The sequence below is a fragment of the Ostrea edulis genome, chromosome 4 (genome assembly GCF_947568905.1).
Source record: "Ostrea edulis chromosome 4, xbOstEdul1.1, whole genome shotgun sequence".
Classification (NCBI taxonomy): Eukaryota; Metazoa; Mollusca; class Bivalvia; order Ostreida; family Ostreidae; genus Ostrea; species Ostrea edulis.
The window spans coordinates 11,063,271-11,135,359 of NC_079167.1; the positions used below are offsets into that span (position 1 = coordinate 11,063,271).

Sequence of the window (72,089 nt, forward strand, 5' to 3'; positions counted from 1 at the left end):
CTGAAGACTCGCACCGGTGCCTTGACATGGACATAATTTTTCGAGCCTCAAAACCAGCTTTTCTCATGCCGAGTCATGGAAACAACAGGTTATCATTATCATACAGTCCTATAGATCTATCTCTGCCTCTTTTCTTCGTTTCCAGTATCAAATCGTATGAATTCTTCATGTTGCAAAAATTGCAGTTTTAGGCTTCTGTTTCTGTTGTATTAATTGATGAACTTCTTGTCTGTTTCCTGTTTAATCTTTAATTATTTGAAGATAACATTCATTCATTTCATTCGCGCAACAATTCGATCAAAGATCTCTTCAAATAATTAGGTCTAATGATATCTTCAATTCTGAATTATTGCGCGCATTAATTGAATTGATGATAGCATTAATTATTCTGCTGAATTGATGATTGCTGTAATTGTTGCTCTTTTCAAATGAATTGATGGTATCAACAATGATGGGAACAAAAATTTAATTCATGCTCACATCAAATGAATTATTGCTCTCAACAATTCAATTGATGCGCGCATCAAATATCTAATTAATTGATGCGCGCTTTAAATCAATTATTGCTCTTATCAATTGAATTAATGCGCGCATTAATTGAATTGATGAGAGCAATAATTGAATTGATGCGTGCATCAATTCAATTGATGAAAGCAATCATTGATTTGAAGCGAGTATCAATTCAATTATTGTGTACAATAATTAAATTGATGATATCTTCAAATACTTTTAAAAAGATATCTTCAATTATTTGAGTTTCTGTTAATTTGGTGCTCCATACTTTTATTTTTTGGGAGCATATTTGAGAAATTCATATTTTACAACTAGTTTACTTTCATTTCTGTCGAAATTCCCAGCCGTTAAAATAGACGTACTATAGTCATCAAATAGTTATGTATTCATACGCATATTGTTTATAACTGCATGAGGAGATGTCTATCGTTACAATTTGTAAAGATATCAAAGGCACCCCCCCCCCCCCAAAAAAAAAACCCCATGAAATGATATACCAATCCTCTTCACAACGGATAACACGCATCATTCAATATGCCGTTCTATCCAACATACCAGTGTGTGAATGGGGCTCCAAGTATATACACCATTTGATATACATGTACTTTCATAAATGAAACATATTTCTTAAAGTTTTACATTTGCAGTTGTAAACATTGCGCGTATGAATACCGATAAATATAGTGCGTCTTTATTAACGACTGGGGATTCTGGCACACGTGAATGTAAGAAATTAACTTCATTTCATATGAAACTAAAGCGCTTCATAAGAAATATGTCGGATTGTGTTTTCGATTCTTTTATTTTAAAAACACCATACTTTGATGTCAAATTCATTTCGTATTACATGTATAAAAATCACAAGACTTTCACGTATATGTAAAGATTACCTCATTCATACGATTTGAAGATACTTCATTCAATCATAAAGTTGCAGATATTTTGTCAGAAACATTGTCATAATATTTCAAACCTAATGCATTTCAGGCAGATCAATTAGTTGTGCTCTTAGTCATGCTTTACCAGACACTAAGTAAAGTTAGGCGTTTCTTATTCAGAAATCAGCAATCTACACTTCCCGCATCACCAAACCAATAGCCGAGTTCAAATTTCGTTGCAACTCGGCTAAAAAGTTTGAGTTTTTGCGGGCCTCGGAAAGGCTCCTTTGGTATGTACATGTATAACCCTTTAAAAGTCTAGATAACTCAATTGTGAATATGATAGGACAAGTTCACGATATTCAGAAAGTAATCAGTACATTTCATAAGACTCTCGAAAGTTTTGAATATACATGCAAATCTCGATATTTTACATTATTATACATTACTTAATCCGTTTTAGTTTGTGAGCATCATTTCCATTTGCTGTACATTACCTTGTCCCAAATTAAAAAACTGAAATGTAACAACCATAAACAGAATCCAGTCCACCATCGTCATGTCACATCAAAATTATCCCCCCAAAAACACACCTCTCATTTCATTCTTCGTACTAGACAAACGAGAGTGATTAAAGATCCGAAAAGATCAAATTCAATAATCGTGATTCGTTTGATTTCACTCCAAAAGGATTATAGACCAGTGCGACTTCTTTCTCATTGTTAACGACATTATTTCAACTTTTATTGTTTTTTAAATTCTTTAAGTTATTCGCTAATCAGTCACAGACCATTAAACAATGCTTTTATCTGAAAGATAGTTCCAGCACTTTGTACCGGGATAGGAAAGTCCGTAAAGTAAAAGAAGTCGGCTTTGACTGCATTGTTCCTCTGTATTGGTAAAATATCAAACACTAACAAGTGCAAACTGTCACATTTGATATCTGAATATCTATACAATCAGCGGCGCATTTAACAGATGTTGAATGGCTGTTATTACATTTCACTCTGTAAAAGTGATATTTTTGAAATTGCTAACAGTATACATTGCCTCCTGAACTGGTTTATGGACAGTAGAATACACGTACATTAAGGGGGCATTAGCTGTCAATTTGTCACCAAATATTGAATTCAATGAAAATTGTTCTATATTATATATTTCAGTAATAACACCACCAGTATCTAATTATTTTTCAAACACAGGGAATCAGGAAAGTTTCCAGAAATTGGCGCCATATTTTAGATAGATCGAAAGAGTTTTGAGTTTATTGGTAGAGCGTAATTCGCTTCGTATCTGTGAGGTCGTGAGTTCGATCCCCGCTCGTGCCATGGAAGCCAACATCAAACCTACGACGTTAACAGAGGGAGTGATCGCTCTTTCGCCAAACGCTCGGCATTTAGAAGTGAGATTCACGGGTCTTTCTGATATAACCTTAAAAACGGAGGTCTCGTGTCGCGACAGGCGTTGGCACGATGAAGAACTCTCGCTGCTACGGCCCTGAGCGATGAGGATAGGTCTAAATTTGTGCTACTTCACCTACAGCTGGTGACGTTATGAGTGATTGATAGATTGATTTTATATTGTTTACCGAGAATATTTCACTCATATGGAGACATCACCATTGCCGTTGAAGGGCTGCAAAATTGAGGCCTATGCTCGGCGCTTACGGCCTTTAAGCAGGGAGGGGTCTTTATTGTGCCACACCTGCTGTGACACGGGGCCTCGGTTTTTACGGTCTCATCCGAAGGACCGCCCCATTTAGTCGCCTCTTAAGACAATCAAGGAATACTGAGGAGCTATTCTAACCCGGATCCCCACGGAATCAATATGAGTGAAAAATTCTCGACGGGACGTAAAACAATGAATCAGTAGAACCTTTTTTTTGTTTGTTAATTTTTTATGCCTTTATCCGTGTTTATCATGAATTTTATTTTGGTATTATACCTGAAATCATAACTACCGTGTAACACAGAAACTTCAGTAATGCTACTCCGTCTCAGTACTAAAATGTTCTTTGTTTTCCTGGTCGGATGTTCATAAATACCAGTGGACTGCCTGTCGGTGACATGTCGCTAAACCTGTTAGATGATGTTGTACGAATCATCTGGTACCTGAACCTGTTAGATCATGTACGAATCATCTGGTACCTGAACCTGTTAGATCATGTACGAATCATCTGGTACCTGAACCTGTTAGATCATGTACGAATCATCTGGTACCTGAACCTGTTAGATCATGTACGAATCTTCTGGTACCTGAACCTGTCAGATCATGTTGTACGAATCACCTGGTACCTGAACCTGTCAGATCATGTACGAATCACCTGGTACCTGAACCTGTCAGATCATGTACGAATCACCTGGTACCTGAACCTGTTAGATCATGTACGAATCATCTGGTACCTGAACCTGTCAGATCATGTTGTATGAATCATTTGGTACCTGAACCTGTTAGATCATGTACGAATCTTCTGGTACCTGAACCTGTTAGATCATGTATGAATCATCTGGTACCTAGTTATGTTTGTCCTGTAACATGTACAATACATTACTGAAGGACTCAACATAATACGTGTCCAAACGTGTTCAAACAAAATCATCGGGAACCATGTATTGATGTAAAGCACGAAATTTTGAATGGCGTCAGTGAGAAATGTCTAAAACTTTAAAGAAGGGGGAAATGGGGTAATAATAATTTAAATGAAATAGAATAAACAAACACAAAAAATTAAAAAAGCCAAGAAATAATGTTCAATTTCCTTCTCTAAGTGCAATATCACAAGAATAATGTTTTGATCAGTTTTAAGGTATTTGAGATTTTAAGTCTATCGGGTATTTAGTGCGTTCATTAAAACGGCAGCTTTTGTCATCAGTTGATATCGATGCTGCTGAGGAAAAATAAGTCGTGTAACGTCTACAAGAAGAACATTATTAAAATATGAGGAAGTAAGTAGCGTATAATTGATGACAGGTCCGAAATCTTCCATACTAGTCTGAATTTCGCTGCTGTCATACGCGAGAAACGACTCCGTGACCTGGACCGGTAAATGTCCTAGTAAAAATCAACAAGTGAAATCGAGAGAACGATGAAGTATATCTTTGTTATTTTAAGAATTTGGCATGCAAGTAGTTAAAACATTAATCTATGCAAGGAAAACGACAAATTACGCATAGTTTACCTAGTTTAAGATTTTTTAGGCATTTGAAGCGAGTGGTTAGTTTCTTATCTGTGTCAGAGTTAGACCCCTTTCTATATTTATGGTATCACGGAGTTCGGGCCCGAAACGGGCTTAGCCCCTGTGTGATAATCACTGTGGGGTCGTGAGTTCAAGCCCCGCTCATGCCAAGGCCGTGTCAAACCGAAGACGTGAACAAGGGTAATGATTGCTCCTTCTCCAAACGCTCGGCATTTAGAAGTGAGAATCACGAGTCTATAGGATATTACCTTAATACGGAGGTCCAGTGTCACAGCAGGCGTTGGCACGTTAAAGAACCCTCCCTGCTACGGCTTTATGCGCTTAATCATAGGTCGTGGTACTTCCCCTACAGCTGGTGACGTCTCAATATGAGGGGAATATTCTGGACAGGACGTAAAACAAACAAACAACTAACCAACCAACCTTCACTACGGACTTAGCCGCGTGACAGGGATCATTTTGATTGATAATATTCTGGTCTTTCCTCACGTATAAACTTTTTAATGCTTGTATTCCTGTCATGGTCATACGGATGGTAAATGGATCACCAACATACATGAGCTATCAATGTCGAAGCTTTTTAACTGACTATCACATATATCAACGACAAAGATAAATAAGACACATAGCATGCATGTACACATATACGCAGACATATTACATATTAACAAAAGTTTAAAACAAATATTTCATGCAAGAATATACAGATACGAAGGCATACTATTTAGAGGAAGAAATAAAACACTACAAGCAAGAGTGGGTGTACTTAAAAAGCAGCAGTAAAATTCAAACTCGCAATTTTGTTGTTAAGTAGTAATAAGAATTTAATGAATATAATTTAAATATGATTAAATTCAATAATAGTAGTAAATCAATATAAACATTTACAAGAGGCCCAGGGGCCTTATAGGTCACCTGAGTATCATGTAACAACCTTCCAATGTTTGAATTAGGTTTGTGTTTAGATATAAGAATTTTACTTTTGGATGGAAGAAACATTGAATAGCTATGTGGTCATGAAGTACATGTGTCATTTTTATGTTCAATCAATAATCCTTTTTAAAAAACCTAGGTCTGAGACATCATAAAGAAAAGGGTTATTTACTCCTTAGATAAAACCAATATAAGAAGATTTTCAAAGAATTTCTACATTTCCACTATATGACCAATAGAGCCCCACCCTAACACAAGAACCCCTGCCCCAGGGGCCATGAATTTCACAATTTTGGTAGAGGGCTCAACGCTCATTATAATTATGTCCACAGTTTGGCTTCTTGATGTCCAGGAGTAAAGAAGAAGATTTTTTAAAATTACACTCATTTTGATAGTTTTTGCCCCATCCCTCAGGCCCCAGAGGGGCAGGGACCACGAATTTCACAATTTTTGTTCCCCTCCACCCACAGATGCTATATGCCAAAATTGGTTGAAATTTGTTCAGGGGTTTCAGAGAAGAAGCTGAAAATGTTCAAATGTTAACGCACGACGAACGACGACGGACAAAAACAGAAGATTTTCAAAGAAATATTGCATTTTCACTATATAATCAATCAGCCCCGCCTTTGCACCAGAACCCCTGACCCAGGGGCCATAAATTTCAGTTTTGAAAGAAGCATCCTTGATCATCATTATCATACTATAAGTTTGTCTACTTAATACCCAACAGCAGAGGAGAAGATTTTCAAAGAAATAAAATGCATTTTCACTATACGATCAATAGGTCCCCACCCTAATACCAGAACCCCTGACCCAGGGGCCATGAATTTCACAATTTTGAAAGAGGCATCCTTGCTCATCATAACCATGCTATTGGTTTGTCTACTTAATACCCAAGGACAGAGAAGATTTTCAAAGAAATAATGCATTTTCACTATATGACTTATAGAGCCCCACCCTAGCACCAGAACCCCTGATCCAGGGGCCATGAATTTCACAATTTTTAAAGAGGCATCCTTGCTCATCATTACCATGCTATTAGTTTGTCTACTTAATACCCAGAGACAGAGAAGAAGATTTTCAAAGAATTTCTACATTTTCACTATATGACCAATAGAGCCCCACCCTAACAAACCAGAACCCCTGATCCAGGGGCCATGAATTTCACAATTTTTAAAGAGGCATCCTTGCTCATCATTACCATGCTATTAGTTTGTCTACTTAATACCCAGAGACAGAGAAGAAGATTTTCAAAGAATTTCTACATTTTCACTATATGACCAATAGAGCCCCACCCTAACACAAGAACCCCTGCCCCAGGGGCCATGAATTTCACAATTTTGGTAGAGGGCTCAACGCTCATTATAATTATGTCCACAGTTTGGCTTCTTGATGTACAGGAGTAAAGAAGAAGATTTTTTAAAATTACACTCATTTTGATGGTTTTTGCCCCATCCCTCAGGCCCCAGAGGGGCAGGGACCACGAATTTCACAATTTTTGTTCCCCTCCACCCACAGATGCTATATGCCAAAATTGGTTGAAATTGGTTCAGAGGTTTCAGAGAAGAAGCTGAAAATGTTCAAATGTTAACGCACGACGAACGACGACGGACAAAAACAGATAGCAATAGGTCACCTGAATGATTCAGGTGACCTAAAAATTCACTCTGCAGGCAGAATTCACCAAGAATATAAATTAAAAACAAGAAAGATTGACTAAGCATGCAAAAACAGCTGCATAGATAAAAAGAGCGGAGGCAACATATAAAGTTACGTACACTGGACCTATTAAGGTCTGCATGATTTACAAGTACATGTGGGACCAGACCAGGTGGCAATTCAAGGTGGTAAGGTTCCTAGTTTTAATTTAGTGAACTGGAAAGCCTTGGTATATTTTGCTATTAGATCACGTACACAACTTCCTATAATTGTAACAAATCCCAGTCCACCCTGAAGTCTTGTATCTGTCCTTTGAACAGTCCCATACTATTACAATAGTGAGTCCACCCTGAAGTCTTTTATCTGTCCTTTGAACAGTCCCATACTATTACAATAGTGAGTCCACCCTGAAGTCTTTTATCTGTCCTTTGAACAGTCCCATACTATTACAATAGTGAGTCCACCCTGAAGTCTTGTATCTGTCCTTTGAACAGTCCCATACTATTACAATAGTGAGTCCACCCTGAAGTCTTGTATCTGTCCTTTGAACAGTCCCATACTATTACAATAGTGAGTCCACCCTGAAGTCTTGTATCTGTCCTTTGAACAGTCCCATACTATTACAATAGTGAGTCCACCCTGAAGTCTTGTATCTGTCCTTTGAACAGTCCCATACTATTACAATAGTGAGTCCACCCTGAAGTCTTTTATCTGTCCTTTGAACAGTCCCATACTATTACAATAGTGAGTCCACCCTGAAGTCTTGTATCTGTCCTTTGAACAGTCCCATACTATTACAATAGTGAGTCCACCCTGAAGTCTTTTATCTGTCTTTTGAACAGTCCCATACTATTACAATAATGAGTCCACCCTGAAGTCTTTTATCTGTCTTTTGAACAGTCCCATACTATTACAATAGTGAGTCCACCCTGAAGTCTTTTATCTGTCCTTTGAACAGTCCCATACTATTACAATAGTGAGTCCACCCTGAAGTCTTTTATCTGTCCTTTGAACAGTCCCATACTATTACAATAGTGAGTCCACCCTGAAGTCTTTTATCTGTGCTTTGAACAGTCCCATACTATTACAATAGTAAGTCCACCCGGCGTTTGCCACAAAAGTTCCATTCTGCCGGTAAACAGATCCACTCCAAGAAAGTGAATGCCCAGAATTGTACGAAAACTGAAAGGATACCACAATTCCGCAAATTAAAATCTGATCCTGTCGGAATTCAAGTCAGTAATGACACATATTGTGATGTTAGTTGGGAAACTGTACTATCGACACACATGAAATATATACATGGTTTTACATTTTAGTAATCACTCTACGAATATGCTAAAGATCAAGCTGTTAAAATTATTCCCGGAAATCGTATTAGCTCTGTACGCTCGAATTTGTACTGTTATTCAACCTCATGATTTTGTGCTTTCGTTTTTCTTTGAAAGACTGTCACTCAAGTAAGAAGTATGTAACTGTTAGTATATGTATATTGTACTTTCAATGACATATATTTTCGGATTGAATATTATTTGTCTTGCATGTCAACCAGTTTGTTTGTATTTCGAATTTCCTCAATTTTTCAATAATATATACATTGAATCTCTCTCACAAAAGTATAATCCCTTATTAAAGTTGTCATTATGATAAAAACTTACTATATCGTATGATAGAAAAAAAACTCTTTATATAGAATTTTTTGTACCTTATAAATTTCCTGCGCCTAGGGCATGAGAGACGTGGCAGTACGTTTTCATTTATAAATAGATCAATTTCATTCAGGGAATATCAAGGCATGTTATCTGTTTGCTTGAAACATTTGGTTTTGTGTGTCTCTTGTGCTCATTGTAAATGATTAATATATGCACTAAAATCTCGATTGACCATAGCCGACTTTGTTTTAAGGTAATATGAATTGGCACTGTTCAAAATGAATTCATTATAAAAACATCAAGTATTCAAGAAATTGTTATGGTGCATTTTCTTACATGAAGCTATCATTGTTACTAAAGTACAGATTCATCAACAGCTTCTCTGTTTCTTCTGTTTGAGTTCCTCTTTTCCTGCTAATGCTTGTAGTAAATTATACTGTTGATATATGATTAGCGCATTGAAATTAGATAACGCGTCACTAATCAATGAGCTTGACAGCGAAGCATTTAGTTTGCCACAAGATGTTATGTTGAATCTATGGTCTAAACCAGTGGTGGATCCAGGATTTTATGAAAGGGAAGTCTATGGTGTCTGAAAGGAGAAGGAACACTTAGTATAGCGCTTTGGCCTAGTAAAATCAAGGAAAATAAAGAAGACGTTAACATAATTTTACCTATCGAAATTATCTTCTCTTAAAACATAAATACGAAATGGCCTGACCCTTAGTGTACCTTCTCCTTTCTTGACAAGCAGGCAAATAAAAAGGAGAAATTAATGGATTACGCCTTGGAATTAAGAGACTGGGGTCTGGGAGCCAAAGAATTTCACATCTGTTGTGTACTGATGATTTTACTGATAAATACTAAGTGCACCATTGTATTTGGGAACATAAACAAGAGGGCTGTTCACTGGAACATCTTTTAGTGAGGGCCTACTAGTAGTACATTTTCATTACTGGTAATTTACATTTGGTGTATAAGGATATGTGTTGTTTCACCTTTGCAATTGACAAAACGCGGATTTCCAATCAGAGAGTACTATGTACAGTGTAATAGGATAATATATGCTGTACCTTATTGCTCAGTAAAATATTCTGCATGTCAGACTGAACGCTCCTTATTTATTATTGCAGGTAGACCAATATGCAGTGGAATTCTAATACAACTTTAAGGAGTCACAAAATAAGAATGGGTGGCATGCAACGAAAGCAGATAGTGGCTTATTGTGCTCTCACGGCTGGCTTTGGTCTGTTGAGTAATGCGTACAATTTCTATTATGTGAAAGTCTTCCTGAACTTTTACCACATACAGGAATCATGGTTCCAATTCTCACAGGTTCTGTTTTTAGTATGGAATGCTATTAATGATCCTTTGTTTGCTTACTGTGCTGACAACAAAAACTTCAAACTTCTTAAAACTCGCCGCAGCATGATTCTGTACTCGGCTCCATTTTTCTCTCTGTCCTTTTTGATACCATGGTTTCAGTGGAGTACTCATCCAGTTATTGTAGGTCTTCACTTAGTCATTGCCCTGTGTTTATGGGACACGCTCTTTACATTTATTGGTTTGGCAGCATGTTGTCTTTTCACTGAAATCTCTCAAGATATTGACACGAGAATTACCTTGACCCGAGCTTCACAATTAGCCTCACTGTTCAGCTCGTGTAGCATAATGGTATTGGAACATGCTTCTCATGGTCTGCAAGATTTCAGGGCATTCCAAGTAACTACTATATTTATAGCAATATTCAGCTGGTATCTGATGTATTACTGTGGGAAACACTGCCATACACAGTATGACCTTAATCAGATGGAAGACGGAAACAAGTCTGCTGATGAAGTTTGTCATCAGAAAACTGGACAAGAGTCATACTGGCAACAGACATGGCAGATAGTCAGGGACATCAACTTCATTTCCTTTGTGATCACCAACTTTTTTCAGGAATTTCACCGAACCTTTCTGTTCAACTTTCTGGCCATTATTTGTGATCAACTGATTTCTTCGGATGAAATCAGTCAGAGTGCTCGAAGTACTTTCTATGGTAGCATTCCATTTGCTTCAAAGGTAAGAATGAAATTAGAAACTTTTTATGGTATGCAGTGTTCTGTTTTCTGTAAAGGTAAGAATAAAATAAAATAAAAACTTGTTACGATATATGAAGTGTTCCATTTGTTTCAGTTCCATTTGTTTCAGTTCCATGTGTTTCAGTTCCATTTGTTTCAGTTCCATGTGTTTCAGTTCCATTTGTTTCAGTTCCATGTGTTTCAGTTCCATGTGTTTCAAAGGCAAAAATACAATAAAATAAGAAACGTTGAAAGATAACGTTCCATTTGCTTTAAACCGCAGCGGTGGTCTAGAGGAAGAGCGTTCGCCCCGCATGCAGAAGGTCGGGGTTCGAATCCCAACCGTGACAGACCAAAGTCGTTAAAACAGTTAGTGACAGTTCCATCGCCAAACACTCGGCATCAGGTGTGAATGCCACGGGTCCTCGGGAATGACCTTAAAAACGGATGTCCTGTGTCACAATAGGTATGACACGCCAAAGAACCCTCACTGCTCAATGGCCGTAAGCGCCGAGCATAGGCCTAGATTTAAAGCCCTTCATCGGTATTGGTGACGTCTCCATATGAGTGAGAAATTCTCGAATTCTAAAGGGAAAGACAACCGTAACCACATTGTTGCTTTTAAGAATGCAGTATTACTTATTGATATCGTAAATAACAGTCTTTAACAACAAACCCCCTGTTTAACCATTAAATCAATATTAATCCATGATAGATTTTAAATTACCTGTCGCTAAAAGAGCGGCCATTGAAGTTTAATTTATGACGTCACGCCGTCGGTTCATCAGCAGCACTGTAAACATGACAAGTCACGAACAGTTAAGTTTGGAATCGTACAGATTTGAGCCCGTTCTTTCGCAAGAAGAAATTGAGAAAAGAAGACGCTCAGTCATGTCGCAGACTAGGCAGACGACACACGTTTCTTCATACGAATGTCTCGAACCTCAACTTGTCATTACGCAAATGATGGATCCACAGTTTACATAGTCTTTTCTTTTTAGATGACTTGGTTGGGTCAGGAATTTCGGAAGAAACCCCAACCTTTTTTCACATCTCCCTTTCGCATTAGTACAATTAACAGCTTGTCAAGGAGGCATCAACCTATTTCGTAAAATCTACCACATGCACATATTTGATGATCTTAGAATCTCATCAAAACCGGAACAGACGGTGTGACGTCAAAATTATTTATTTTTGTGCTCTTGAATACAAAAGAGTTCCACATCATGACAGCTTCTATAGATGGCGGGAATTTCAATTTTTAACGTTTTCAAATTAGTACTGAAGCTTATCTAAGCTGTATATCAACAGAATAGTATGACAAATTTTTATCATATATATGTAGTTATCATATCATTTATCATGTAAACTTTTTTTGGACTGTTTTACCCTTTAAGCAAGATACAATCAATCAATCAATCAATCAATCAAAGATAAGAATAAGATGAAATCAAATGAAGAAATATATATAATGTTTTGAATACTTCCCTGTAACATTAAAAACTATTAAGATTTTTTCTCTCTCTCGTTTTTTTTCTCTATTTGTGCAAATCATTCTTTTTAGATGACTCACTACCTTTCCACCTCTAAATTTAATTTTCAAATAATCACGTGTGAAGCAATAAAAATATAGATTATGTGTTTCTTTCCTTGCAACAGAACTGTAATTTTTTGAAATAAATGGTTTATATTCGTGTTTAAATGTAAGACAATATTTTGAAGAAATATACACAGTTTTCGCTTTCAGGTGCTAATGTTAAATTCAGATCCAGCTGTGATAAATCAAATTTTTCCGTCTTAAAATTTTGGGTTAGAGATGGCGACATAGAATTTGTCTAAACATTGAAACGTCATTGTGATCATCATGTAATATTTTACAAGTTATAATTTAGAATGTCATACGTGTATATTTATATGTACTAGCCATGGGGACAATGACAGGCTAAATTCTCTACGACAGCAGATAACTCTCATCAGTTTCGCTGTAATAAATAGTTACTTTGAGGAAAACAATGATTAAAACGGATCTAATGCTACCATAGATATTAAAGAGGTTTCACTGAATGAATTGACAACCAGTATTAAACACCCAATTGAAATATGCGGTCGGTGATTTCACATAGAATGCATCTTTCTGTACTTTCTGTAGCTTTTGCAAGGGATTATGTTTAGATGATTTATTGGTTGATTGAATATTGTTTAACGTCCCTCTCAAGAAAATATTTCACATGGAGACGTCACCACTGCCGGTGAAGGGCTGCAAAATTTAGGCCGATGCTCGGCGCTTATGGCTATTAAGCAGGGAGGGATCTTTATCGTGCCACACCTGCTGTGACATGGGACCTCGGTTTTTTCTGTCTCATCCGAAGGACCGCCACATTTAGTCGCCTCTTACGACAAGCAAGGGGGGTACTACTGAGGACCTATTCTAACCCGGATCTCCACGGGATATGCTTAGAATCGCAACTACTACCAGTGAAATGTGTTAAAAATACCATTTCCCGTATAAAAATTATTTATCCAATTATGTTTAGATGAATAATTTTTATACGGGAAAGAGTATTTTTAAGACATTTCACAGGTAGTGGTTGCGAAAACACATAGGAAACATTCCAAATATTGCATACACTAAAAGTACTTCCTGTTTACAGTTGTATATAAAAATCGCCTACATATATATTTTAGACGAGGAATGGGACGGGATTCTCTTATTAGAATTATTTATTTTTAGAACCTCTGTATCATCACACAAGTTTGTATTTGCAGATTCTTGTGATATCAATAGCACCTGTGTTATGGCATTTCTCTTACAAGACGGTCATTCGAGCCAACTTTATTTGGAAGATCTTAGGCGGTCTTGTGATGTACTACGTCATAGGAAACGGTCATCCCTGGATTCTGATAGGCTTCATCTTGCTGGATGAGTAAGTGTTATCGATGTTTGCATAAATAACTTAGTATTATTTAGAAGGCTGTTTTGTCTATCAAATTTGACCAAAAAAATATGCCACAGAAATTGGGACGATAAAGGTGAAATGTGACAGAAATGTACATGTAACTTACAAATCACATTCTATTTAGCAACACATAATGTCAACGAAGTAATTTGCATTTTACAAACTATTTCATAAAGGCATAAGAATTTTATTTGATTAAATACGGTATTTTAGTTCACCTGAACTGAAAGTTCATGTGAGCTTTTCTGATCACCTCTGATGTCCGTCAGTCCGTCTGTCTGTAGATTTTTCACATTTTCATTTTCTTCTCCATAATCACTTTGCTTTCAAGTTTGTTCATTTCAGGATCCATATGCCCTTGCAATTACCATGCCCCGATTTTGGTGCAAAAATTATTTGATATTTAATTGATAATATGATAGTACATATATAATCGATGTAAAACATAGCAACAACCCTAAATTTAAAAAAAAACAACTGACGCAATGATGTATTTGAGACATCTAAACTTTTCATTTTCAAAACAAGGCAGTGCCCTGTTTATGATTTTTTTTGGGGTTATGGATACAGGTATTGCCCTGAAATGTAATCACTACCTTCCTCTCAGAAAAATTTATTCAGTTTGCATTTCAACTTAATTGGTGCACTGTGACCTACTTTAGGGGTAAAATGAGTCAAATATTTTCCCGGACTTTTTCTCATCATGGATACAAATATTGCACTGGAATTTTGTCTTTATGATTTACCGTATGCGGTACTCTTGTTTTTCTTTTTTTATAAGCACACCTTGTTCATTACATTCTACCACTCAACTCAAAGGGGACAAGAGTTTTAGTTCTCGAAGCAGTTCCTCATAGTTTTTGGTTTGTAATAACATTTGAAGGCTATGTCTGACCTCTTTGAGTTGTTAATAATGACAGAAGTAAAACGTAGACCCTCATTTTTAGCTCAACTGAGCTAAAAGCTCGAGTGGGTTTTTCTTATCACATTTTGTCTGTCGTCCATCCCTCTGTGTCTAAACTTTTCACATTTTCATCAATTTTTGCATGAATCATCCTTATTTGAAGGGGATTCAAGTGCTCCAAAATGAAAGGTCCTACCCCCTTCAAAGGGGAGATAATAAAAATAGGGTGGGGTCATTTAACAAGAGGCCCACGGGCCTTATCGGTCACCTGAGTACTAGTTAAAAGTATCATTAGTCCCAGGGGCAAAAAATCTAGAAAAAAAATTCCTGTTCTAAATATCTAAGCTAAATTCTAATATTCAGCAACAGTATAAAACAAGATGTGTTCTTAAAACTTCAGTGCTTTCAAAAACTGATGAAAATATAATATATGTATTATTAGTAAACGATATCACCAATTTGGACTCACCCTAATAAAGTCAAAACGCTGGGGTTGCGAAATTCACCATTTTTTGGTACATCCTTTTCTGCTTTTCCTAAATATGCATACTGTATCAGTGAACTTAAAGAAGTCCTTCAAATGAGGAAGACAATAATCACTATAATATTTTTGGCTCCACTCTGAAACCAAACCCTTACCCCCTTGGATCATGAAATTTACAATTTTGGTAAATGACTACATACTCCTTCTAAATATCCATTTAGTTTCAATTTAGTATCAATGATATTAAAACAGATATCATTTACATGTTTTGCACATATACACTATTTATACCAAGTTTGGCCCCGCCCTGGATTCAGAACCTCTACCCCGGGGATTATGAAGTTTACAATTTTGGTAGAGGCCTTCCTGCTCTATATCACTATGCATTTAGTTTTTCTTAAAGATATGCAGTTGTAGAGAAAAGTTTCAAAAACTGGCCGATTTTTGGCAGTTTTTGCCCTGCCCCTAAGGCCCCAGTGGTGCAGGAGTCCTGGAATTTACAATTTATGTCCTCCTTGTCCCAAAGATGCTTCATACCAAATTTGAAAGGAATTTGAAAGTTGTTATCAAGAAGTTAAAATTATTAGTTCTATTTTTCACACATTTGATAACTGACCATTTTAGCCCCACCCTGATACCAAAACCCGTACCCCCGGGACCATCAAATTTATAATTTTGTTAAAGGACTACCCGTTCTTTCTAAATATCTATTTAGTTTCAATTTAGTACCAATAGCACTAAAGATGTTATTTTAAGTGTTTTACGTATAAACACTACATGTATATACCAAGTTTGGCCCCACCCTGGGGTGAAAACTTTTACTCCGGGGATCATGATTTACAATTTTGGTAGAGGCCATCCTGTTCTACATCAAATTGCATTTAGCTTTTCTTACACATGTGTGGTTCTAGAAAAGAAGATTTTTGAAAATTGGTTAATTTGGGATAGTTTTTGCCCCGACCCTAAGACCCCAGGGGTGCAGGAATCCTGAAAATTACAATTTATGTCCCCCTTATTCCAAAGATAAGTTCCATACCATTTGAAAAGAGTTGGAATGGTAGTTATCAAGCAGAAGTTTAAAATGTTCAATTGTTAACGGACGATGACAGACACATACCAATGCTAAAAATCCTTTCAAGAACCACAATAGGAGAACAAATAAAAGTTTTATATAGGGATACAAAGGAAGTTAATTTAAACAAAGTCCTTTCAAGATTAGCAGAGCCACACTAAATCCTATCCAAGTGTAAATGTTCCCAAGTTGTGAGGATTCAAGTTTTTTTTTATGCCAGCGCAATTGTAGTTGGGGGCATATTGTTTTGTCCTAGTCTGTCTGAAACTTCGTTCTTGCTCATATCTTTTGAATGGTAATCACATTCCTTTTGACAAGAACTTTTCTTTGGTGCCAAAGTTCTAAACCCTTGACCTTGGAGTTTGATCTATTTTATAAAACAAAAATTTAACCTATTCAATATCTCATGAACTATATAAGGTAGGGTTATAGATTCCCTACAGTAAGGCCTTACATTTTATACATGATCTTTGACTTTGTGATCTTGAAGTTTGACCCATATTTCAAAACTTTCATCTTACTCATAATTTTTGAAATGTTAGTGATAGAGCACTTAAATGTCATGAATGCATTCCTTGTGGCAAAACCTTTTATCGTATTAAAGTTCTAAGTCCATGACCTTGATGTTGACGTTTTTATAAGAAAGTGTAACATATATATATAAAGTTCTCATCTTGTGACCTTCACCATGGGTTTTACTTACTTATAAGAAAACTTAACATTTTAGATATCTCTTGAACTTCAGGAAGGGCTTTCATATTTTGTATATGGATTCTTTATGGCAAGACCTTTCATGAGGTACCATAATTGTTTGATCTTGTGACCTTGGAGTTTCATCAAATTAAAAAAAAAACCACCCTGACCTATTCAATGTCTCCTGAACTATTTCATGTAGATCTTTCATATTTTGTGTATAGTTTCTTATGGCAATCCCTTTCATTTTATACGATGATCTTTGACTTTGTGACCTTGGGAGTTCGACCTAATTTTAAGAAAACGTAACCTAGGCAATATCTCCTGAACTATTTTAGGTAGGGTTTTAATTTTATTTTTGATATAGATTCTTAATGACAATATCTTGTGATAACCATGGTGTTTGACCTGGTGACCTTGGAGTTTAACCTACTTTTATTTTTTCTACCTACATTGTATATAGATTTCTTATGGCAAGACTTTTTATTTTATACCATGATTAATTACTTAGACCTTCACCAGAGCAGCAAGGTCATGTTAGTGATATGGGTGTTGAGGCATCCACACGATGTCTGAATTCATGTTCAGTTATGTCATGTCCCTTTGAGGCTAGGTTGGGGCACACAATATGGGGTCAACAATTTTAATGGGATAAAAAAATCTTTAAAAATCACAACAGCTGGACAACGAGAGATCGAGGATGGCTCGGGTGAGCGATATAACTTACGGGCCTCTTGTTTAAAACACCGGGTTCATTATAATTGTTATTAATGAACAGCGAAGACTCTTTAACATCGAGTAGTACCTGGATTATTGTTCCCAACTGTTACATGGCACCAGATCTACATACCATAAGTCATATAACCAGTGCCTTCACATAAACTACAGAATCAGTGATTTTACATCATACCATATAATTTAGAGCCATCACATATTTCATAAACCACAAGATCGGGGATTCACGTAATGGCATATAATCGGCGACATTATATTCGACATCAACCACGTAATTAGTGATATATGTTACGAAAACCACATAATTGATGATATCATAAATTATATTACACAACATCCTAACTAACATGAGTGTAAGGTCAAGGTCGTTAATGAAGGCATGCTTTCTCTTTCAGATGTTTTGCTAACGGTACATTTTCATTGTTTAACCTTCCCTTATCGGACATTGCTGATATCAACATGCAAAAGTACAAGAGAAAGTAAGCTCGCAGACCTGTTGTTTCATGTTTATAGACCTCTCTCTCTCTCTCTCTCTCTCTCTCTCTCTCTCTCTCAATTTGTGTTACGGGCGTTTACTCACAAATCATCAATCTTGGAGTTACAAAAGAGCCCAAAGTTGATGGGTTTCGTTTCTCTGTAAAATCAATGCAACACCAGTGAGCGATTTGGTCAAAGGGCTTTTTTGTGGTATTGCAATCTTATGTATAAACTTGCTACAAGCTTTTTAAAAAATGATGAAAATGAAAGATATATATATATATATATATATATATATATATATATATATATATATTAAGAACTGTTATTCAATTTCATCAAAGTAAATTTCTCTCTTCTCTTATATTTTCAAAATAAAGAATACATGTATATTCACAGATCATGACAATGACAGTATTTGCCTTTGTTGCAGACATCCGATATCCTCAATGGTGTTTGGAACTAATGCTTTATTTGTGAAGCCTGCCATTTCCCTGTCTCCCATGCTAGCAGTGGCCGTTCTAAACAGATATGGATACAGCCAAATTAAAAAATCTACAGGAAGCACAACAAGCTTGACAGAAAACCCTCTGTCTCCCACACAACTAGAAGATCTGAAAGGGGTCATGTTCTCTTTGGTGTGCTGGTACCCTATCGTACTTGGAACTATTCAGTTGATAAGCTGGTCATTTTACAGAATTGATAATAAGATAGAGAAGAACATTGAGGTAAAGACATAAATCTTAGCACAGTGTAAAAAGCTTCGAACATGAAGCTACCGGTTAGTGTCACTGTTTACTAATACTAATGAAGGGATGTAAAAGTATTCCTTTGTAATACATATCTATCCATTTGCAACCTTTTCATCACTAAACTATTTTGACTCTAGTCTATCAAGTTTTTCAAAGCTTTGTTGATATCAGCACAAAGTGTTTAACTGGGATCTCGAGGTGTATCATCTTCCAAAATCAAGTGTTTCTGATCCGCTCCACATGTTTATGTGGAGCGGAGCGGATCAGAAACCCTTGACTTGGAAAGATGGAGTTGTATAGTAAAACATATTATTGCCGTGTAAATAGTCATACAGGAAAACAACAAACCAGAGCTTTGAAATGGTGAATAGATGAAAATGCACATTATGTAGATATAGAACAATTTGTACGGTTTTAAGGTAGTAGAATACATATTTATGAAAAGAAGTAATGGTTGCTGTCCTTTACTTGACCACACGAACAGAGAGGAGATTATATTATATAGATATATCTATTATATTTTTTTTCGTTGTTATGAATTCAGTGATGCCTTAATTTGGTATGAATAATATCAAGACTACGTTTTCCAAATGTATATACAAAAAAAAAAAAAAAAAAGAAGAAATAAAGTGTGCTGAGGAGATTTTTTTTCTCTCTCTAGCCGACCAAACCTACTAAGTGAGGACGTCCTCACAATGTGTAGAAGTGAATACACACATATATTATTCTAAAGGCAAAAAAGTACAATGTTAGGTATAGCTATAGGGATACTTAGTTTATCTAAAACTCTCTTTCGAATTATGAAAAAAGAAAGGTTTTTAGAGAGAATATTAGTTAGGATATGTCCGCACACCACTCGTCCTCACTAAGCTAATATTTTGTATCTACATCTTTCACATGCTGCAGGTCACATTTATGAGGACGTAATTGTGAGGACATTATTTTTGTCCACATAGTGCAATTCTGTCCTCACAACTTCTGTCCATTGGTTGAAATTTGTCCTCACTTTACACATTTTACTGCCTCCTCTCTCTATTAACAAAAGGGTCCCCCTGTCACCAAATCTATTTGAGGTTAATTATACATTCATCCGAGAAAACATCCATTTGATAAATTACTTCAAAATCCTGATTATAATCTTCATCAAATATTCATTAATGTTTTGAATCAACAATTTATTATATTATATTTATTATATAATTGTTACTTATCTTATTATAAGCCTGCAAACGAAGTTGTGGGGGTATTCTGGAATGACCTTGTCCGTCTGCAGATATCATTTGTCTAGAGGATACCTTTAACACCAATGAACAGATTTCATCAAAACTTTATATATATCTTATATGTTGTGCACCTGCTATTTTGATTGAGATATTTTGATATTCAAGGAAGTTGTGGATATTTTTTTCCATTTTGAGGGAGTGTTGTCAGTTTCCAGAGTATATTTTAAAAACCATTGAACATGGAATCAGGTTGTCCGTCCGTCCGTCTGTAGACGTAATGGTTTCCGGGCTCTAAAGCGTTATCCTTTCCACCTACAGTCACCATATCATACGTATGGACTACCCATGGGACGAAGATGTTCCCTATCGATTTTGAGGTCAAAAGGCCAAGCGCACTGGACATCGAAGTAGCAATATGGTTTCCGGGCTCTAAAGTGTTATCCTTTCACCTACAGTCGCCATATCATATATATGGCGAAGATGTTCCCTATCGATTTTGAGGTCAAAATGTCAAGCGCTCTAGTCATCGATGTAGCAATATGGTTTCTGGGCTCTAAAGCGTTACCTTCCACCTACAGTCTTCATATCATACATATGGACTACCGATGGGACGAAGATGTTCCCTATCAACTTTGGGGTCAAAAGGTCAAGCGCACTCCTAGAGAAGAGACTACCCAAGGTTTTGTCATGCCCTTTCTTTTCTACACTCGGGAAAGAGGTAATTTATACCTATTAACATCACCCTTTTGGAGATTGGGGTAAGCGAGGGTATTCTTAGTGAGCATTACTCACAGTACCTCTTGTTTTTATTGAGATTCATTAATATGCAAGGAAATTATGGATATTTTCATTTTACGGGTGTTTTTTCAACATCATTGACTTAGTCATTCTCTTTTACATTTGTAATGATCTGTTCTTTCACAGAGACTACTGCATTAGTTTAGGAGAGGGTATAATGGAATCATCAGTCCATTGTTTGTCTGCCCATCTGTCTGTGGATGATTTTGTTAATAAAAGATGTGTCGTTTTCTGGCTCATGTACGCTGAATAGTAGTTATCCATGTAATATCATTCAGAAATTATATCAAGTATATCTTCAATATTCAATAATCTACTGCTGAATATATAGTTTTGCATTTACATTAATTGTTCTCAAGAATCTTCATGTCAAAAGGATGTATTTATTCTTCAATGAGCACAAATTCACTATTTCTCACCATCCAATATGTCCTGCAGGGGTATTAGTCCCGCTAGGACAGTTCTAGTTATAAATGTAACTTATTACTGAATTTGAACAACGTGTGTTTACATGAACATGTTTCGATACTATATAGTATATTAAGTTGTAAGATCTTGTATCCAAGCCATTTGGATTATATACATAATGTACAATGGAATATGTTCATCTGAACCATTCAATACATATATAATCACAAGAAACATTACACGTAGGCTTACGACACAGAGACAAAAATAAATGTTAGCTGTATACTAGTATCAGGATTTCATAGCATTTCTCATTTATGTAAGTATCGTATCAAATGCAACACTTCCAACCTTAAAAATTTACTGGTAAGCAAGTGCCTGACAAGTTAAATTCATACAGTAAACTTGATCTTTTTTTGCAAATGAAAACATTGTTAGAAACTGAGATATTCAGAAGTTTGAAACTGCCAATATTCTAGAATGAGATTCGTAAGTTAGAAAATATCTGGTCGTAATTTAGAAATTGAATGTGAACGTTACAATGTACAACATGAATAAACAGATATGATTGTATAAGTATTGTGGAACAAAAATATGTCAGGAATAGAAATAAAATATATTTTGTATCTCTTTGTCAATTACATGTATCATATAATCTTGTTAAATACACAAACGTTCATATTATAAATTTTATATGGCCGTCATAACATAGACGGATCATATTATGGTACAGTATGGGGTAGTGTGTTTGTCGGTCTGTATGTCCATCTGTAAGCATCTTGTGCGTCAATTGAAAACTACTAATAAGACTAGGATCATCAAACGTGGTACACATGTCCACAAGGATTAGAATATTCGTCATATTTTCATAGCAGTATAATACAAAATGAAGATCACGAACAGCCTATAAAACGATCAAAGGTCGTTTATTTTACTAAGTTCTAAAATTAGCAAGAAAAAAACAACTAGCGAAAACGAGCTCGAAAACTACACATGACGGATGTAACCTAACGAGGGTTTATCGATATGGTTCTGTCTTAATTGGCAAGCTGAAATTTCTTGTCGTACCGGCGACGTTTGTTCCATTTCAATTTTTTTTCTTAAGACGGCATTCTTATCATGAAGCTTCGAAACCAACTGTCAAGCGAACTTGTTAATCAGATTATATTTAACAAAAGCAAATAAATTACTGTCTTGATTGCAATCGTTGCACAGTGCTTATTTTCTTGAATTCAACTCAATAGATGCATTGATTATTAAGAAATAAAGTCCATGTTGTCTTGGAGGTTGCAGGATAACCCCCGAAGCCGAGAAATGTCTTGGAAAATAAAAGCCGAGGCGTCGGCTGAAGCTTTTATATTACAAACTATTGGAGTCCGAGGTGGTTATCCTGCATCGTCTACGGAAACAAGAACTTTATTTCTGTTCTACTCGTTTATACAACTACGAATTAGGTCACCGTGACGTCATAGCAGTTTCCGAAACGGACTAGGCCTACTTGTGTTTTGCTGACGAAAAAGGTGAGATGGTAGGGTATACTAGATCTATTTTGAAAAATATTTCAAGTATTTAGTTTGATGTGAAGAGATTATACATATGAACTGCTTTGAATACAAAGTCCAAGAAAATTACAAAACCGTGGAAGAATTTAACTTCTCTGTGTAACGCCATCTTTGTGTACATGTTAATCGACCTCGGAATGCAGACGATTGATTTATATTCTTCAGTCATTTTGCAACATATAATGATTATTTTTTTATGATTATAGAATTGAATGATCAATTATCGACTTTATTGTTGTGTTAACAAACCAGGAAGTGCAAACGAGATGTGCAGCGTTCTTCTCCCAATCAGTTATTACGTATGAAAGTATATCGCAGAATAATGGCCACGACATTAATCTAATCTCTGTAATAACCGTGATACGAGAGGAATTGTATATCGTGTGTTGTACTCTGTAAATGGTAAATTCATAAAAACATACATGTATTAATAAAAATAAAAGGAGGCCATATTGTTTGTTTCTAGTATAACATTCTAGAAATATAATCGCTCTCGCTGGGTCATAATTGCCTTCAGTACAGGTTATGAAGAGTTGTCGTTCTTGCTCATACGAGATCGTCCCATCCGTAGGAGCTTCAAAAACATATAAAAGTTGATTTTCATTTGTCAAAATTCAATTAATTTTTTTTTCAAACATTAAACATAAATTGTCTTAGAAAACTTAGAAAGGTTTGCATATACAGTGTACACCAAATTTGTAAATAAAAAAAAATCGACATAATGCGTATTAATAAGTGAATGTTTTAATAGAATATTTCGTGATTTATTTTAGCTCACCTGAGCTGAGAGTTCAAGTGAGCTTTTTTGATTACCTTTTGTATGTCGTCCGTCCGTCTGTTTGTCTGTAAACTTTTTACAACTGAACCAATTTCAATCAAACTTAGCACAAATCATCCTTGGGCTAAAGAGATTCGCACCTGAGATTTAGTGAATGTCATTTTTTTTGAAAGTGTATTTTTGATTTTAACATTGAAGGAAAATTAGGAAATTAAAAAGAAAAACTGGGGTAGCAACGCTTGTTATTGAGCTACAGTGTTCTAAACATGGCCTTTTTGCACTTAAAATGTATTCAGTTAAACTTGATTTGTCTGTTTGTGTCAAAACAACATAAGCAACACAAATCAATCATTACATAAAATAGATATATAATCATGTCTTTAAAAAAAAGTTCAATACTGCTAATAGATAATGACCTTTTTGCACTTGATATACAAAAAAATTCATGATATCAAATTTGAGAGTTTTAAAGGACATATTACCAGTAATATCAATTTCTAAAATTCCACATGATTTTCAAGGTCTTGTATTAAAATGAAATTTTAAAACGTGGGAGTTAGAGACAAAATTTATAAATCATTGGCATTAACTTTATTTTTATACAAAATTTCGAGTAAATTGATTTAAACTTTTTAAAGAATCGGTGCTTTGTTTGGAAAAATATATCAATCAAATTAATGAATTGCAACATTTGAACTAGTTCCAAGTCTCAACTATATGTACTTGTATCATAAATTGTAAAACTGAAATACACGTATAGGAGTATACAAATAGATATATTGGATGAAACAGAAACTGTGATATCACACAGATTTATAATTTTTGATTAATCAATCCTCCCGCCACAAAATATAGACCCTGCCAAACCCTTTTAAATTTGAATTGACGCAATTTTTTCAGCTGGATAGGATTCAGTAATAGATGTGTAATATGTTTGCACCAATGGGATCAATATTGAACCAGTAAATACTTCGTTGTAGCATCCTGCGCAGTTGTGTTGGAAAACTCAGGAGTTAACTTCTTTAAGGGGTTAAGTTTGTTTAGACTTAAAAGGGGAGATAACAAAGATGAGACAAACATTGGATGGGATCATTTAAAAATCTTTTAAAGAACTATTGGGCCCGAAAATTTGAAATTTACATGAAAACTTCCCGACATGGTGTAGGTTCAAGTTTGTTCAAATCAGGCCCCCTCCCCCGGCATAAGATGGGGGCTCCAATAGGATATCAAAATTTTACATGCCGATATACTGGAAAAATCTTAATAACCACTGGACTAGAAAGCTTCTTGACATACAGTATATTCAAGATTGTTGAAATTATGGACTCCGGGGGTAGGATGGGGCCACAATAGGGGATCAAAGTTTTACATGCCGAGATATATGGGGAAATCTTATAGAATCTTCTTTTCAAAAACAATAGGAACAAATTAATCATGCTAATATGCAAGCATTCCTAGGTAGTGCAAATTCAAGTTTATTCAAGGGATCAAAGTTTTACATAGGAATTTACACAGAAATATCTTTTAAAAATTTCATCTCAACAGAAGCAGGTCCATCATTAGCTATAGTGGTATGCAAGTATCTTCATGTAGTTTAAATTGAAGTTTGTTCCATTCAGGGGCCCTGGGGATAAGGTGGGTCCGTAATAGGGGATCAAACTTAAGTTTTACGGGGGGAAGATACATAAAATGAATTTTGCAGGGTCACACTAAATAATATCCAAATACAAATGATCCCAAATTGTGTGGATTCAACTATAGTCGGAGGCAAATTGTTTTGTTTTGTCTATTTGTCCGAAGCTTTAACCTTGACCTTAACTTTTGAATGGTGAGTGGCATGACTCTCATAATTTATATGCACATTGCCTTTTCTTTATTGCCAAGAATTTTAACCTTATGACCTTGACCTACTTTAAAGAAAACATAACCTATTGAATATCTCTTAAACTATTTAAGGTAGGTCTTTCATAATTTGGATATAGATTCCTTGTAGTAAAGTCTTACACTTAATGATGTTACAGATGTCCATGGTTTTGTAGGGGGAGTCAATTTAGTCATAGGTATGTACATGTACAGCATGAATTAAAATCAAATTTGCATATATACTTGCACTTTAATTAAGGGAAACCAAAATCAAATGAATACCACTTAAACCCGCTAGTTTGCATGCATAGTATCCGAATGATTAGCTTATAAATACATGTATATATTTTCATTAATTGCATGCACTATATGTATATTGATCACTGTTCGTTATCTTCACCTTTCATTGACAAGAATCTCCCATTTTTAACTATCTATACCTACAGTAAATGCTATGTATATGTATACATTTTGTGAGATTTCCAGAAAAAGTAACAAAGAATAACTTGTTTTGACGTACATGCATGTTAGTCTTCAACGATCGGTACATTATAATTGATGATTATGAAGACTTACTTTTTCAAAACAGAGAATTATTAAGTTATACAAGAAACTAAGATGCTTATAATACCATTGCATGGTGCTCTATATACATATATTCATAATTTACTTTTCTAACAAGAGGCTCGTCGGTTGCATTGCTGATCCACTTAACATGGGTTTATCATTAATTTGCGTTAAACTCCTTCAGACACTATTTGAACAAAACCTTTGAACTTATATTGTTCGTTCTAGATATTGCTATGCTATGTTCTAGATATTGATATGCTATTGATCGATATCACTATTTTGCAGGTGGTGCATTGCAAACAAGATTAAAGAAGGGGTTAAATGTCGTTGGAGTAGACGAGAGAAACGATATGGTCAGATCCTGCAAGAGACTCCTGTATTAATTTAATTAAAATCTTAATTTCTCGATTAACAGAAATGTTTGAAATCTATATTAACCTTTTTTGGTTTTCTTTTTCATGAGCCTTCTAATCGGTGTTAAATAGTAAACTAAACTGACTGCATTGGCTCTAGATAGAATATCATGCAATATTTGAATTGACATAGAAAGACATTCAGTGCCTGCATTGACTCGTGCAAGAGGTCGTCTCATGTCTGCATTGACCTGACATATACATGTAAGGTCATTCGATCCCTGCATAGGCTGTACAAATGCTTGTATTGACTCTGAAAAAGGTCATCTACTACCTACATTGTCCATACATATAAGCTCATTCAGGGCATGCAATGGCTTTAATAGGTAATTGCATATGACTCTTGAGAGAATCGTCTCATGTCTGCATCACTCTACATATATCGGGATCAGGCAGTGTCGTCACCGGCTATTAAAAGAGTGTTTTGTTGCATACATTGGCTCTTGGAAAAAGTGGTCCAATGCCTGTATTGGCCTTGGGGGAGAAGTACAATACTTGTATTGGCCGTTGAGATTCATTCAATGTCTGTATTGGCCCCAGAAAGAGTCGACCAATGCCTGCATTGGCTCTTAAAAGAGTGATACAATGCCTGCATTGGCTCTTAAAGTCACCCAATGCCTGCATCGGCTCTTGACAGAGTCGTCCAATGCCTGCATTGGCTCTTGAGGGAGTGGTCAAATGCCTGTATTGGCTCGTGTGAGAGTGGTCCAATGCGTGCATTGGCTTTTGAAAGAGTTTTCATACGTGCCTGCATTTACTCATGAAGAGTATTTCGTTGCCTGCATCCCAAGAGAGTAGTTCAATGCCAACATTGACCCTGGAAAGGTAGGATAAATGCCTGCATTTGCCGTTGAGTGGTCCAATACCTGCATTAACCATCGAGAGTCGCCCAATACCTGTAATGGCTTTTGAGAGAGTTGTACAATGCTAGAGTCACACAGTGCTGGTATTTGCTTTACGGATAGTGTGAAATTCCTGCATTGACTTTGAAATGAAAACATTCTCCTCCATTGTGATTCTTGTGACTTCGACATTAGAGTTTGAACTACTTTGAAGAAAACATAACCTGTTAAATATTTATCTCTTGGTTGCTTAAGGAAGGGTTATTTTTTTAACGTCCCGCTCGAGAATTTCTCACTGATATGAAGACGTCAGGGCTGCAAAATGTAGGCCTATGCTCGACGCTTACGGCCTTTGACTGCAGGGAGCGATCTTTATCGTGCCACACCTGCTGTGACTCGGGGCCTCGGTTGGTTGGTTGTCTTATGTCCCACTCGAGAATTTTTCACTCACATGAAGATGTCGGAGGCTTCGGTTTTTGCGGTCTCGTCCCAAGGACCGCCCCATTTAGTCGCCTCGTACGACAAGCAAGGGTATTAGGGACTTATTCTAACCCGGATCCCCACGGGCCTATAAGGTAGGGCTTTCATATTTTGTACATACAAAATGTACATTCTTTATGGCAAGGCCTTGTGATACCATGGTGTTTGATCTTGTGAAATTGACCTTGGAGTTTGACATACTTTTAAAAATCGTGATCTGTTCAATATCTCCTGAACTATTTAAGGTAGAGCTTTCATATTTTGTATATATATTTCTCATGGCAAGACTTTTCATTTTATACCATGATATATGACATTGTGGCCATGAACTTCTCCAGAACAGCAAGTTGAAGAAATTCCTGTTACTGATTAAGATTCGGATGATTCGGACTTTGAGGAATCCCTTTGCGGTGTTTTCCAATATTATCATAATAACTATTTTTATTTTATAAAACTTCATTTATGAGATATAAAGTTTATGAGATAATTTATAAAACATATAAGATAGTTTATATGTTTTATAATCTTATAAAAATAAATTTATGAGATATCTTCTATTTTCATAAGGTATCTCATAAACTTCATAAGATATCTTGTTTAATATTCAGATATCTTGCATGTATATAGTTTATAAGATGTCTTATATATTTTATGAGATATCTTAAACAATTTACTAGATATCTTTTCAAAATTTGAAGATATCTCATAAATCGTATAAGATATTTCTATAGAGAAATAAATATAGATATGGCGTGTCATAGAAGAGGAAATAAGGCTGACTACCCGATTGGAACATGGTGGAGGAGGAGGAGATGATAGAGGCGGGCATGACCTAGAACGAACTCTGTTGGGTTACTGAATACTGGAGGGCTGGAGGGAATTTTGTTGGTGCGCCTTATGTCTCGTGATGTGGGATGAGGGGGAGGGGGGGGGGGGGTAAGTAGCTAAATACATATATTATCATATAACTCTTATCTTTGAAATTTTAGGGGGTGAGGGATACGCCCCATTTCCCTGAATCCACCAGTGTGACAGTTATTGGTCATGCCTTTTTATGACATACAATACAAATGAAAAGTTATACAATAGAAATGAAAAATTATACAATGCAAATAAAATTTATACAATACCAATTAAAGGAAAAGTTTTATATAAAACAAATTGTGACAAAGATCAAATATTGCAACGTTTGAAATGCTATGTTTCATGTCATGTAGTGCAATATGGGTATTTTAATGATTTTGTGATAAGATATTCCTAATTAATTTATTATTTCGAATCAATGATTTAAAAACGCATTTTTTAATCAGAAATTAATCAATTTGTAGTCGTAATCGATTGTGTTGTAAATGCAAATTTTAAAAATGAAGTACAGTGTTATGCTCTTCAGGAAAATATACTTTTAATTATTGTGAAGTTTCACATTAAATTTTACCATAATCATGCATATGGTACTATAAATAACACATTTTGCAAGTTATAAAAAGAGGTTCATTAATTATTCAGCATTATATGTGGCTATAAAAAAAATGGGGAGATAGGGTCTTCTTAGCAAAGCTGGAACTACACTTAGCTGTACATGTTATGTGGGAATGCTTTCAGATTACTCAGTGATATGCAATAAACCACTGTAATGTAGTTCAAATGATTTATATTGTTGTTTGGCATGTATTTTCTTGAATATATTTAGCACCCATTGTTAATGCATGGTTCCATCATCCATTTAAACATAAATCAAAACGTGAATATCAGCAATATTTGACTATTCCTTTTAGATTTTATTATCTAGCCGAGTAGCTAAGTAGGTTAGTGTGTCGATTGCTGAAATGTAGATCAAGGGTTCGAAAAAGAGAAGAAAAAAAGGTGTGTCGATATCGAAGGCTCGAAAAAGAGGGGGAAAAAAAGGTGTCGATTGCTGAAATGTAGATCGAGGGCTCGAAAAAGAGAGAAAAAAAGGTGTGAGAAAAAGGTGTGTCGATTGTTGAAATGTAAATCGAGGGTTCAAAAAAGAGAAGGAAAAAAAAGGTGTGCCGATTGCTGAAATCTAGATCGAGGGTTCGAGTCCAGCAGAGGTTTAAATTGTTTTCGGATGACTTTCTACTAAAACTGCATTTTTGACTGGTAGTTTTTTAAAGTTTTTATTTCATAACATTGTTTTACACATTCTCCACTTTTCATCCATATCAAATTTCTCTGGTGTAGTATTCATCCTTAAAAACAAAGTTATGTTTTTAAGGAGTTTTTATTCATATTCCATTCGTTGTGAGCCTTCCTTGAGAATACAGGAGCCATGGGTTGTGCAGTCTTAATTCCCGTGGATGAAGGCATACATAGTCTTGTATTTTGAAAATCATGTAATCCCTCAAAGAACTAGGAATGATAATAATAATATCCTTTATTTATACAGGATTGCACAATTAGTTATATAAACTAGTTTACATTGTGGTCCTGTCTATAACATATATACAACTGTACATATCGAGAACATATATCACAAAGCATGGAAAGATCACAATTTATATACAAACAGATAAGAACTAAATGAAAAGAAACAATAAACATATGAGTATCATTGAGGATCAAAATAATGTTTAGATAGGCTGATTTAAAAAATGTGGTAGTTGTGCATTTTCTTATAAAATCTGGTAATGAGTTCCATAAAATTGCTGCTGAAATGATAAAAGATCTTCTAAAATATTCTGTTTTGGCTCTTGTAACGTAAATAAAATTAGTAGAGCTCTGTCTTGTATTTCTTGTGTTTACCTCATTCACAAATCTAAAAATATGCAAATACTCTGGATTCATATTCTGTAAAACTTTAAACATAAGAATAATTTTTCGATAAATAAGATGATATTATTGTTTAGCCGCCTACCTTCTGGTAAATTTTCACAAAGTTATAAGTTTTAAATAACCAATTTTTATGTCATTATAGTTATTTATATGAATTTTCATAAAAGTTAATTTATTTGACAAAACAAAGAGAGATAACTCTATAATTTGGAATAAAACCATGTATTTCACTATAGAAATCAATGGAAAATGAGAAATATTTTCAAACATCCCCCGCCCCCTGAGAAACACCTTTTATATGTATTATAGATTGTGTCATTTAGTAAATTAATACCAAAACTTTTGGTGTTTCAAAGGGGAGGGGGTATGTTTACAGACCAAAACATGGTGAAAATTTTCACTCTTTGATCAACTGCGAATGAGGTTAAAGTAATGAAGATTGACCATTTTTACTCAATAATATAAAGTAAATTGACTAAATGGTTATCTATTTATGATAATAAGCATTTTAAAATATGCATGTGTATGACGTGTTGTTTTTTTTTTTTTTAAAAATCTGGTTTCAAGGAACACATTTTTGTACCCCTAACCAAAAGGAGTTGAAATTAAGAGCAATTAATTAACACTAGTACTAAGGTTAATAACCAATTACTGATGCATTCTACTTTGCATTTTAAAAAAAATCTCGTTAGCAAATTTGCAAAGCGTTTTTAGATATACGAGTTGAAAATGTAGGCGGGAATCCAGAGTTAATGTGCATAGTTCTTTATTCCCTTGATGTTTAGATCCTCTAACTTACATGTTTCAGATCACGAAAACGTGGTATAGTCAGACCACCGTTTGATTGGTTGTGACGGGATACTAGTACAGTTGCTTAATAACAACCACAAGCCTATGCCACCTATTAAATTATCAGGCTAAATATTATTTCATCCTATAGATAAGACCAATGCACTTTATTCATTTTTGCCAATATTTCTACCATGCACCAAGAACCTGATATACCACTACATGGTCCAGGACCTTCTATGTATCATTCTCTTGATGATATCAGTATATCTGAACAAGAAGTACTTGATCAACTATTGGTATTGAATATTAACAAACCTCCGAGTCCTAATGGTTTACCACCTAGAATCCTAAAAAATATAGCCTCATCAATTTACAAGCCTCTTACAAAATTATTCAATCTATCATTATCCCTGGGTAAACTTCCAAGATTATGGAAGATAGCTCAAATTACACCAATTTACAAAAATAAAGGTAGTGCACAAGATGTAAACAACTATAGGCCAATATCAGTCACATCAGCTCTTTGTAAAATATTGGAAAAATCATTTTTAAGCATCTTTACAACTACGTCTTAGACAACAACATTATCTACAAATATCAGTCTGGATTCCAACCTGGGGACTCAACCACAAACCAACTTGTTGAAATATATAACTCAATTATTTCAAGTCTCGACAAAAGTAACGATGTAAGGTTTATTTTCTGTGATATATCTAAAGCCTTCGACAGAGTCTGGCACAAAAGTATTCTATTTAAATTAAAACTCTACGGTATATCTGAACAAACTATTAAATGGGTTGATAACTATCTAACTCATAGATCTCAAAAAGTTGTCGTAGATGGATTTACTTCTTCTAGAACTACAAATTCTGGAGTTCCTCAAGGGTCTGTTTTAGGACCATTTTTGTTTTTGTTATATATAAATGGCATATCTGATGATCTGTCAAATTACTTTTTGCGGATGATACTTCTTTGTATGTTATTGTTGATGATGACATAATAACAACAGCTAATTCACTAACAAATGATCTTGAGAAAATAAAGCAATGGTCTATAAAATGGGCTGTGGATTTTAATCCAAAAAAAACCCAAAAAACAACAACAACAATCAGTCTAGATATCACAAGAAAACATATCTCACATCCTAAAGTAAAATTTGGTTACAATGGTCCGGAAATTATGAACACAGAAAATCATACTCATTTAGGATTAAAATTTCAATCTGATGGCACTTGGAGATCACACATATTAGATATTCATGAAAAGGCATCTAATAGACTAAACATCTTACGTATGCTGAAATATACTTTAAATAGGCAATCTTTGATAAAAAAAAAATTAATTTTCTTTTATTCGCCCTGTTATGAATTTGGTAATTTAGTTTAGGATAATTGTACAGAAAGAGAATACAATTTACTAGAGAATGTTCGGGTTTCTGCAGCAAGAATAATCACTGGAATGAGAGTAAATTCTTCCAGGTCAGCACTATATGATGAATTGGGCTGGGATAGCTTATCAACCAGAAAAAAAGTTCATAAACTTATTTTATTTTACAAAATAGTATATGGAATTGCTCCTCACTATCTTCAATAACTTTTGATGCCTTTCATTCCTCCACAAAATTTATATCAATTGAGAAACTATGATAATCTTAAATTTATTCTTCCTCAAGTTAGGACCTCATCATATATGAATAGCTTTGTACCTTCAACAATTAAACTATGGAATGACCTACCTGCCCATATTAGAAACCTTCCTACACTAACATCATTTAAAACTGCTATAAAAAAATATGTACTACACTAAACCAAATAAACTGTTTAATCATGGTAAACGCAATGCAAACATCTGGCATTGCCAATTGAGAAATAATGCTAGTAATCTAAATTTTGACTTGCATAGTCAATTTCTACGAGATGTTGCTACTTGTGTGGTCATCCTGCTGAAAATGCTTATCATTTTTTCTTTGAATGTGTTCAGTACTCAGTACAAAGAATTGCTCTTTTAGAGTCAATAAATGCAATGCAACTACAGGTTCCCATATCATTAAAGTTATTGCTGAGTGGTGATGAGATTATTGGGTTCAAAGATATCATAAAGATTTTTAAATATATTATAGAAAGCAAAAGATTTTAAAAATACATTTAATACATGTGTGTTTGTTATGTATGTCTATTCTTATCATGTTGAGTCGGTACTCTCAATCTTTCTTTTTTTTTTCTCTCCTGTTGTACTTATTCGTTTTTTCTTTCATTATTTTTATTTGATTTCATTTTTTCTCTTTTGTATGTCATTTAGATCCCATTAATCATCCCACATTTCTATTTTGTTAGCCTATTATTCATATAAAGAAATCATAATACTTATATAATCATTATATTTGGAATGATTTATTATCCTTTTACTTCATATCTATATTGTAATTTCTTGTGTGTATAATTATGTCGACTTTACCTCGTACCTTAAAGGAGGTTTATATAGGCATTGCCTGCTGCCTAAACCTTATTATGTTATTCATAATAAAATACTGTTTAAATAATACAGTTGCTCAGCTGTACTTGCATCTTTCTAGAGATTCCCTGAATCTCTGGTTCGATCCTCGGTATTGTCAGTTATATTTTTCTTTTCACAGCGGCGGAGGCAGACCCCCACCCCCCTAAAAATTTCAAATTTAAAGTAAATCATTGTCTCTTGTTTAGAAAAATGTAAACGATAAAAAAAACAACCCAATAATTTCTTTCACTCTCGGTGAAATAATGACAAAATCTTTTGGTTTATTGAATTACTTTTATTTGGGAGAACTTACATTTTTTCCAAAAGCTCTTAAATTTTGCATCATTTTATTAATTTGACCCTATTAAAAATGACAGAAAATAATAAAAATGACTACATAGGAGACATATTTCAAGCCCTATAAAATCTGTAAAATCCAGGAGCTTCGCCCCCGGGGGGAGGGGAGAGGGAGGCTCAAGGCGGCCCCCAGATCCCCTGCCTCATAAAGCTGCTCCCTAACCGCAATCCCTGAATCCGCCCCTGAGATGGGTTTCTGGGGGTTCGACCCCCCCCCCTTTCGTCAGAAAATTTTACTAAAAAGTTTAAATTAACACATTTTGAGGATGGACCCCCCCCCCTTCTTTTTTTTTTTGAAAACCTAAATTAATGGTAGACCCCTTCCCCCCACCCTTTAAAAATTTCGAGATCAGTATCATAACGAAATTTGCAATGTATAAAACAGATGATAGAATTCTGAAAGAGGGGAGAAGAGTAATGAATGGAGTAATGAATTGGCAAAATAATGTGGGACAAAAGCAATAGTAAGATGCAGAACAAAAATGTCTGAACTTTTCACCGTGAGGTGAGGTGACAGGGAGATTATTAGTATGTGTGTTTATAGCTTGTTTACAAGATCATGAGGGTGAAATCGATTTTGGTCAGAGGAAACGTGTAACCAATCGGAGTGTAAGAAATCAGTCACCAGAGGTCAAGCATTTGTATATATTATTTACAAGAAAAATGAAATTAAAAATTATGCAAAACCTTACAAGTGAAGTTGATTATGCAACGCTAAATTATAGATTTTTCAAGGAAATAATTGTGTTGGCTTTGAGTTTGAATTAAAAGCCAATATCAATATTACAGATTATTAAGATATAACAAATATGGTAAGGAATTTTGGAGGATGTACGGGGGTATAAATGCGAGGAACAAAGACAGAGTTCTTCAGTAGCTGAACAGAACTTTGTCTTTGGGCTTTCATTTATACAGGTAAGATATTGAGTATACTTGCGCATTTCTGAAATAACTTTTCAATTTTTCAGATGGCTTCGTTAATTTTTGTATATGAACTTTTATATTAATGTTTGTAATAATTATTGTATATTGTATAATATGAATTATAATCAATAATTCTAATGATGAAATGTTTCTTTAATAAAAAAAAGAGTAGCTGAACAGAACTTTGTCTTTGGGCTTTCATTTATACAGGTTGAACGAGATAGAGCTACTCCGTTCGGCCTGTGAACACACAAAGATCCCTGGTACCTAATAAATATTTGCATATCACGCTTTGCGCCATAGTTGACTTCAAAATACTTCTTCCCCAAAACTTGTATATGAGCTATTACGAAGTTCGAGTCAGTTATGGGGCGAAATAGGATATGATATCAGCCCGTTTTCACGTTTCGTAATGTCGTGATATATCCCTGAATTTGAGACAAATGAAAATGCTTGTAAACATGGGTAGAGTCTCATGTTATTTTCGAGTCCGGAACTCATTTTTAGGTGGATGTACAAACCATGCCGATTCAATTACCAGACAAATGTAATTAAATAATCTTTATTTAAAGTCGGACATGGTAAAACAAAAAAACAAAAAAAAAAACAAAAAAAAACAAACAAACAAACCCCCCCCCCCCAAAAAAAACACCCCACCAATACATACAACATTAGCTCTAACTTACCGACTCCTGGATATTATGATAATAATATAATAATAACAAAACATTGATATATCACTGTTATAAGACAAGTATAACGTATATATATTGCAGACAAACCACATACGGTACATGTGCGGCCTACATGCAAACAGATACATGGGGCCTATAGAATAGAATATGATTTATTTCCAAATTAGGGCCCTCTCGGGCATACAGCATACATGATTGTTAACATTTCAATGTGCAATGACGATAAAAAGAAAAACAAAACAAGAGTAAAATATGCACTATTAGTATGAGCAATGTTCATACATGAGACGTTTGAACATGATAATACTTATTTGCATTATATGTAAGTACCACCGTGTATCCTAATGCAAAACAGTCAGAAATACACATAGGGAAAAAAAATATATATATATATAGATGTCTATACATACACATGTACATAACAACTCTACATGTAATAATAGTAAAGGTAGTAAAGTACATATGATTAACTCCACTGTAATGCAAAAGATACCACGGGACGGTGCATTGGTACTAGATCAACATGTCATGTTTATAATGAGTGCATATGTGCAATATGGTTTCATATGATTCACACATAATATACAGTAATACTAGTAGTATGAGCTTAGACAATGTACATAACACGAGACATTACTTGATGTAATATATGTAAGTACCACCGTGTATCCTAATGCAAAACAGTCAGAAATGCACACAGGAAGAAAATAATAACAATATATGCAATGACACATAATAATAGTAATAGGCACGTAGTACAAGTACATATGATTGAATGTAATGCAAAAGATACCACGGGACGGTGCATTGGTACTAAGTCAACATGTCATGTTTACAAAGAGTGCATAATTATGTATAAACATATTGGTTTGAACTTTCACGTTTCATTTTATATTGCTTCTTTAATCAAATCGCAAAGGGCTACAAGTACATCAGTATTTTCACAATTGAGTAACCATATTAATCTATTCATGTTGTCAAGACTGGAAAAATGTTCACATTGTTGTTTTATAATTTCATACATGTTCTGCCTGAGTGAGTTATAAGTTAAACATTCAAAAATTAGATGAATTTCATCACCAATTTTACAAGAAGAACACTTTGTGCAAAATCTTAAATATATATACACATGTAGTTCAGTGGTAGAGCATCTGAGACCACAAAATTCAACAGGTACGATGTTTAAATTTATCCCGATCAGGTCGGTTGCATTTCCTAATTGACAGAAAGTGTGCAGACCAAAATACATTATTTAGCACATGTTAAAAATTTTCAATTTAAATTAAGAATCAATCAATTCAATCTAGATAACAAATGACCAATTTGAAATTCACAGACCATTTATCATATTCATTACTTGAAACTGACGATTAAATCAGTAATATAGATATATACTAGTAGTTTGAAATTGTTTATTTTATAATGAAACATGTATATTATTTATTTTAAAGCATATTGATACTGACATTGAAAATTGAAATTTCAATACAAGGATGGGTTCATATGTACAATATTCGCCCCGGCACTGATCCAACTGGTGCGATATTAAATGAAAAACCAAGGTTTGCCTCCACATTCCCACCACAGGCTGTTACAACTACAGAATTTCAAACCACTTTGTAAACGCTCTCTCTACATGTACTTGACTTGTTAAGTTCTGAAAATTCAATTGTTGACAGAATATATCGGCATATATCTGAGCTGGCCTAACGACAGAACGATCAAAATATCATTATCGTCATATTTTTTATACACACATAAGGTCATCCAGTTCAGTGATGAAAGAGTTGCAGTGTCAGCAAAATATCGGCAAATTCAATGAAAATTCTCCAGTCAAAACATTTGCGGGGGGTATCTAGGTTCATAGATGACAATGTCAGAAAAAACAAGAAAAGTGCCGAATGCATAAATTGATTGGCAGGTGCCCCAAGCGACAACGAAAGCAGTTTCTTGTTTACACAACATATTGTAGAGATGGCTGCTGTTGATATACTCAGTCTGACTATGATAGATTATAAAAAGCTCTTAATCAATACATCGATTCCTTATAACATTCTGTTTATTTTGTATCCATGGTCCAAAGAATGTCTATTGTTATGAAAACTAAGTGCTGAATCATCTAAAATGGCGGGGCTAGTTTCGTCCTCGCTGAGTCATCAAGTAATGGTGACTGAATCGACCAATCAGCGGGGAGACGCGAGGCGCAAAATACGCAACAATCCGAGTATTGCCGAGTTGATGAAATCAGTCGTAGAAACAAATAGTGGATTAATTGTCTTCAAAGTAATTATTCTGTGATTGTGAAAGTACAGTGGTTTTCAATTGAAGTGAGGAAAACAGAATATACAATACAGAACGAAGAAAACAGCGGAAATGAGTAAAAAGGTAAGGGAAATATCGGTCACCGTGTGTAAATCGTAGTAGAATGATGGCGTGGTGCATTGTTTACGTTTTGAGGACTATTCACAAAACCCTGTGAAAAGTCTAGAGGAAGTTCCCAGTTGATATTTATCTTATTCGTATGAAGATTTAATAGAATTTTAACATTTATACCAATGAAAGTTTTGCTTTTGTAACGGTTATTTATTCAGGAATCGTGAAATATGCTGATATGAGGATATTGCGTTCATTGTACATTCATGACCACGTGATCATTGTTTTGTTGTCAGCTCTTTCTGCGCAGTGAGAAAATACACATTGAATACACAATACTCGGTGTGTACAATAGCAACCCGTATCCCGGGGACACAACATCTTTGAATCAAGGCATTTCTAAATCTAGATACACACTTTAATTATGTTTTAACTACTACATAGAAACTGCGCATGAATGAAAAATTTGACCTCCATTTGTACTTCGCCCCGCGAGCATTGGAATTTATGCTGATGATGCATAAGGTGTGTTTACCATTTCATAAAATGATGTGATACGCTAGATCCTAAACTTGAACTTTCAAAATGATTCTACAAGAGAGTCACGAACGTGTATTGTTTACGTCACAAAATTCCATATGATAAATGACAATTATGTTAATTGTTGGAAAATACACATGCGATGTCCTAGATTACACCTTCGACTATTTATAAATCTTAGTGCTTGTGTAACGTGAATATTGCGCAGCCCACAAGGCCTAGGTAAATTCTCTACGAAACATGAGGTCGTTAAATTGTGCATGTAAATGTATAATATTTAGGCCCAACTTGATGAACTTAGATATTTGGTTCTTGTGATTGCATTAATAAAGAAAAAAATTCCTTATATAATGAAAGTACACACTTCAATACCACTTCCTTGTACTGAGTGTTAGGGAATATGCTGACATATTGTGATTTATTTTTTTTTAAATCCTTGTATCCTGTGTTTTTCTTGGTTTTGGAACAGTGCCAAGTTTCAATGTTTACAAGGAAAAGTGCAACCTTTTGTGTTTTAAGAAAGTTCATAATACAAAATTTAAAATTGAATTTCTAGATTGATTAATTATTTATTAATGATATATGTATGATTGGTTATGAAACCAATGACAATATAAAAACAAAACAATTTTAGGCGTCTGTGAAAGATTGACTAAGTTTTTCCCATAGTGATGATGAGATGAGTCATTAGTTCAGATGCACCGTGATTGTTTGTCATGAGGAGATGTGAGCTGTTTTTAAACAGTCATTTAGTACAGTTAACATCAGCAACTGCAGTGGCGATATGATTTGAAGGACCAACTAAAAAACAATTTTCTAAAAATTAAATGTATCCCCAGCTTAAAATGAGCTGTTCAGATTTACCTCCCCTTTTGTCTAGTGTTTAAAAAATGTAACAATTTGTTGTAGATTTTCTTGTCGCAGTGCAAATCAGAGGCGAGGGCTTTGAGTGCTGCCCAGATATCAGATGATGAGCTAGTTGCCATGACAGTGAAAGAACTGAACAAGCTGTTGAAAGGCTTGCCAAGGGAAGAGATGATCAAGCTTAAGCAACGTCGCCGCACTCTGAAGAATCGAGGTTACGCTGCCAACTGTCGGGAAAAACGCATGTCCCAGAAGGAAGAGTTGGAGACGGAGAAAGAGCGACTTAGAGCAGAGGTTCACAGATTACAGAGAGAAAACGATGTTGTCAAGATGGAACTTACTTCTTTGAAAAACAAATATGATGCTCTGCAACGATTTGCTGAGGTCAACAGAATCAAGGTTTTGACACCGCCTATGTTTCTGACCCCACCCCACTTCGGTCACAGAGATTCGATGATTGTGAAGTCGGAGCCATCACAGGCATAGCTGGATTGTGCTAAAGTCAACACAATACACAGAATATACTGCACAAGAGTACATGCCCTTATATTTAGACTCCATCAATGCAGTTTTATGATTCAATATTGCCAAAAACAAAGACTAAATAATATCACACATCACATGAAACTACAGGAGGGGCAGAACTGATTCTTTGAAATATGTCTTTGCTCAGAGTGATGTCTGTGGGACATTTTAAATGAGTTGAGTCAGTGGACAGATACACATGATGTGTTCAGTTTTCATACTCTTTGTACCAGAGAAACATCTGGTGAACTATACATTCATACATGATTGTCTGTACATGTGTATGTATATGTCATATATACACTTGAACCAATATCAAAATACTAGTTTTGATGGACTTTTTGTGACGGTTTGACATTTGTCAATAACAAAATATGGTGCTTCTTTCCAGTCATGTCATAGTTTCTTCATTGATGTCTAATGAATCATATCATTTGTTAGGACCTATTTTGCTGAACTTGTGTACATATACAATGTATACTTATATCTAAATATGGTTGTGTCTTTAATTTACCTAGCATTTATGTTGTGCTCATTCGTCACATTTTCAGCACATTTTTATATTTTGAACGTACAGAAATCGATCAAAATTCTTGGTTTTATTAGCAATGCCATTTTTGATATATTACCTACAAATTCAATTAAGCTTGAAATCTTAAAGATAATATTGTCCCAATTTCAAAAAGCCATTAGGCTTAAAACTTACACTGTAATTAGAAATATTATGGTACTGTATTATTTAATATTGGCAATTCTAGTTTCATTTTGGGGAAGGGATTCAAAATGTCTTTGGGTTTGACACTGTATTTTATTTCTTTGCATCAATTGATAATCATTCCATGCTGTTTTTTTTTTTTTTTTAAAAGATACATGTAATACAAAATACGAGTTTGAGATGATGGATTAAAATGAGAGGTGTGTCTTCAAATTTGTATACCTGGCAAGTTAAACGTGAATGAAATTTTTATACATGGATGATTTCATTAGTATGCAGGAATTTTTGACATCTCTAAGCTTCGCATTACCTGTAGTAAAAAATATTCATACAGCAGGCAAACTTGTTAGCAATATTCTATTTTATGCCAATTTGCTTTAGAAAGGATTTTGAAATTTAAATGCTGGCTGTCTTCGAGGAATAGTCACCATAATATGCATGTATTTAGTACGTTTTAGAAAAAGGTAACAACCACATTAAACACAAATTCATACCAACAAGACAACAATGTAAATGATACGTGCCAAAGTTTGAATAGAATGAAAAAGATTATAGTAAATATCATCCAGCATGTATTAAATCACATTTGGTTAGGTCATGCAGGGTAAGATAAAATTGTATTAATATTTTATGGTCACATGGTAGGAAAATGTAGAGTATGGCATAGTCAGGTGGTCTCACAGACAACAAAACATTGCCCTTCACCCATAAACTCACACGTGCACACACACTGAGGAATTAATTGACATTTTGGCATTATGTAAGTAATGGTAAACCATGAACTAGTAATTAGCATTTTTCTCTCTAGAAAGTAGAGGTTAAAAATTTGCTATAAACCTGTGACTATTAATGTCCTGTGGGGACTGGTGTTTAAAGGAGCATGTCACATTCTGAAAGTGTTTCTTGAACTTTTGAAAATGAAAGTAGGGAATAACTTTGACTAATTTTTATATTTAGCCAAATTCCATAATGAGTATTTTTGGAAAGCGACAGACAGATGACTTATTTTTGACTACAATTGTAGTAGTCTGAATGTTGTTGAAGTGCTATGAAGAGATGTATTTCTTTGTACATAAAATACAATTATATTAATGTTCAGTATCAGAGTCTGTTCAAGCATGAATGCCCTAAATGTTTATATATTTATCTCTCTTTGGATCTCTCCAATTGATGTGTTGTCTTCAATTCAATTGAACCTTTAAGAGGTTGATTTAAAGCTCACAAAGGATTTTGAATATGGTGTTTCTTGTTTGTTTCATTATAAGCTTAATGTAGATACCTAGATAAGATTATCCTACCAATTGACAATTCTTTATAAGTGGTACATGGTGTACTTCATATATATACAGAAAATAATAATGAAACACTTATTACAACTTCTCCCTTATTTGGAAATCTTCACCGCATGTTTGAAACCATATTCAGTAATTTGGAGCAAGCTTGAATATTTTCTTAGAAATGATATTTTCTCAGAAAATAATTATAGTGACAAAATTCCATTGAATTGATCCAAGAGGTAGTTTTTGTTTGGATTTCTATTTTATCTTCATTTCTGTTATGAATGAGTTTGAAGATGACTTGTAATGTTATTAAAATTTTACAGTCATCTTGTTGATTGCCGTCCATTTGTGTAAATAAATTTATTGATTTGTTTTTGTTTTGCATATGTTCATTTACAAATGTATATGGTCTGTTTTCTGTGTTAACAGAGAATTCTGAAGGTGTACTCTGTTCAAAATGATTTTAAGTCATGCATATCACTACTACATTGGGTGGATCAGTTATGTAGAATTTTTTCTCTTTTGTTGCCTTGATCCTGTTTTGATTATTTTGAAACACTTCAGAAAGACATGTTTATGAAGTGGGTGTTAACCAACAATCAATTTTGCCTTTTGTTACTGCGATGTGAGGGATTGCCCAAGAATGCAACCAGTCACTAAGGTTAACCTATCATCGACCCTTCCCATCTTGGGGTTAAATTGGAATGTCCATAGTCTATTTTTGACTTAATTATCCGAATTTTAATTTCGCTGCTTGGCTTTTTATACAGGTAAAATTTATGAAATGTCACCTTGTTTTGTTGTCCGCAACGAGGAAGTTTTGGAAGAAATACTCTACTATCTTATCAATGGAACTTGTGTTAATATGTATGCATAAAAGAGTGACGCATTAATCATTATGACAGCTGCTGGAAATATGTTAAATATATAGAAATAATTATTTTGATAAGGTATTTCCTTGTAGCTATCGATGCAGGATTATATAAAGTAATCTATCTGAATATAAATGCCCTCATAGACAAAAATATTATGGTAAGGTTTCATTACGAGATATAAATTGTGAAGTCCTGTTCCAATTGCATTCTGGTTTCGAGTAACATCCGATCAGTTTTAACAAGCGATCGTTTTACCTGCATAAACTTGAGGTATGCGGAGCTGGGTCATTCCCATAAAGTAATGTATGCGGCTAGACGTGGCTCACTGACGTGAATTGTCAATTGTTTGGATGTAAAGATGCCAGTTCACAGTATCTTTCCTTACAATGCTCAATTTAAAGCCTTTTATATCAAAACTATGTTTTTCAACAGGAAAATCTTTGTATTGACAAAAAACTCCCATACTTTTTGCACTGTAAACTATGATGATAGGTATTGCGTAATTGCCAATTCAGCATTTCATCAAAATGGAATAAACTTGAATTTTCAGTAGGATTAAGTGTCTTCCAAAGTGACTTTGACTTTGTTTTTCAAACAATGGAATGTCGTCACCTGTCGTCCTACTGATTATAAATGCTAATTTGAGATTAAATGTCTGAAAAGAAAGTCTAAATGTTGATCCACCCAATGTTCACTATTCTTGTATTAAAACGCCCTTTGTTTTGTACAACTCGAAATGTACCAGTTTTGAAAATTTGTTGCTTTTTCCTTTTCCTCTTGATTACCTACCTCTCCAGTGTTTTCAGAACGTCTTGCTTCAGAAACAGTATACGTCTCCCAGTATTTTGAAACAATTTCGAAATGATTACTATGTACTGAAGTATTTACATGTAATTGGATCATTTTGACAGTCACTCTGTATGATGTTAAGGGTGTCATAAAGTGGGTGTATCGGTTACGATTTCAGTTGCTTGTATATATAACAGAATTTGTTATTTATGTTGTGATGAGATATGACATTCCAGAAAGTAGTACACTGGCAAGTGTTTGGGAACATTCTTCCGTCTTATTTTTAGATGGAGCTAAGTGATATACTATTTTGTGACTTTGTATGTTTTGAAGATGTTGGATCCTTCAGAGCTAACAATAAACAGGGTTGGTTTTGTTACACGAAACAAAGAAATCTCAACCTTAATATATATATATATATATATATATATATAACACCGAATTAGGACAATTATTACGTTGAGAGTTCTTTTTCATGTTGAGCTGTTTGTTATACAGTATAGAACAGCGTTTTTATGTTGGTGATTTCTGACGTGGTCATGTTATGTGTAGTTTTGATTGATTATGTTATTCCAGGACAAGGAACAAACAAACTGTGGTATGTAAAAACAATTCGGACGATTGAGACTCGTTCGATTGGAAGTTCTCTGTTTATTTTCCTCAAAACAAACTTGTACTTGTCTCTTGTGCAGAGATAGAAAGTAACTTACCCTTTGGACTAAATTTTTAAACTTGTAAATTGTCTTTTGGGCTTGATTTTAACTTGAAAATTAGTGAAAAAGACAAGTTTGTCCTCAGTCTTGGTTTTGACGGATGTTGGTGCAATAGGACGTAGAAAGATGTGGTCGATAGGCAGCTCTGTGTGTAACTAACTAGCCGATTTATTTTATTTCATAATAAATTTTAGATTGACATGTAGCAGTATTTGCTATTTTAGAAATCTGGGTATAAAAACTTTTTTTTTTCAATCTCTTTTAAATATTACTTGTGATACTTTGTATTTGCCGGGGTTTTTGTTATTTCTTAAAATATTGTGATGCTGTTAACTTTCTTGCCACTTCATATAGAAGTGTCACGAGTTGGATGTAAATGAACAGTGAACACAATCCCTTGAAAATATTTATTTAATCAAAATGATTGAAGATAAAATTGGTAGTTTTGAAGTTCATCATTCTCTTTCAAGGGATTCTGTTGGGTTTTTTTTTTTTCAATTGTAAATATGACATCATATTATAACATAAATCACGACTTCATTTCAACGAAAATTATTGTATGGAAATTGTGTATGGAACGAAACAAGATCACTGTAAATTGCTCTACAAACCACATAATAAAGCATTAAAAAGGCTTGTATGTGTTTCTCTTCATTTGTGAATGACTGGGTCGTTATAGTGTGTGCCTTGATGCAATGATGGTCTGCATTTCCTGTATTTGTTTGTAGAAAGTTGTACAAGCTAAAATTTTAGGATATGATGGCCACATATAGAGAAACAATCGAATTCATTGTATTATTATAAGAAACAGAAGAAAATTTACTATATTTGATTGTTATTATGTGCCAGTAAAGGAATTCATGTAATGACTGAAAAATAATATGACTTCAATATATATGTCTCTTGTGCGATTTTTTTTTCTTCTGCAGGAAGTAGTGATGTAACAAGTACGTAATTATTAGCCCTTGATTTCTTTAGATCAGGATGGGGATGTCTTTACACTGAAGCATATCAACAATTATTAATTTTTAAAATCAATATTTTCGGCGAGCAAAACACAATGAGATATGACAGGAATTGCATGTGTAACCAGCACATGTACGTTATTGATTTGCAATTTCACACTGTGAACAAAAACGTGTACCTCGGGTGTCGGTGAACAGAATTTGTTACTTATATCGAACCCGTATCTTTCTTTTGAATTTTTTAGCTCATCTGTGCCAAAGGCTCAAACGACCCTTTCTTATCATAATTTGTCCGTTGTTTGATGTTGAACAAACTTTTCACATTTTCATCTTCCCCAGAACCACAGGACCAATTTCAATCAAACTTGGTAGAAATCAACCAACCAGGTTACCTTGGGTGAAGGGTTATCACGTTCAAATAAAGGTTTAAATTCCATTGAAAGGAAGATAATCCAAGAAAACGCAAATTAGGGTGGGGTAATTTAAAAATCTCAAGAAGTGGACCAGATTGAAAGCTTCCTGATATAATGCAGATTCAAGTTTGTGCAAATCATGGCCCCCATGTGTAGGACGGGGCCACAGTAGGGGATCAAAGTTTTACATGCGTTTAAAGGAAAATCTTTTTAAAAAGTTGAAACTTGCATGAAAGCTTCCTGACATAGAATAAATTCAAGCTTATTCATATCATACCCCCTCCCATGTAGGAACATTCGTTTGAAATTTTCTCAATGACCACTGGGCCAGAAAAGTTAAAATTTAAAAGAAGAATGGTATTGACAGAGTATATTGAAGTTAGTTGAAATTATCCAGGCCTTCAGGGTAAGGTTGGGCCACAATAGGAGATCGAAGTTTTATATCACGGGGATATACATGAAATTAAAACAAATTCTTATGAAATGGAGCAGGGCCACAATGCAAATGTTCCCACCATTTTGTGAATTCAAGTTTTTAGCTCACCTGAGCCAAAAGCTCAAGTGGGCTTTCCTGATCGCCTGTTGTCTGTCCGTCCGTCTGTAAACTTTTCACAATTTCGAATTCTTAAGAACCACTGGGTCAATTTCAACCAAACTTGGCCAAAAGCATCATTGGGTGAAGGGCTCTCAATTTGTACAAATGCAAGGTCATGCCTTCTTCAAAGGGGAGATAATCGCATAAATAGGGTGGGGTCATTTAAAAATCTTCCTCTCAAGAAGAGCTGAAATTTGCATGAAAGCTTCCTGACATAGTGCAGATTCAAGTTTGTTAAAATCATGGCCCCCGGGGGTTGGATGGGGCCACAATGGGGGATTAAAGTTTTACATACAAATATACATGTATAGAGAAAATCTTTAAAAATCCTTTCCAAGTACCATTGGACCAAAGAAGTTCACATTTACATGAAAACTTCCTGAAATAGTGCGGATTCAAGTTTGTAAAAATTATGGCCCCCGGGGGTAGGTTGGGGTCGCAATAGGGATCAAGGTTTTACATGCGAATATATAGGGAGTCTTTAATATGGGCCAAGGTGTCTCAAGTGAGCGATGTGACCCATGGGCCTCTTGTCTTTTTTTTTTATGCCCTCGCGACTATGAACGGATGTGGAGTGTATTGCATTGTCCTCTCTATCTATCCCAAACTTTACCCTTGCTCATATTGATGTACATGTAACTTTTGAATGGTGAGTGATAAGATCTCATATTTCATATGCACATTTCTTGTGACAAGACCTTTTTATACCAAAGTTTTAACCTTCTGACATTGACCTTAGAGATTGACCTACTTTTCAGAAAACCGACAATATCTCCTGAACTATTTAAGGTAGGGTTTTTAATATTGCATACAGATTTTAAAAAAGTTCCCTACTTTTGATACATGATATTTGACCTTGTGAACTTGACTTTGGAGTTTGACCCAAACTTCAAAACGTTAACGTTATTTATAACCTTTGAATGTTGAATGATACTCGATAGAACTCTCATATAGGCCTCTCATATACAGTGTATACATATACATTCCTTGTGAGAAAACATTTTTCGGCACCACAGTTTCTAACCTTGTGACCTTGACCTTGGAGTATGACCTACGTTTAAGAAAACCTAACCTAGTAAATATCTACTGAACTATTTAAGGTAAGGCCATCATATTTTGTATATAGATTGTTTATTGCAATACATTTAATTTGAACTGGTCTTAGTGGCTCAGTGATAGAGCGTTCGCTTTATAACCAGGAGGCTATGTAAAAACCGCTAATGATACAATTACTCTTCATGATACAAACTACATTAAGGGGTGTAGTTGCAACACTTAATGATACAAATTATCGCATTAACGGTCTACAGTATAAACCGTTATTGATACAATCCAACCTAATTATACAATTGTATCGGCGTTCCACCTGCAGTGCTGATACAACCAGAAATTTGCAGTCCAACTTGTATCATTAAGCGTCGCAATAGCAACGCTTAATGATACTTTAAATCAGTAAGTGAAATCTAATTTATTATTGAGTTGACAATATTTTAAAAAATCATATCGACATTTATTTTAGGTCATCTGTGAGTTTACTTACAGTTTTTCAATAATCCAATCCTCTGTGTACAGTTCTAATACTTTAATTCTAAGTATTAGGTAAACTGTAAGTAAACTCGGGTGACCTACTGCAATTGGTAGTGCGTTAACAATCGAACATTTTTAACTTCTTCTTGATAACTACCATTGCAATTCTTTTCAAATTTGGTATGAAGCATCATTGGGACAAGGGGGAAAATTGTAAATTTCAGGACTTATGCACCCCTGGGGCCTTAGGGGATGGGACAAAACCTGCCAAAAATTGTCCAATTTTCAAAAATCTTCTTTACTACAACCGCAAATGTTTAAGAAAAACAATATGTATAGTGGTGCAGAGTAGAAAGGCCTCTACCAAATTATAAATTTCGTGATCCCCGGACCCCAGGGTGGGGCCAAACTTGGTACATAGCATTTGTGTAAAACATTTAAATGACATCTTCTTTAGTGCTATTGATACTAAATAAAAACTAAATGAATATTTAGAAAGAGCAGGTAGTCCTTTACCAAAATTGAAAATTTAACGATCCCAGGGGTAGGGGTTTTGGTATCAGGATGGGGCCAAAATGGTTAGTTATTAAATGTGTGAACAATAGAACATTTTTAACTTCTTGATAACCACTATTCCAATTATTTTGAAAGTTTGTATGAAGCAATGTTGGGACAAGGGGGGGGGGGGGACTAAATTGTACATTTCTGATTCCTTCACCCTGTAGGGACGGGGCAAAAATTGACCAATTTTGAAAAATCTTTTCTTTAACCGCACATGTGTAAGAAAAACTAAATGCATAGTGATACTTCTACCAAAATTGTAAATTTCATGAACTCCGGGGTAGAGGTTCTGACTCCAGGGAGGGGCCAAACTAGGCATATACAGTGCATATGTGTAAAAATATTTAGATAATATCTTTTTAATGCTATTGATACTAAATTGAAACTAAATAGATATTTAGAAGGAGTAGATATTCCTTTGCCAAAATTGTAAATTTCATGATCCTAGGGGGAAGGGTATGGTTCCAGGGTTGAACCAAAGTTGTTATAATGATTATATTTTCTTTATCATTTGAAATACTTCTTGAGGTCTGCTGATATGATATAAAAGCTAAATGCATATTTAGTAAAAGCAGAAAAGGATGTACCAAACTTGTGAATTTCGCAACCTCAAACTTTAGGATGGGTCCAAATTAGTCATATAGTGTTGATGATAGGTACATGCACATTATATCACGTAATGCCTTTCATCACTATAGGCAATTTCTAGTCCATTTAAAGAAAGATTTGATCTTAAAACTTATAGATGTACTTTTGTTGAATACATGTATTCAAAACAGGAATTTTCCCCCTAGATTGTATTACTTGAATATGCTTGCACTTGATAATACAATTTTTCTCATGATCCATTATTGAAGCCTATCCGACTTTCCCATGGTCATGATTTCAAGACTTGAATCTGTGGTACCTGAGGATGCATGCATAGAAATATTAGTTACCATGACCCTGCTGTTTCTGACAAAAATATCTGAAAGAATATTTCTCATATATTAACATGTCAAAATTTAATCCCCTACTGTGGCCCCATCCTACCCTCTAAAGTCATGATTTGAATAAACTGAAATCTGCATTACACAAGGATGTTTACCTATCGACATGACTAATCATGGCCTATCGGTTCTAGAGAAGAATTTAAAGACGTTTTTCTATATATTCCCATGTATAAAACTTTGATCTCCTATATATTCCCATGTAAAACTTTGATCCCCTATTGTGGCCCTACCCTACGGGGGCCTCAAATTCAAATCTGCATTTCCTGGCTATGCTCGCATATTGATTAATAAGACTAATCATGACACTGTTGTTTTTTAGGAAAAGATTTTTCAAGTTTTCCTCTGATACATCCCCATGCTTTCTTCCCCTCTTATGGCCCCATCCTACCCTATGTAAAACTTTAACCCCCTATATTGTAACGCTGCCCTAACCCTGGGCACCATGGTTGTATACAAACTTGAATCTTTTTCATGTATTAAGTTTAATCTTTCTTGGCACAGTGGTTCTTGAAAGTTCTAAGCTCTTTGAATAACCCCACATTTTTGCATTTTCCTGATTATCTCTACTTGGAAAGGAGGAAGGGGGGATAACTTTTCATTTGAATAAGCGTAACTCTCTTTCACTCAAGGATACTCTGTGCCAAGTATGAACGAAATTGGCCCAATGGTTCTGAAGAAGATGGAATTGGGAAAAGTTTACTATGACGACGCCACCGACAGACAATGAACAAATTTTGATAAGAAAATCTTATTAAACAGCAATCATTATCTCTTTTTCATTTGTATGCATATTTTGATCATAATAACATCTCAACACACAAAATGACAAAATTATAATTTTGAGAACATCACGGTAGTTTTCTGTGTTTTTCATCTCAGCTATAAAACTTTGATATACTTTAAGTATAAATTTATTTAGACCCTTGTTTAATACTAGCATTTTGTATGAGAAAAATATATACAAATCTTTACTGTGCGGCTACTGCGTGGGAGGCCATATCAAGAAGTCCTACATTCAACATTTCACTGGACAGAATGACTTCTCCCTTATCTCTAAATACAATCGCGTCGTATAGCTTCTACTAGAGGCTTTTCCATGCATCCTGATTTAGAAGTTCTATAAACTGTTCCAAGGACCAGAATGCATGATGGAAAGCAAAAGTTCCGGGTATGGATGGAATCTCGGTAATATTGAAATGTTCAGGAATGGCAACTGTAAATAATGCTAAAATGTTTTCACAATAATCTGATGAGTCAGATATTCCATCAGCCATATAGCTATTTAAATTATGCAAAGGTGCAAATCAATGCTATCTTGCAGCTCTAGTGCTTTTCATGCTCATGTTCACGTGTTTACCAAAGATCTGTAAACAATTTTGTTTTTGTCGCAGCTGATTTATCGTTGATAAATCAAATACAATAACACTGTACAATTAATATTATTTGGCTTGAATCTTTACATTGAAAATCCATTGACTGTAAATGGAGTGAAAAGCGAAATCAAGGCTGCTGACATGTGGTATATATAATATATGATGTTTCTCTCCAATTAATAAAGTTACTCCATCAAATCCTTACAGGTCCTTCTATCTAGTGTAGACTGGAGTTGTTGCATTAATGCAGAATGCGCCATCTAAAGAGCCTGATCCTTTTTGAAAGAACTATTTACCAACTTATTTCAGACACTTTTTAAAATAGCTCTTATTGTTGAAGCAAAGAACTGACCCATGGATGACTTCATATACTCTGGGTCTTGTGAGAGAGAGAGAGAGAGAGAGAGAGAGAGAGAGAGAGAGAGAGAGAGAGAGAGTAATAAACATATTTATATAGAAAATATAAAAATCAGGAAGACTTAAGCTGTGTGTAAATTAAGACATCTAATACACAAGGAAGTTAAAAAAGCTGCATCCTGTTATTTTCATAACAATGTCGAAAACAGGTGTGAACCAAAGAAGTTGTGGGAACAGCTAAAGAGCTATATATACACAAACAAAATAGTATTGTATTGTTTGTTACCAAAAACAGAACTGCTTATAGGTTACAACAATGACATAAATGAGGAAGACATCTATAAGTTATAATAGCAATTTGTTAAACAAAACAGAGCACGCGTCTCAAATTATATAAAGAACATGCTTCTTTAGGATAAACTTCTTTGTGTAGTAGCCTCTGATTTCAGTTTAAAAGCTTTGTCGGATCTGAGAAGATACAAGGCCAGTAAAGAAATTTATAAAAGCACTGAAAAGGCCACGACAATGTTGGTTATTTAAAACTCGAATTTTCGACGCAACCCGCGTCTTTATCAAGAGACATATATTACATAAACAAATAACACGCAAAAACGACAAGTATCGATAAACTACATTGGTGACAAGAGTGATACACTGTTGTACTGAGTGATAAAAATGGTGGTGGTTTCGTTGTAAAGCGTGTTTACTGACTATAGTTTAGAGAGTTTGTACCATGGTCGGGTCGGGATGAAAATAGAATTATTCTTGAAAATTACAGAAATCAGATAAATTTAGAGGGGAAACTTACAAAACAATGTGATTATGGAATAAAATGGTGTGAAGATAATGATATGGACTGATTAAGTTCATATATATATATATATATATATATATATATATATATATATCTGTGTGTGTATATGTTTGGTGCAAGAACATCTTACAAGTCTGCTCGGGAACCTAATTTGTACAGCCCTTATAAAACACTTCGGGAAACTTCGTATGTTTCTCATATTCTGTAAACAAAAAATTTAGCTTTTCTTTGTCACTTTTGCGTACTGTTGCTGGTGCTGTCGGAGACATGATTTTGATGTAAGCTGTTGTTTGGAGTTTTTGCAATACGTCCGTGAATACAAATATATTTGGATGTGATAAATAGAATTGAGAATATTGAAATGGGCATGAAAAGACTCTGGCACATTTGTAGTGTGCTTTTCCCCAATTGCTGCCCGTATTTGTGGGGGAAAATTTAATTTCAGATTCTGCAGACACATTAGATAAGTACTTCGTTACTAGCTTGAAAATACGGATGTATATTTAATTGCTGTAATAAAATTTAGAAATTCATTTCAAAATTAAGGATTATCTCCCTCATGCATACCTCTTATCCTTAGATGAATTTGACTCCACTTTTTGGCACACTGTTGTTCCCTATAATAGCTCTAGCAAGTGTATCGTTATTTCGGATTTCAAACATTTCGGTTGAGCATCACTGAAGAGACATTATTTGTCGAAATGCTCATCTGGTGCATCAAAATTGGTACCGTATAAGTTTTACATCTTATAGTCACCTGAGTTGAACTTATTATCACAGGTAAATTGCGGAAACGTAATGCTTGGGTACAATATTTTTGCGGAAACGTAAAAAAAATTTGCGGAAAAGTAAAAATAACATTTTTCAAAATTTGCGGAAAAGTATTATATTCCGCTCGTTGTGCTGAAATTTGACGGTAAACTGTGGCCCTATTTTAACATTCTTTTTTTTTAACACTATAAAATCTAAATTAGTTAAATAGTTTATCTAGCCTTTCAAAACTGTATAATGTCACTTCAATGACTTTAGAACAATTTGATGCTGAAAGCAATACCGAAAACAAACAGCTTGTACTTCAACTTACCTCTGTCTGAAGAATTCAAGAAACAAGAATTTAATATGAATGTTAACAAAAGTACTGGGTTAGATAACATTACTACAACGGGTATATCTGTCTGTTCGTTCGTCCGTCCGCCTCTCTCTCTCTCTCTCTCTCTCTCTCTCTCTCTCTCTCTCTAACCCTTAATGTCTATAGTAAATAAATCCATTGTGAACGATGTTGTACCAATGAATTTAAAATAGCAAGAGTTCGACTCTTTTCATAAATGGAACTACACATGACGTTGGTAATGATAGGCCTAGCTGTTACACATGACGTTGGAAATGATAGGCCTAGCTGTTACACATGACGTTGGAAGTGATAGGCCTAGCTGTTACACATGACGTTGGAAATGATAGGCCTAGCTGTTAGAATGCTTCGTATTTAATGTGTTTAGGTACAACTTTTAGACTTTCAAAATAATGATATTTTGTTGTATTTTCACCAATCAGGTATCAGAAACAAATATTCTACAGATATTTGTTCGATTTATATGTTAGATTCTATAAAAAGCAACACCTGTAAAAAGGCTTTTTACTGGTATGACAATGTTGAAGCTTTAGACACCGTTGACCATAAAATATTATGTAATATATCATAGCTGTTACAAGTCATATCTACTGGGCGGTTTGAGTCTTGTCTATAATGCAGATAGCAGCAAGTCCACATCACTAATGTTTCATAAGATTTTGATTTACGGTTTTCCACAAGATAGCGCTTTAGGTGGGTCCTCTTTTGTTTTTTGTTATATGTAAATGATAGATGTCTGTTAGTGTTGAAGAACACAGTATGTTGACTCTATATGCTGATATATACTTGTATCATTTTCCCGTGGGAATCCGGGTTAGAATAAGTCCTCAGTATTCCTTGCTTGTCGTAAGAGGTGAATAAATGGGACGGTCCTTCGGATGAGACCGCAAAAACCGAGAATCCGTGTCACAGCAAGCGTGGCACGATGCCTAATGCCTCGGTAACACATTCACGGATTTGACGCCGGATTAGCTACGGATACGATCCGGGATCATTCGTGGCAATCTTTACTGGTCCACGGCTTTCCGTTTTATAACCGTATTATACGTAGTAGTACTTGTATATCCGTGACAAATTTTGAACATGTTCAAAATTTTACCACGGATCAAACACCCGTAGTACATTCGTATTAATCCGTATTGATCCGTTTTAGTCCGTATCAAAACCGTATCTATTCGTAGACCTGGGCTGCGTTCAAGATCGTAGCGGCTACGTAGGGCTCGGTAGTGCTATGATCTTGAACGATGTGCTAGGCTAGCCCTACGTAGGAATAACAAGCGTTAATTTACACAGTGCGTTCAATATATCCAGATATTTAGCCTAGCAGCTAGACTAGCCGCTGCGATCTTGAACGCAGCCCCGGTGTCGCCAAGGATTCTTACGGTTAGTTACGGTGTACTACGTACTACATTTTGTAGTACGGTTACACCACGTATTTGTTAGGTATACAATGCGGTTTGTTACGAATTTGTCACGGAACGGCACGATACCATTATGTTGCATTGCGGATAGGTAGAGATCAACAAGGTTTCCCGAGGTCTTTGACGGTTGACAAAGTAACGTCACGACAAAATACGGAATAGCACAGCTCACGATTGTTTATTACGAAGACATATCACTATATGTGTTAAGGAGGTATTGTCACAAGATTGGCACCAAACTGACAGGAACTGTAACCAAATTGACACTTGGGTTATGTATAAATACTCCCTGTTTAGAGGGTTAAACGTAGTCTGCATCTTGCCAAAGGTGTACAACTGGATATTGATGTGGCACAAAACATTAGGGCTATGATTGAGCTTGTTGAGGACAGAATTGTAGGTGATCGGAGGCAGAGGAGATGGTGGACTAGGGACTGGATTCTTCGAAAGCCCATCTATGGCTCTCATGACTGAACTTTGTGTGGAAAATCCAGCTGCATTTAAGAATTTTATATGAATAAACCCACATATGTTTCAAGAACTTCTACAAGTTAGTAGTTCGAGAATTACGAAGAACACCACCTGGTATAGACAACCAATTGATCCTGGATTGAGGCTAGCCATCACCCTAAGATATTTGGCTACGGGAGACAGCTACCGCACATTGATGTATGGTTTCCGGGTAGCGCACAATACCATCTGTGGTGTTGTTCGAGATGTATGTGACGTCATAGTTTCAGCGTGTGCCGAGGATGTTATCCAGACTTCTACTGAACCTGAACAGTGGTAGGCTATAGCGGAACAGTTTACAGCGAAATGACAATCCCCTCATACGCTGGGTGCTCTAGATGGTAAACATATAACTATTAGGTGTCCTAAAAACGGCAGATCCCTGTACTACACCTATAAAGGATATCACTCAGTGGTGCTGATGGCCCTTGTCGACGCAGATTACAAATTCCGATGGGTTAATATTGGTGCTCAAGGTGGATGTTCTGATGCTCAGATTTGGAACCAGAGTGGGTTGAAAAAGGTCATTGAAAGGGGGTTAATTGGCATGCCAACAGCATGCCGCTTCCCGGTGATGACAAACCAATGGAATATTATATCATCGCAGACGACGCAATTGGCATGAAAACCGGGCCCATGAAGCCTTTCTCCAGACGGGATCTTGCCTATGACTAGAAGAGTGGTCGAGAATGCCTTTGGTATTCTTGCAAATAGACTCAGATGTTTGCTGTCAATCATGAGCCAAAAGCTAGATACAATACACGTCATAGTTCTCGCCTATGTTTGCCTTCATAACATCATGAGAGTCAGATATCCTGGTGATCAGAACCCTCTAATGGACCAAGAACACGATGACCACCAAATTATTCCTGAACCTGGGGAAATGGTGTCAACATGGATGATATATTATGATATGCAGATTCCCAGGTGCGGTAATATGGACATTTTCGACGCAAAACAACAGAGATTATATCTAAAACATTACGTGAATTCTCCTATTGGATCTGTGTCATGACAGAATAAAATGGTATACAGGATCGTCCTTCAGAATTGTCTTTTGTTGGATATTAACTATTGTATCTCATTGAATATTACACTGAAGACTTTCTGGTTGCTTGTCTTTATTTACATAATGGAATGCAGAAGTAATTCAGATGAACAGATTGGTGCCTGTCTGTCCTTTGTCATACTTTGGTATGGTCAAATTACAAGATCAAGCTGCGAAATTCAAATCTAATATTGAAATAAAATGTTTGAAAATATCAAAGAATAACTAGCTTGAAGTAAACAAAAATGATTTTAGATTGGAGGAATTTTAAACACTTGTATTTTTCATCTTTTAAAGTACAGAAGCTGGTCAAACCAGGTCTTAACATGTACACGATAATTGGTGTCTTGTATATGCGAGGTAATATAGTTTTTAAAAATGAAAATTGAATTCAAAAGTAAAACCAAGAATGACCACAGTTGGAGCTTTATCCGAAATTCCAAGAACAAAGCATGGAAACAGAAATACGACGACGAACATGAATAAACTGAAAGAAACAAAAGCCAAACCAAAAAGAAACGAGTTACTGGATTCCACAAAAAATTAGTATTGATAATATGCACTGAGAGGGTAAAAACATCATTTACGTTTCTAGAAGCTCCTGTCGAGTTGCCATATAGGTAGATGAACTCTATTAAAGTTTAACTCTAGAGATTGAAGTGACAAAAGTGAATTGAAGAATAAAAGTAATATTACATATAATGTTAATTTTCACTTCAAGTTTACAGTTCAACTTGAATACTTTTCAAACACATTCTTTGAATTGTTGTTGCTAGATAAATACATATTCTCTTTTTGGCGCCATCTTGAATGTGAACGAGCACGAGCGAATTCGTGTACGGATTGGTTACCTGATTCTGCTCGTGCGCACTCCGCAGTGATTCGTACTATCCCGTATGATCCTATCAGACCGTTCTTATTCGTTCTGACTCTCACTTATGCCGTAATAAACCGTAGTGTACACGCCCTGGGCTGCGTTCAAGATCGTAGCGGCTAGCCTGGCTGCTAGGCTAAATATCTAGGTCTATTGAACGCACTGTATGAATTAACGCTTGTTATCCCTACGTAGAGCTAGCCTAGCACATCGTTCAAGATCGTAGCGCTACCGAGCCCTATGTAGCCGCTACGATCTTGAACGCAGCCCAGGTGTGTGTCGTTCTGTATAAAACCGTGTTATTTACGTATCAAGTCGTGGAGTTCCGTATCAAACCGTATCACTCATGTCGCCAGTTGAACCTCTTCCTACCTTTTCCTTGGTAGATACGTCACAAACCGCAGTCTGACCGTTTCTTATCCGTATCAGGTCCGTATCGGACAACGGAAATCGGCATTTCCGGGGTCATCCGTAAGATTTAATCCGTAAAACGGCAAGGTAAACCGTGAATGTGTGACCTAGGCCTAAATTTTACAGCCCTTTACCGGCGTTGGTGACGTCTCCATATCAGTGAAAAATTATCGAGCGGGACGTTAAACTATATACAACCTACCAACCTTGTATCATTGAACAAAAACTGGACTGTATTCTTAAAAAATGCTCTTCATGGTTGGTCGATAAGAGGATGTCACTCCACCTATATCCATCTTATTTAGACCACCAAAAGAGTATTACACATGTTAATTAAACAACAAAGTTTTATTGGGTGATGAAGGTAGCTACATGTAACATCGCAGAAAAGAATTCATAGGCCGCGTTTACAAGTGGGTTATACAATGAGAGAGAGAGAGAGAGAGAGAGAGAGAGAGAGAGAGAGAGAGAGAGCATGTTTTAATGATTTAAAACTTTCAGAAAAAGAAGTGATGCTTTAAACTGCAAAAATCATTATAGTTTATTATTCATATGTTGGTATAATACTGATATTGTCCATTTACTTGTGTATACACCTGATTAGCAATTCATATACTTGTTTCCCCAACATGCTGCATCCACATGTAGTTTGCAGTCCATGTAACCTGTAGTTAATGTTGTAAACTTTCTTTTTTGAAATTTCCTTCTTTATAACCTGTCTTGCTGTTATGCCCTCTGGGCCCAAAACTGGAATAAACTTATCTTATCTTATAACTAAAATATATCGTTGACCATTTCATTACTTGAAACCAAAGAGCCAATAGAACTTTTGGTAATGATTACGCATGCAGGTGTTACTTTAAAAACCGGATCGGACTAGTCTGAACGTGTATTCAAGCAATGCCAGTTTCAAAAGAAAAAGAGAAGATTCCGTGAATGTAAATATTTTTTCTATGTAATTGTCATTCAAAATATGCAGGCATCTGTATTGATAAGTATATATATACAAAAGGTTAACAACTATGGTGTCCGGATAGGGCCATTTACGAAAGCGTGACTGCGCGTTAGTCACAACACGCCGTCACGCCAACAAGCAACGCGCCTTCGCGCTCTCACGACAACAAGCAACGCGACTTCGCGCTCTCACGCTAACAAGCAACGCGCCTTCGCGCAGACAAGCAACGCGCCTTCACACTCTCACGACAACAAGCAACGCGCCTTCGCGCAGACCAGCAACGCTGCGCGAAGGCGTAATGCTTGTTGGCGTGAGAACGCGAAGGCGCGTTGCTTGTTGGCGTGACGGCGTGTTGTGACTAACGCGCAGTCACACTTGTGCAAATGGCCCTATCCGGACACCATAAACAACAGACTCCATTCTTAACTAGAAATGCATCTTGTCTTAATGTGCAGCCAAGAAAGACCTTATGTTTTGCTTTGAAACAATGCTATTTCAGTTATGCCCGTTCTTCTTGGTATTCTGGTAATAGCATCATATAGGCACATTCACCTTCCAAACAATTTTATGATTTTAGAAATTTTAACACTTTTATGTTTTGTTCACGTTCATGCATAATAAGTTTTTTAATAAAGGGGAAAACGCCCTCAAACCCAACAACAACAATTATCCGAATTATTGAAAACAAGTACATGTATACTCAAAAATATATGCCACATTTTTTTGTACATGATTTATTTCGTTGTCATGGACATGCTTGTTGATTTACTTTGTCGAGTAGTCTGTTCTCCTTTTTTGACATTTTTGCTTGGAGACCTGAGAAAATCAATTAGTGCCACGCTAATCAACGAGAAGCCGAAATCTGTAGAGCAATTTGATAAGTAAACTTTTTCGCACCCTTTATCGACAACATTAACTCCAATACCTGGACAAAGGGCGCTATCTTAGATCGTTCGGTCACTTTTCCTCCTAAACGTCAGATAATAAGGTCGTGAAATATTGCAATATCTGTCTCCTGTCCTCTTTCCAGGTAAAGAAACTTTTACTTATTTACCTTTTTAGTATCAATTTTCCAATACTCTATATATTCATGTTGATCTGTTTTGTGAATTATTTCACAGGAACGTTTTATTCCAAAACTTGTGAATTTTAAATTGTCTTACAAAATAATTTTAATTCATGTTCATTGATGGTCAGAAAATGTTTCAATTTAATTTTCCTTGTTTAATACAAAATTGTGTATGTTAAGTTTTCCTTGTCAAATGTCGAAGTACAATTTCTGGGTAATATAGCTATAATGCCATTTTTATCGGTTTCCTTGTTACGTTGTATTTATCCCGTGCTAGATAAAACGACAAACATTTGATTGGGTTACATATACTTTAATTATTTCAACTCCTATATGCAATTTGTGCAAATGTGAATAACTATTTTCTTCATGATTATTTTGTTTATGTGTTCACAAGAATTTTGTAAACAAAGTTGTTCGTTTGATATATCAGGTTGAAACGTCCCATCTAATTTTTTTTTATTCCAATGTACATGTACATTGTAATAACTCGACCCTAAAGGCGTTTCTACCCAAAGTTTAATCTCTCTCTCTCTCTCTCTCTCTCTCTCTCTCTCTCTCTCTCTCTCTCTCTCTCTCTCTCAATACATACATGTGTATATGTTTATATAATTTATTTTGTTTTATGTGTATTTATGAATTGATTTTGGAATGCCAGTGTTATGTATTTATGATGTTAATAAATATGTTTGCCACTTACTTTGTTAGTTATGGAGATTTTGATTTACATAATCATTTTTGTAAAGTTTGAAAACAAATGCAATTTCATCCTTATTTCTTCAATGGAATTCATTATTATATTAATTAATCGTTGCTGAAACTACAAAGAGAAGCGTGCAAACGTGACAAAATAGGCGCTAATTGGTGAACCCGAAAGCGAAGCCTTTAAAAAATAATTAAGAGGCAGTGTTTCGCATGGAGACGATAATGATGAGATCAATGAATACACATCGAAATACATAGAAAAGTCACCCCAAACTACATTCGTTACACCCAAACCAAAACGTTGGACGATTCAAGATGTCTGGTAAGTTGAATTCACATTATTCTACGAAATTTAACTTCATTAACACCTCTTCTCATGTAATGTGACACTTTTTCAGAATACTTTATAAAACAAAAGCTTGTAAGAGAAGAACATTCGTATCATCAGATTTCAATATATTAGCACTCAACTACATACGATAAAAAAATTGCTCAATGTCAATTTTTAGTTCAAGTTGTAATCTACGTTACCTACACAATGTATTGTATTTTTACAGTAAGAAAATTACTGGGTTTTTAAGAATTTACGTAAACGAAATCTTTGATTAATGAATTGTTCAACTTGTAACAAAAAATTCTATATCATCTCTAGAATTATCCCGTAATTTCTTATTCTATCGAATAATTATTTCAGATCAAAGCATTTTAATTGTTTCAATGTAAACAAAAAGAGACAATTCTCTGAACCGTTACATTTATATGACAGATGGACTTGTATATTTATAAAATAAACAAAATACAGCACATTAAAATTGATGGCGGTTTTATGACAATGAACATAGATTACAAAATCGTCAATATTTCAGAATCTTTCTGATGTAACTTGAATAAAAATGTCACATATTCAAATTTTGGTTTTTTAAAACAGAAGATAGAACCTTCTGGCAAGCTGACAGTATTATTTAAATTGATTTCATTTTCACACGTCTATAGGTACAGATATAGTTCCTTGTGTAATGCAAGGGAAGTTCACATGTATATATGTCATCACCTGATATTCATTTTTGAATTAATAGAAGCATACCTAACATTGAAATTATAGATAATCAGCATATAGACGATTTCTTAAATTCTTTATTCAGACAATAACAACATATAAGGCGAGAGAAATTCTATTTTTCGTTTTACGGATCCGTCGACACATTTTTTTCCGATTTTGAAAAAAAAGTCAGAAAAATTCGGAATTTATATATCCACCCATGTGTGGTTTTAAAATTATTATCTTTATCAAATTAGAATCAGCAGAACGTTTGACATTGCTTAGCCCTTCTCATTGAATTATAAGCGTCTATTTTCACACAGAAAATAAACCAAAATGGAGACACAAGTCTTGCTTGGTTTGGTTGTCAAGATTATTCTGAAGATATTTGTAAACCAACAGCATCCTAGCACTCAGAAATATCCTAATCTATTGAAGGCCTACACTTTCAGTATAGCCTTTTGTCAGTTACTTGTATTGTATTTCAACTAGGCCTCATTCAAGAAAATTTTAGTAAGGTACATTGTATGTAGTCAGGCATCTCTCACAAGGGATCCATATTATGCACATATCAATCTCTATGCATTATATATATATATATATATATATATATATATATATATATATATATATATATATATATATTTATGTTAAGATCAGATAACCTAAGTTTTTATGTTAACTGCATATGCAACGTTGGACATGTGAATTACATGATTCATCCTGCTGTATTTGGTTAAAGTGATACAAATTGTTTATTCTACTCCTTCATGCATGAATGAAATTTTGTGATCATAAGATGGGTACTACTTTTTTTTTGAAAACTGTTCATATCCTTTTTTTTTTATCTTTATAATAATACTGGGGTAATTTGTGGTACAGCTTGATAGCTAGCATTACGTAGATGATGGTAGGGCACTTAAAACTAATGCGCTATAAAGAATGTACCTGTGCAGGTGCTGGAAAGTGTTACATGTAGTAAAGGTTTCATTATGTGACCAGTAATCCTTGAGTATCTAAAAACCTTATCCTTTTGCTTATTGGCATGTCCAAGAAATTGACACTGGTATGTGATATTTCGTAAGTCAATCTCAAATGTTTGTGATGAGTTTCCTGTGTCAACCAGCATCATGGACTGCAATAAAGAGCAAGACATAAATGATCAAATTTTAACTGAATAATAAAAATTATCTGTCTCTTCTTCGTCTTTTTTTTTTTTTTTTTTTTTACCTCCTCTTACCCAAATTTTCTGGGGTGGGGGGTGGGGGGATCCGTAAAACTAAAAATTAAATTTCGCTCGTCCAAGTAACATATAAAATGACACCATAACATCTTTGTCACAATAATTCATATCACAGATGGTTTCGTACTGAATTTACTGAAATTCTTATCACAGATGGCATTTTATCACATTTTCTAGCAATAAACGTTCAAATGCACAACGTATTAAATAAAAAAAAATGGAAATTAGGTACATGTACTGTAGAGTAACAGAAATGAAAAGAAAATCAAAAGCCATTTTGAACGATCCTTAAATCGATGTAACAGGTTTATTTTAGGAACATATGCATAATGTGTTCGATACTCATTTTTGTGCTCTATGGATGTTCTTCCATGGTCTATCCATCTATGAAAGACAATAATCATGTTGTGAGGTCTTTAAAATACGAGATGCGATATCTATTCAATCTAAGTTGTGAAACGTCTGGGGACCTAACCGTCCCAGTTATATAAACAAACTATATTCAAGCACTCGACCACTGGACTTAGAATTAAAAAAGACAACTATTCCCCACTTTTTATACTCAGTAACGCGTGTTCCATCGACAAATGTTCCGTATGGTTGTATATGTATACATCGAGGGTAAAAAAAGCAAAGAAACAGTGATCTGATTACTATGGTGTCTCAATAGGGCCATGTGCAAAAGCACATCAGTGAGTTTCTTAAAACGCGTTATCACACAACACACCGTCCCGCCATCATGCAAATATACAACACGCCGTCGCTCTATCACGCTAACACCAAACACCGTCACGCTAACACACAACAAACCGTCGCGCTGTCACGCTAACACGCCTTCACACTATTACACAACAAGCTATTGCACTAACGCAACACACCCTCGCGCTAAAATACAACACGCCGTAGTGCTAACACACCGTCACGCTATCATGGTAACGCATAACACGCCATCGCCCTGTCACGAAAACAAACAATACACCAGCGAACTGTCACGCTAACACACAACGCACCGTTGTGCTATCATATAACACACCGGTGCCCTGTCACGTTAACAAACAACACGCCGTCGCGCTGTCACGTTAACACATAACACGCCGTCGTGCTGTCACGTTAACACATAACACGCCGTCGCGCTATTACGTTAACACATTACACGCCGTCGCGCTATCACACAACATGTTGCGCTGTAAATCCAGTTTACAGATTTAAATGGTCTGGTCAGTGGTGCCTTTATATTTTTTTGGGGAAAAAAAAAGAACTATTGTGACATTTACAAAAGTGTGACAGCGCGTTTCTTGTCGGTGCGAAGGCGAATTGTGTAAAGTTGTGTTAGTGTAATGGCGTGTTGCTTGTTGTGACTAACGCGCTGTCATGCTTTTGCAAATGGCCCTATCAGGGCACCTGGTGTCAGGATAGGGCCATTCGCAAAAGCGTAACGGAATGTACTGAGCTGACCAGAGTTTGGTTGTGTGTTAGTGCATTAGCATGATGGCGTGACTGCGTCACGGGGTGTTGTGATAGCGCGACGGTGTGTTAGCGCGACTGTGTGTTGTGTGTGTTAGCATGATGGCATGATGTGTCTTAGCGTGAGTGTTGTAAGCATGATAGGGCGAGAGCGTGTTATGTGATAGCGCGACAGCGTGTCATGTGAAAGCGTAATCGCGACGGCGTGTTGTGTTAGCGTGATAGCGCGACTGCGTGTGGTGCATTAGCATGATGGTAACACACAACAGTGTAGCGGCGTGTAGTGCAAGAGTACATTTAAAGAAACGCGCTGTTGCACATGGCTTTATGGGGACACTACCCCAATGTTTTCTTTCTAAATTTCAGACACATTTGGACAGTGTTGATTAGGTAGACCCTCTAGCTAGTGTTCCGTCGGTTGTAAGTGTACTAATTAAATAACTCCACATAAACCCTTGCCACAACCCAAGATATGCCTACAATTTTAATCAAATCTGTTCATCAGTGTTAAAATATATGTCTACGGACGGGGTGATTCAAGTACCCACACACCCCTTTCTTTTGTAGAGGGTACGCCATGACTTTGAAATACTGGATGAACTTTTACTTCAAAATCTTTGAATGTCTTTGGTACGCTGCTTCAATGACTTAGTTTTTCCTCCTTGATAACTTTCGCTGCAAGGCACTGAAGTGATTGGTTAGACACTGGATGAACTGTTACTTCAGAATCTATCAACTCATCTAATCCAGACCATCCAGTCTTATTTCTGATGTCTAAATGAGCACCATACTTTACCATGAGGTTCAGCACCTCTTGTATCAGGTTTCTGTTGCCACTGTAGACAACTCTGGCAAGATCATGGATTGGAGTACAGAGGTAATTGTCAGTTGCATTAACATCCTCTCCATATTCAATAAGTATCTTCACCAGATCTGCTTGGCTATCTTCATTCCCATGGTAGACTAAATTAGTATCAATACAGTTTATGGCAATGTGAAGGAAAGTAGCTTGTTTTTCATCTCTAAAGTTCGTCTTCAGAAGTTTCAGAAGACATGGAATAAATTCCTCTTTATGAATGGGAAAATTTTCAATAATAATCAGAGCACCAAGTTTGATCATGAGCTTCATGTCCAAGTATTTCCGTTTTCCATCTTTGTAGTCATCATTAACACAATACCCATCTGAATCATTGTCATCTTCTGCATCACTGGGACTGAAAAAATCAAGTACATTCATTATCATAATCCTCAGTTCTCTCTGTAACTGTCAAAGATCTCTCACAGACCTATGCAATTCTCTTCCTACAACAGAATTGTTGATTTTCAAAACCAATTGCCATTTTCTCAAAAAATATCCAATACTTCCTTCTTGTTTTTCCAAGCTATGATTGCACAGATAATCCTAAAAGCACTCTTAAAGTCTTGCAAATAATTCACATTTCCATTGTCTGGAAAAATGTGGAGAAATACGTACACAAAAACTTCTAGGTACAAGTCATAATATCCCAGTGAAACAATCACATCCATCAAACTTTCCAACTGCTGGATACAATCATGACCATAGTTAACATGAAGTTTTGTCATCAGTGCAACCATAAACTTGATTGGAAACACTGGGATTCTTTTCAGTCTTTGGATATCTGCAACAGATACTGGCTCATAGGAAGAGAAATAACCAGCACACGAATTAGAATTACTGTTTTAAATTTCCGGTTCAATTTTCAGCTTTTCTTCAAATTCAAAAGCTCTTTTCCAAAACTTGAATCATCTATTCTCATTAAGGATATAACCGAGAGTTTTTCAATCTAATTAAAATTAGATCTTATAATCCGCTCATCTACTATCGCTATGTGTAGCGATAGTAGATGAGCGGATCATAGGATCTAATTTTAATTAGATTGAGAGAGTTGTTGTGCATCGATTTAGTGCTATAGCTGCATACATGACCACAGAAATGTTGGATCCATTGACGCTGTTTACGTCTGATACTGCCTTCACAAGATAGTGTGTAACATCTAATCGACATTGCTTTAAATTGTTGCTTTGTCTGATAGCCCCATGTAGAATATGTTCACCAGAGCTGCTCTTTGCATTTACATCCACTCCTGCTCTAACAGCCATTTGACATATTTTCAAAGAACCTGCCCAAGCCGCTGCCATAAGAGAATTCACATTATTGCTATCTACAGCGGTCATGTCAGCTCCTTTGTTAACGAGATATTCTGCTAAACTCACATCACCAGCAAAACAGGCAAAGTGTATGACTCTCATTCCTTTATCATTTTCCATGTTAACATCAATGGAATAGTTCTCAAAGAAATATTTCACAATAGTAGAATTTCGTTTACTTGCTGCAGACCATACACACAGATGTTTGACCTTTTCTACATTGATATCACATTTTTCTATAAGAAACTTCACAGCTTCCATCATTCCCAATTTGCATGCTTCCTCTACACCAGTTTCCAATTCTTTTTGGTGAAAAGATTCAGACAAATTTTTTTGTCTCCCTGAACGGTTTTTGTTTTTTAAAGCTTTCTGCATGAGATTCCAACCAAGCATTGTTCTCACAGTATTCAAATATTTTGCTTTAAATTCACCCGAATTCACAGCGGCTGCTATTCTTGTCATCATCTGTAATACAAAAAGGTAAATCGACCTGAATCATTAACTCTTACAGATCAAGAGACCATAGACCTTAACAGTCACAGGTGTATCTCACAACATAAATAAAGTTAGAATTAAGGGTTGTGTGTATCTTTAAAGGTCATAGCATCAAATGAAATTTCTTCCCATAAGGAATCTATATGGAAGACTCTAAAGTAAGATGGTAACACGAAAGTGCGATGGCCTGCGTCGAACTGCGATGGTTTGTTGGCATTATAGACGCCAAAGTACAATGGTCCTTCTCCTATAGGTACCCAACACCAAAGTGCGATTGTCTGATATGTCAACGTGTGATGACATGCCATTTGTAGGTGCACCAGGATAAAGTGCGATGGTCTGACATGCCAAAGTGTGATGGTGTGGAGTATAGTAACATCACGTTATTATGACGTCATTTGTTACAGCTATCAAGATCAACGTTAGTTCGCCCCAAGAAAGGTTCTTTAATTCAGGATAATTTATTACTTGTGATGTACACAAAATAAATTCATTGGGAGGAAGGGGCATGCCATAATGCAAAACATTCTATACGATTTTCCGGTTGATAATTTTTGTTTTTAATAACATGACAACTAAATGGTAATGAATAAGTTTTGATCATTATTTTTTGGCATGGACTTTGAATTGAAATTTTGGTAAAACGTTACACTAGAGTTTATATAGTCATCATCATACAACATGAAGGCGCGTTGCTCGGCAGCACGAAAGCGAGTTGTGGAAAGTGTTACCGTAACGGCGCATTGTGACTACTGCGATGTCATGCTTTTGCACATGGGCCTACTAGGAGAGGGTCATCTGCAAAAGCTTGATGGCGCATTGTTTGCCAGCGTTTTGTGACTAACACGTTGTCACACTTTTTCTAATGGCCCTATCAAGACTCTCAAGAGGATTACTAAGGTCCCGAAATACCCGAGGTCGTCTTAAAATGCGCCGATTTTGTCTCCTCTGACGTCTGCGTCTGATCATAGCAGCCATTTTTAATGCTTGAGAACGTTCTTAAGTCTGCATTTTTGTAGACTCAAATATTTGAGAATAAAACTGATTTTGAGAAATTTTTTTGTGCTCAACTTTTTTATGACGGCCGCTGAGTCTGAGAATGGGGAAGTTGAGAACATTCTCAGACTTGAGAATATTCTCAGACTTAAGTATGTTTTATGACGGCGGGGCTAGGACGTGGATCTGCGTAAGAAGGGCCGTGAGAGCGGAGCTCATCCTATAGGTAACACGTATATACATGTTTAAAAGGAAAATATAGGAAAATAATGAAAAATTAAACCATACCTATGGAACTTGAAAATGGCGTCGATTCGAATATTAGCGCGTGGACATGTAATTCTCCATTTTGAATCTCGTCTACCCTAGTTCACGTCGTTCTGAGATGTTATATAAAATCCGTAAAAGCATGTAAATCTTAAATTCTTAATCGTATATATAGTCACTCATCGATTAACGCTATTGTAGGTCATGTCTCCTATGTTTGTGTATTTGCTAACTACCGATGCTGAATATGACGTCACAATGCACTGTTTACATCAGTTGCATAGTTTCTCGCGTTCGATGAATTGGCGGATCAAAAATGTCTAAAGTTAGAATACTTTGATTGAGCTATCCTCACACGTTAGGTGCTAATATTTCGGGGTAATTATGCCCCAGAGATCGAAGGGCATATTGTTTTCGTCCTGTCTGCCTTCTGTCTGAAACTTTAACCTTGCTAATAACTTTTGAACGTTAAGTGCTAGAGCTTTGATACTTCACACGAGTATTCCTTGTGACAAGAACTTTCCGTGGGTACCAATATTTTTTTACCCTGTGACCTTGACCTCGGAATTTGACCTACTTTTTGAAAATTTTGACCTTGCTAATAACTTTTGAACAATAAGTGATAAAACTTTGATATTTCACATGTGTATTCCTTTTGACATAACCTTTCCGTTGCTACTAAACATTTTGACCTACTTTTAAAAAAATTGATATTGGTCATAACTTCTTAATGGTAAATATTAGAGCTTCCATATTGCACATGGACATTTCTTGTGACAATATCTTTCTACTGGTTCTAAGGTATTTGTCCTTGTGACCTTGGCCATCATCGGGGGCATTTGTGTTTCACAAACACATCTTGTTTTTGTCCTGTTATGGTTCTAAATAATAATGTCAATATTTTTGCTTCGCCCTCAAACACAGTCACGCCGAAAGACACATTATTAATTAGACTGGCGTGATGGCATGACGGGGTGTTGTCTTAGCGCGTTATAGTAAGCGTGATAGCGCGACAGCGTGTTGTGTGCAAGAATGATAGCACGACGGCATGCTGCGTTAGCGCAACGGCGTGTTGTAAGCATGACAGAGCAAGGGCGTGTTGTAAGCATGACAGCGCAAGGGCGTGTTGTAAGCATGACAGCGCAACGGCGTGTTGTAAGCATGACAGCGCAAGGGCGTGTTGTAAGCATGACAGCGCAACGGCGTGTTGTAAGCATGACAGCGCAAGGGCGTGTTGCAAGCATGACAGCGCAAGGGCGTGTTGTAAGCATGACAGCGCAAGGGTGTGTTGCAAGCATGACAGCGCAAGGGCATGTTGTAAGCACGACAGCGCAAGGGCGTGTTGTAAGCATGACAGCGCAAGGGCGTTGTGCGCTACCGTGTTGTGCATTAGCGTGACAGTGCATCAGCATGATGGAAACACACAACAGCGCGACGGTGAGTTGTGCAACAGCGCGTTTAAAGGAACACGCCGGTGTCCATAGACAGTACTGATCAGGTACATTTTTTGTATACCCTGCAAGTAGTATTCCATCGGTTCCAAGTGTACTAACTATAAATAGCTCCAGAGACCAATTGCCACATCACAAGATATGCCTAGTTTTAATAAAATCGGTTCATCAGTGCAAGATACTCTACAAAAATTCTGTCTACAGATTCAAGTACCCCCCCCCCCCCCTTCCGTTTGTAGGGGGAACGACATCACTTTGTCAGCGCTTATACATCCTGCTTTCTATGAATACTAAATGTAAACCTTGCCCGTGCACAGCAAGAGTGTATCAACACACTTCATTTTGCCATTTCAAACATTTGAATGGATACATGCACTCATTGAATTGTGCATTCCTTTGTTCAATCTCGCAAAAAACACGAGTATGTTCAAATGCTTTTATTATCAGTATCTTTTGACATTTTAAAACAAACGAGTAGAAAATACATATAAACATATTTAAAAAAGAAAACATTGTGTGAAGAGAAAAGATTAGCATACAACTCGCTATCAGAATTCTATCACAAATAAGTCTTTCGACACCCTTCAATTTCTAAAAAATATAATAATTTTCATTATGGCAAGAACAATTTTGTAAACAAAATGAAAACGAATACATGTATCAACAAGTAGGTATAAAGTAAAAGCTCCGGTTCTACAATGTGTGGCGTTTCCTTGTAATATTGCATTCTTCAAAATCGGGTTCTCAAAAATTGTTTCGACTCAATAATCCAGGCATCTGTGCAAGATAATATTCTTGCTAGTGTTAAATATATTGTATACCAAATACATTCAAAATCCTGTACCACATGAAAATCTTAGTGTCGACTCTCTAGTAATAATCACGTGCACATAATTTTTTTTCACAATGGCCAGCAGGAACCGTGAACTGTATCCAAGAATAATTTGTCAGCAAAGACCATCTTTAAAACTGAATGCCATATACACTACGCAGAAGTATATGTGTGCTGAAGAAACCAAAATACTTCCACAAAGGTGCAGTATGTACAAGAACTCTTGCACAAAGGCATTTCAAAATTTCCTTTCCAGATAACTTGACATTGCACACCAGTTAAAAACCAATTGAAACTAAAATATTTATACAAATGTAGCTTAAAAGTTTATACACAAACCTTCCAGTGATCTTTCATGTGTATAGCCTTGAAATATAATATGAACCAAGGTCTGTACCAAGGGACTTTATCTGAAACTTGAAGCTCAATAATAGATGTACCAATTAAATAAAAAAAAAAATAATAATAATAACGCAATCTAAATTTGTACTGATAATGTCCAGCAGGATTTTGAACCAATTCACGTCCATGTGAATGGTATTAAGGTTGTATCCAATATTACAAATCATTCACTGCATTTACACCAAATATCCTCACAATCAGTAAATATAAAAACTACAACTGCAAATGCCTCGAGTGAATAAAATAATTCACAGAAAAAAATTAATCATCAGATTGATGGATATATGTTCATGCCAACAACTTCCTGTCCTCACAAGCAATTCAGTTAATTTGGATAACACCATCAAATGTTTCAGTTTTGTGTTGCATACTGGTTATCCCTCTTGGTTCAATAATCTAAAAATCTTGATACCTTTCAATATACAGATAAAGAATAAAATTGTTTGGTCTTGATACTGATTTCATGATAATATAAATTACAAGTCATATGGCCACAGACAGTTACATGGAATTTTAAAAAAAAGAGTGCAACACTTACTCTGTAAAATAAGCCTGCCCATTATATTTAGTATAAATCAAAGAATTAACAATAAAAAAATGGCTTTGATGTTGTCCCTCCAACATTGTGTAATCATGGAATCCATGTTGTACTGTACAAAGCCTTATATTTCGTTTCATCATAGCTACTTTCACTCCATGATAAATCTGTGAAATTAAATGTGCAATTACATAGAGAAAAAAATAGGAGTAACAAGATGTGCTTGTGAAACATCTTTGCCCACGCAGCAAAGTAATTATGGAATCTAATGAAAGGTCTTGTCACAAGGAATACATGTGAAATATGAAAGCCCTATAGCCATCCTTTCAAAAGTTAAGGCTAAGATTTCTAAAGACAGATGGATGGACCACAAACTATATCCTGAATCTCCAATGAAACTTCCGTTTAAAAACTGATTTTGGGCGAGGAAACATACATTGTAAATATAACCAGGAGCAGTATTCAAAATACATGCATTAGTAGCAAGGCCAAAATATAAGCGCGTTTCCAGTTTCCTGACCCTAACTACGAATTTGCTGCCAATTCTAAATATTTTGCCGATATACTGTAGATTCCTTATTTTACGCGAGTACTTATTATCACTATATGACTCATGGATGTCAAATTGCGAGAAAATAAATTAGCGAGTGCTCTGTTGATTATAGTGTTTCTGCATGTACTTTAGCAATATAAAACTAAAAGCGAGAAATATTTTTTCGGGAGTGATGTTTCTCGCGAAATTACGCTATAATAAATTCCTTGCGAAAATTTAGGAATTTTAAAAATAAAAATTCAGAATTTTCAAACCAGAAGATTTTTCTTTTCACGTTCGAGCTTTTCT

At 35.4% G+C, this 72,089-nt stretch overlaps 4 protein-coding genes and 1 pseudogene across 9 annotated transcripts in view; 2 read left to right on the plus strand and 3 right to left on the minus strand.

The window, feature by feature from the left end:
• LOC125671906 (protocadherin Fat 3-like) overlaps positions 1-2,020 on the minus strand; it is a 14,952-nt gene extending 12,932 nt beyond the window's left edge. The window contains exon 1 of the mRNA XM_048907891.2: positions 1,889-2,020. Within this exon, the coding sequence (XP_048763848.2) occupies positions 1,889-1,952 (64 nt within the window). The 5' untranslated portion in view covers positions 1,953-2,020. The remainder of the gene's footprint in view (positions 1-1,888) is intronic.
• A 6,514-nt stretch (positions 2,021-8,534) lies between these two features.
• On the plus strand, positions 8,535-28,304 carry LOC125670023 (transmembrane protein 180-like). Of its 6 annotated transcripts, none has more exons than XM_056161944.1 (7): positions 8,985-9,084; positions 9,965-10,895; positions 13,661-13,818; positions 18,135-18,218; positions 18,650-18,944; positions 25,759-25,797; positions 26,456-28,304. In XM_056161944.1, exons 2-6 carry the CDS (start codon positions 9,975-9,977, stop codon positions 25,774-25,776), a joined length of 1,476 nt encoding a protein of 491 aa, XP_056017919.1. In that variant the 5' UTR covers positions 8,985-9,084; positions 9,965-9,974; the 3' UTR covers positions 25,777-25,797; positions 26,456-28,304. The 6 variants fall into 6 exon arrangements, with proteins under 6 accessions (XP_048760873.1, XP_048760874.1, XP_056017919.1 ...); XM_056161946.1 differs by having other exon boundaries at positions 8,986-9,084; positions 25,777-25,797; positions 26,456-28,303; XM_048904916.2 differs by lacking the exons at positions 8,985-9,084; positions 25,759-25,797 and adding an exon at positions 8,535-8,639 and having other exon boundaries at positions 26,456-28,303.
• A 9,559-nt stretch (positions 28,305-37,863) lies between these two features.
• Positions 37,864-45,269, plus strand: LOC125669725 (transcription factor MafK-like). Its single transcript, XM_048904444.2, has 2 exons — positions 37,864-38,344; positions 39,782-45,269. The coding sequence occupies exons 1-2, from the start codon at positions 38,333-38,335 to the stop codon at positions 40,220-40,222; spliced, it is 453 nt and encodes a 150-aa protein (XP_048760401.2). The 5' UTR covers positions 37,864-38,332; the 3' UTR covers positions 40,223-45,269.
• Positions 45,270-64,618: 19,349 nt separating this feature from the next.
• Positions 64,619-66,732, minus strand: LOC130053736 (uncharacterized; annotated as a pseudogene).
• Positions 66,733-69,898: 3,166 nt separating this feature from the next.
• Positions 69,899-72,089, minus strand: part of LOC125669705 (uncharacterized) — an 11,431-nt gene continuing 9,240 nt past the window's right edge. Inside the window, exon 2 of the mRNA XM_048904424.2 lies at positions 69,899-72,089. This exon is cut by the window's right edge and continues 2,436 nt beyond it. The gene's annotated coding sequence lies outside the window, so the exon portion shown is untranslated.

What these genes read in the sequence shown, in the direction of transcription:
- LOC125670023 (XM_048904916.2), top strand. Translation starts at nt 9,975, where the DNA reads ATGCAGTGGAATTCTAATACAACTTTAAGGAGTCACAAAATAAGAATG. An exon ending in GCATTCCATTTGCTTCAAAG is followed by an intron (nt 10,896 to 13,660) that starts GTAAGAATGAAA and finishes TTGTATTTGCAG; the next exon opens with ATTCTTGTGATATCAATAGC. An exon ending in AGATAGAGAAGAACATTGAG is followed by an intron (nt 18,945 to 26,455) that starts GTAAAGACATAA and finishes ACTATTTTGCAG; the next exon opens with GTGGTGCATTGCAAACAAGA.